Source organism: Pseudophryne corroboree, chromosome 2 (assembly GCF_028390025.1).
Source record: "Pseudophryne corroboree isolate aPseCor3 chromosome 2, aPseCor3.hap2, whole genome shotgun sequence".
Lineage (NCBI taxonomy): Eukaryota > Metazoa > Chordata > Amphibia > Anura > Myobatrachidae > Pseudophryne > Pseudophryne corroboree.
This window is the reverse complement of record NC_086445.1, coordinates 330,809,483-330,881,571: the sequence shown is the minus strand read 5'-3', so window position 1 is coordinate 330,881,571 and position 72,089 is coordinate 330,809,483.

Genomic DNA, 72,089 nt, shown 5'->3' with positions numbered 1-72,089 from the left:
CTCCGCAGGAGACTGTGCACTCTTAAAAGAAAGATTAGGTACTATATCTGGTGTGCACTGGCTCCTCCCTCTATGCCCCTCCTCCAGACCTCAGTTAGGAAAACTGTGCCCGGAAGAGCTGACATTACTAGGAAAGGATTTGGAATCCAGGGTAAGACTCATACCAGCCACACCAATCACACCATACAACTCGTGATAACTATACCCAGTTAACAGTATGAACAATAACTGAGCCTCTCTCAACAGATGGCTCATACAATAACCCTTTAGTTAAGCAATAACTATATACATGTATTGCAGAGAGTCCGCACTTGGGACGGGCTCCCAGCATCCACTACGGACTATGAGAAATAGAATTACCGGTGAGTAAATTCTTATTTTCTCTGACGTCCTAGTGGATGCTGGGTACTCCGTAAGGACCATGGGGATTATACCAAAGCTCCCAAACGGGCGGGAGAGTGCGGATGACTCTGCAGCACCGAATGAGCAAACTCAAGGTCCTCCTCAGCCAGGGTATCAAACTTGTAGAATTTTGCAAAAGTGTTTGACCCCGACCAAGTAGCAGCTCGGCAAAGTTGTAAAACCGAGACCCCTCGGGCAGCCGCCCAAGAAGAGCCCACCTTCCTCGTGGAATGGGCTTTTACTGATTTAGGATGCGGCAGTCCAGCCGCAGAATGTGCAAGCTGAATCGTGCTACAGATCCAGCGAGCAATAGTCTGCTTTGAAGCAGGAGCACCCAGCTTGTTGGGTGCATGCAGGATAAACAGCGAGTCAGTTTTTCTGACTCTAGCTGTCCTGGAAACATAAAGTTTCAGGGCCCGGACTACGTCCAGCAACTTGGAATCCTCCAAGTCCCTAGTAGCCGCAGGCACCACAATAGGTAGGTTCAAATGAAACGATGATACCACCTTAGGGAGAAATTGGGGACGAGTCCTCCATTCTGCCCTTTCCATATGGAAGATCAGATATGGGCTTTTACATGACAAAGCCGCCAATTCTGACACACGCCTAGTCCAACCTAAGGCCAAAAGCATGACCACTTTCCACGTGAGATATTTTAGCTCCACGGTCTTAAGTGGCTCAAACCAGTGGGATTTTAGGAATCCAACACACGTTAAGATCCCAAGGTGCCACTGGAAGCACAAAAGGGGCAGAATATGCAGCACCCCTGTAACAACGTCCGAACTTCAGGCAGTGAAGCCAGTTCTTTTTGAGAGAAAAAGGGATAGGGCCGAAATCTTGGCCTTTATGGATCCTAATTTTAGGCCCATAGTCACTCCTGACTGTAGGAAGTGCAGGAATCGACCCCCCTGGAATTCCTCTGCAGGGCCTTCCCGGCCACACACCAAGCAACCTATTTTCGCCATATACAGTGAAAAAGTCTTGCTGTCACGTCTTTCCTAGCCTTTATCAGCGTAGGAATAACTGCATCCGGAATGCCCTTTTCCGCAAGGATCCGGCGTTCAACCGCCATGCCGTCCAACGCAGCCGCGGTAAGTCTTGGATCAGACAGGGTCCCTGTTGCAACATGTCCTGACTGAGAGGCAGAGGCCATGGGTCCTCTGAGAGCATTTCTTGCAGTTCCGGGTACCGAGTCCTTCTTGGCCAATCCGGAGCAAAGAATATTGTTCACACTCCTCCGTTTATTACAATTCTCAGCCCTTGGGTCTGAGAGGAAGAGGAGGGAATACATAGACCGACTGGAACACCCACAGTGTTACTAGTGCGACCACAGCTATCGCCTGAGAGTCCCTTGACCCAGCGTAAAACCTTTTTTATCTTTTTATTGAGGTGGGACGCCATGTAGTCCACCTGAGGCAGTTTCCATCAATTTGCAAAACTGCGTGAAGACTTCCTTATGAAGTCACCACTTTCCCGGGTGGAGGTCGTGTCCACTCCCGGAATGAACACTGCTGACAGTGCGCTTACTTGATTCTCCGCCCAGCGAAGAATTCTGGTGGCTTCTACCCTCACCACCCTGCTCCTTGTGCCGCCCTGGCGGTTTACATGAGCCCCTGCGGTCTGACTGGATCAGAACCGGTTGGTCGCGAAGCAGGAACTCCGCTTGACTTAGGGCGTTGTATATGGCCCTTAGTTCCAGGATATTGATGTGAAGGCAAGTCTGTTGGCTTGACCACAAACCTTGGAATTTTCTTCCCTGTGTAACTGCCCCCCACCCTCGGAGGCTTGCATCCGTGGTCACCAGGACCCAGTCCTGAATGCCGAATCTGCGGCCCTCGAGAAGGTGAGCACTCCGCAGCCACCACAGGAGAGACACCCTGGTCCTGGGGGATAGGGTGATTAACCGATGCATCTGAAGATGTGATCCGGACCACTTGTCCAGTAAGTTCCATTGTCCTTGCATGGAACCAGCCGAAGGGGATGGCCTCGTATGATGCCATCATCCTTCCCAGGACTCGAGTGCAGTGATGCACTGACACCTGTTTTGGTTTTCAATAGATTCCTGACCAGTGTCATGAGCTCCTGAGCTATCTCTATCGGGAGATAAACCCTCTTCTGGTCTGTGTCTAGGATCATGCCTAGGCGAGGCAGATGAGCTGTAGGAACCAACTGCGACTTCGGAATATATAGAATCCAGTCGTGTTGCCGTTTCACTTCCAGAGAAGGTGATACGCTGTCCAGCAACTGCTCTCTTGATCTCGCTTTTATGAGGAGATCATCCAAGTATGTGATAATAGTGACACCTTGCTTCCGCAGGAGCACCATCATATCCACCATTACCTTGGTGAAATTGGTAATGACAATCCCTGCATCCCTTATGTCCCGATTCATTTCAGGCTTGCAATGACCGCTCTTAGCGATTCCATCTTGAACCTGAACCTTTTCAGGTATATGTTCAGGGATTTTAATTCAATATGGGTCTAACCGAACCGTCTGGTTTCGGGATTGTAACATGGTCGAATAATAACACCCTCTTGTTGAAGGAGGGGACCCTTGACCACCACCTGTTGAAGATACAATTTACAAATTGCAGTTAACACTGGCTCCCTCTCTTGGGGGGAAGCCTGCCGGGTCCTCGGTGAGGGGGCATCTTCTCACAGTCCAGCCTGTATCCCTGCGATACAATTTCTATTGCCCAGGGATCTAACAGGGAGTGAACCCACTTGTGGCTGAACTTACGAAGGCGTGTCCCCACCGGGCCTAGCTCCGCCTGTGGAGCCCCAGCGACATGCGGTGGATTTTTGTAGAGGCCGGGGAGGACATCTGTTCCTGGGGACTAGCTGTGTTGTACAGCTTCTTTCCTCTGCCCCCGGCTCTGACAAGAAAGGACGCACCTCAGACTTTCTTGTTTCTTTATTCGAAAAGCTGCATTTAATAATGTCGTGCTTTCCTAGGCTGTGCAGGAATATAAGGCAAAATATCAGAATTACCAGCTATAGCTGTGGAGACCAGGCCCGAGAACCTTTCTCCACACAATCCTCAGCCTTCCATATGCCTCTTAAGTCGGCATCATCTGTCCAATGTATATTCTACAGGACACGTCAAGCAGAAATCGACATAGCTTTTGTCTCTAGGACCCAGTATACTCATGTCCCTTTGGGCATGCTTTATAATTATATATCTATCACTTAAGACAGCATCTTAAAATATTTATATGCATACTAGGGTCTCAATCTCTGCTGATAAGGTACCTGTCCACGCTGCCACAGCGCTATAAACCCATGCCGACACAATCGCCGGTCTGGGTAGTATACTAGAATGTGCACACTATCTGCAGGATCCCTGAGAATAGCTAGTGCAAACAGGACACCCAAGGGGAAGATTCTCAACACATCCTGGCCCTAGTGGGGAAAGGATCCAGCCTGAGAATTCTCTTGTGGGAAGCTGCCGTCTTTTGTCTGGAGATTCTCGCTCTTTTTCCTCATGAGAGGAGGGAAATTTACCTCAGCATTCTTCCCCTTAACATGTGTACTCTCGTGTCAGGGACAGATGAGTCATCAGTGATATGCAAATCATCTTTTATTCCAATAATCATATATTGAATATCTTTTAGCCCTCTTGGCTGTAACTTTGCATTATCGTAGTCGACAGTGGAGTTAAACTCCGTGTCGATACTTTGTTATTTTGGATAGTGAGCATAGAGAGACTCTGAAGGACTCTGTGACATAGGGACAGACCAGGGTAGATTTCCTTTCTGTTCCCTAACCTTTTGTGCAATAATTTTACCTCAGCACTTACACATATCCAAACATGTGTCGGCGTTGTTGACGGAGACACCCTCCCACACACTTATCCGCTCTATCACCTCCTTAGAGGAGCCTTTTACCTCAGACATGTCGACACACGCGTACCGACACACCACACACACAGGGGATGCTCTATTTGAAGACAGTTCCCCCACCAGGCCCTTTGGAGAGACAGAGAGAGAGTATGCCAGCACACACCACAGCGCTATATAATACAGGGATGTACACTATACTGAGTGATTTTTCCCCTATAGCAGCTTATATACACAGTTTTGCGCCTAGATTTATGTGCCCCCCCCTTTCTTTTTTACCCTTTGTGTACCAGGATACTGCAGGGGAGAGCCTGGGGAGCTTCCTTCCAGCTGAGCTGTGAAGAGAAAATGGCGCCGGTGTGCTGAGGAAGAAGGCCCGGCCCCCTCAGCGGCGGGCTTCTGTCCTTTTATGTACTTTAATGGCGGGGGTTAATGCACATATACAGTTTATCAGACTTTATTATGTGCTTTTCGCCAAGTAAGGTAATCTAATTGCTGCCCAGGGCGCCCCCCCCCCCAGCGCCCTGCACCCATCAGTGACCGGAGTGTGTGGTGTGCTAAGGGAGCAATGGCGCACAGCTGCAGTGCTGTGCGCTACCTTAATGAAGACCGGAGTCTTCAGCCGCTGATTTTCAACTTCTCTTCGTTCTTCTGGCTCTGCAAGGGGGACGGCGGCGCGGCTCCGGGACTGGACGACCGAGGACTGGGCCTGTGTTCGATCCCTCTGGAGCTAATGGTGTCCAGTAGCCTTAGAAGCCCAAGCTAGCTGCAAGCAGGTAGGTTTGCTTCTCTCCCCTCAGTCCCACGTAGCAGTGAGTCTGTTGCCAGCAGATCTCACTGAAAATAAAAAACCTAACAAATACTTTCTTTTCTAGGAAGCTCAGGAGAGCCCCTTGGGTGCATCCAGCTCTGGCCGGGCACAGATACTAACTGAGGTCTGGAGGAGGGGCATAGAGGGAGGAGCCAGTGCACACCAGATATAGTACCTAATCTTTCTTTTAAGAGTGCCCAGTCTCCTGCGGAGCCCGTCTATACCCCATGGTCCTTACGGAGTACCCAGCATCCACTAGGACATCAGAGAAAATCTTTTTTTTTACACAAGGCAAGAGTCAATAATATTTATTTTTCTTCTTCTTCAACTTTTTCCCCTGTGCGTGCTTGAAGACACCAGGAAAGGAAGACATCTCTGGCTCAAAATAATCTTCAAAATATATAGGTCGAGCAGTCATATGATTCTTCCTTTTCCTACTAGAATGCCCAGGCACATAAGATATCTCATCAGTTTCAGAATCTGAGAACAGACCATAGATTGGTTCCATTCCCCTAGGTACTGAAACTTTAGGAGAATTCCTATGGGGAGAAGACAGGAAAGCACATCCAGCAGCAATGGCAATAGGCTGAGATTTTTGTGCTGACTGGCTGGAGTGCTTCACTGTGACCAAGTCATTACAGACCTTCCTCGAGGCTGAGACTTTCTGAACCCCACCTGGGGAAGTGGCCCTCGGAACCCCCTCTGGGGCAGTAGCCCTCGGAACCCCCTCAGGGGCAGTGGCCCTCGGAACCCCCTCTGGGGCAGTGGCCCTCTGAACCCCCGCTGGGGCAGTGGCCCTCAGAACCTCCACTGGGGCAGTGGCCCTCTGGAACCCCACTGGGGCAGTGGCCTTCGGGAACCCCACTGGGGCAGTGGCCTTCGGGAACCCCGCTGGGGCAGTGGCCTTCAGGAACCCCGCTGGGGCAGTGGCCTTCGGGAACCCTGCTGGGGTCAGCACCTCGGATTCTTTTACTGGGACCGGACCGTCGGCCTCCCTCTCTGGGACCGGACCGTCGGCCTCCCTCTCTGAGTCGATAATTATCGAGACTTCTCCCGGGATTATGTCCTCCGGGACTTTTGCTGAAGCTATAACCTTCAGAACCTCCACTAAAGCTATGCCTCTTGAGTCCTTTCCTGGGGAAGCGACCTCTAGACCCTTCTCTGGGGCTGTGTCTCTCGAGACCCCACTTGGGGAAATTACTTCAATGATCCCTTCTGGTGTTTTGCTTCTCGAGTTCCCTTCTAGAACTATGGTTTTAGATGCCCTTTCTGGGGTTGCGCTTTTCAAGTCCCTACCTGGGGTAACAGCTTCTGAGACCCCTTCTGGTATTGACACCTGACCTATTATATCTAATGTCCCTCTATGACCCAGAGCATCGGGCACCGCTCCAGGACTCTGTGCATCGGTTCCGCTCCAGGACTCTGTGCATCGGGTACCGCTCCAGGACTCTGGGCATCGGGTACCACTACAGGACTCTGGGCATCAGGTACCACTCCAGGACTCTGGGCATCGGGTACCACTCCAGGATTCTGGGCATCGGGTACCACTCCAGGACTCTGGGTATCGGGTACCACTCCAGGACTCTGGGTATTGGGTACCGCTCCAGAACTCTGGGTATCGGGTACCGGGATTTGCAACTCTGATTCGCAGGAAAGTCAAGAGAGGAGAGAAACATTCTCCTTTCGTTCCTGAATGTATAATGGGGCTCCCTAACCCAAGGACCCCAATTATAGGACAGAGTGCTTTTTAGTGTGGGTTTTGTGACAAGTACCTCTGCCACAGTGGAGACAGGAGTAGGTCTTAAACCCTGACTCAACTTGGCCAGAGGGTAGGACTTTTCGACACACTTTGGCTTGCGCAACTCACAGGTCTGCAGATAGTGGCCTAAACCCCCACAATATAGGCATAAATTTAAGTTTCTGCGACGCTGATGCTCCTCTTCTGAGAGCCTGGGTCGCAGAAAACTTTTAAACCTTTTCTCTCCAATTAAACCTGAGGATTCTCTTGTCACCATATTGTGAGCAAGAGTCTCTTTAGAGATAGATGAACTCTCAATGACTTCTGGCAAGATAAGCAAAATCTTGGTCAGAAGGTTTTGCAGTTGCTTTAAGGATTGCTACAAAACTTCCAGCCGTTCAGGTTTCAAAGCACTGAGTTCAGGGCTGAGAGAGACGCCTGCAGGGCTTGCATAGTAGGCATAGGAGGATTTAAAACTAGACAAGACAAGACTAGACTAGACTAGACAAGACTGGGCTGGTTTTTGAACTAGACAAGACAAGACTGGATTTAATTTGAACAAGACAAGACAAGACTGGACTGGGTTCTGCATACTGGGTTCTGCACACAACTGGATTCTAGACAGGACTGGATTCTAGACAGGACTGGATTCTTGACAGGACAGGACACTGGACTGGGTCAAAAAAGAAAAAACTACTATTTAGCTTTGTTTCTTTTTTTGTTGTATGGCCGGTGATAACGCTACGTTCTTGGTGCTCAGAATGAAAGAGGTGTTGCGTAATGAGTCCAAAGCACCAGAATGTGATGCTGAAATAAAGGCAAGGTGTAGTAATAGCCCCTAGCAGCCTACCTCCGTTGTTTCACCCGCGTGGTCAGTTTACGCCTGCGAGACTGTGGTTTCTTGGGCCTACGGCAGCCGCGTTTGAAGGGCGGATTAGGTCTTCCCAACTCCGATGCTCCCAGGTCTTAATGTGAGACAAGGCGTAAACCGAGACGGGATGATAACAAGTGGACCTCTAACTAAACCAAACTGAGAGCTAGGGGCTACAAAGAGGCCTAAAACTAAACGTATATGCGGCACAGCCGCCAGGATAAACAACAAAGGAAATGCTGTCCACACGCCGACATAATACTGTTGTGTACCGGCGGTGAAAGCATATGCAGAACCCTCTGCAAAACACCAGTAACTAGTATAACTAAAGAATACTGCGGCCTTGGCCAACGGATGTGGCAAAGCCGCTACTCACGAAACCAGTACAAATACTGGCAAACGGACAGGAACCCCTTAATGTAGCTGACACAGGCTCTCAGGACCGGAAGACAGGCAGAGTTCCAATGACTGAGCAGTGGACACCAAGGAACAGGATACGGGTTCAGGATCAGGAACAGACAAAGCCACTGGACTTCAGGACAGGAATGCTTCAAGGCAAGAAGCTGGATCAGACACTGGATCAGACACTGGATCAGACACTGGATCAGACACAGGCCTCCTTGACAGGAATGTTTCAAGGCAGGAAGCAGCTAGACAGAAGCTATCACCGGCGTCTGTGTAATGCACTGAGACAGAATATAACAGGCAGCCCTCCAATAGCTGCAGAGAACCTAATTAATTATGTTGTGCAGCTGCCCTGCTGCACAACTGACATGTTCAATTAACAGACAGGTGAGGCTAAACACATGGAAACAGGCTGCAATTACACAGACTCACCACCGGCAGCAAACAAGAGTCTTCTAAACCAGAGCAAAGGGAAATCCTGGCCTGCAAGAGAACAATAACATAAAATACATAAACAGGAATGAACCACTGCTTGTGGTTCATAACACATAGTTAGCAAAACTGATTTTACATAACAGCCTTTATGCATCCACATCTATATTAAGTCGCTAATGGTATTCTAGATTGCATTTTGAAGGTATAGGAGTCTTTTGAAATGTGTAGCAAAGGTACATGTAATAGTGGGTCAGCTGCATAAATGTTAAAGGCTTGTTCAATATGATTCTGAATTTCTAACTTGTAGTTTTGTTAATCAATTAAAAGTTAAAATGTACTATTGGAAACCTTCTATATACCATAAGAAGCACACTTTATTGCTGTTAGGGAACTCTAGAACAATTGTTAATGACCCTAGAGCTCACAAGAAGGTCTTCTGCCTTTATCAGCCACCTGTTGTTCCCTTAGTGTTGATGCACACACTGGTACTTAGTATGCCGCCATGACTTAAACCTCTAGCTGTAGGGGCTTACTCAATTGGCTGGAGACTGCAGGATTATTGGCTGGAGTAGTAACTACAGATGAATGCAGAACTGCAAGGAATCAGTTAACAGTATGACTGTAGGATACTAGATGTATTCAGGATTCTGGAGCAAGGAGTGGCAGGGATCTCTCAGTGCAGTAGTATGCAGACTGTGGATGTAGACTTTCCCATAACAGATTGTGAGCAAGGCCTTTCTACCTCTGTCTGTTATTACCCAGTTTGTCTTATCATTGTTGTTTACAGTTGTAAAGCGCAACGGAATATGCTGCGCTATATATGAAACAGTAAATAAATAAATGTAATGTGAATTCAGGAGGGCAGTACAATACTTAAGCACAAGTGGAATACTGCTGAGGGATGGAAACACAGGTCTGAATCAGAGCTTGAATGCAGTACACGAATATAGCTCAGTGGCTACTGCTATTTGTAATAAACGTTCACAGTAATGGTGAAATACTTAGTACCATTATTAAAGCAGCAGATTAATAATTAATGAAACAAGAAACCACAGTTGTAGCCCAAGGCACAATGATGTGCAGAGTTTACACAGAAATCCACTGTGAGATAGCAGTGATAGTTATCCTGGGATCCCAGCAAGGCACGGGTGAGATTCTCAGCAACAGCAAATTCACTGAGCACACAGCAAATACTTGAAGTAGTAAGTACAAGGTATAATAGTACTGGCAATTAGCTGAAAAAATCCTTAGGAACACGGCAAGGCAGGAATTATTTCTGTAACAGGGACCAGCTGACAAGGCTTCCAGTAATGAACTAGAACTATCAACTAGAAACTGGAAACAGAAACTACTGCCTTTTTTTTCAATAACTATTTTGTTTTTCCAAAATAAGGACACTACAAAGAACAGTAATGTGCAAATTGTAAGTACCCATCATGAGAAATCAAGTGTTTTTATAACATACATGAGTCTAATAAAATAACATATATAGAAATCTGTTCCTATTGACATCTCTAAAATTTAGAAATCTCAAATTAGCTTTAGGAAGAATTTGCTCAAATAAGTACATGAAGCACATTACAATAGAAAATATTTGAGTGAATTAACAATAAGGAAAGAAAAGAATAGAGTAAGACAACAAAGAAGAAAAAAAGAAAAAAAGGAAGAGGGGAGGAAAGTGGGAAGGGAAAGAGGAGGGGTTCTGTGTCCTGGTGGTTGTTATGTTCCAAACATCTTGTGGGTTGTTAAAATGTACATGTTTAATAGAATATAAAATATTTAATATTTCAAGTATTGGAATGCCAAACGGAATTTTCAAATAGCTGATTTATTTGTATCTGGGTGGTGTTATCTAGAGTGGAAATATAGAGGCCCCATTTCTTTTGAAATTGTGTCAAACTAGAGGCTGAAGATACATTTACAGATTTCCTATCAAAATATATAAGTTGTAACATCATTCTTGATATTCTGTCATAGACGGAGCAGATGCCGAAATCCAATGTTTTAAAATATATTTTTTTTGCGACTGTAAATAGCAGTGTAAGCATAGGAGTAATAGAATTTATAGACCTATTAGCCTTCCAGGTTGAGAAATTCAAACATAAACAAGCGAGAGGGTCAGGAGAGATAGATAGAAAGAATTTACTGTTTATAAAGAAGATGATTTTGTTCCAAAATCTGTGGATTTTAATGCAGCTCCAGAAACAATGGAAAAAATTAGGACGTGGTCTCCTGCATTTGGGACAAATAGTCGAAGAGGAGGAATACAAGTACAAATGATTAAATGGGTAAAGATATGCTGTTTGAATAGTTTTGAATAGTTTTGATGTGGACCTCCTAAAGATAGGCGGAACTAAGCACCTTCATAGTAAATTCATAATGAGTTAATAAAGTAACAAATTAATTAATTTGAGGAATGTCAGCCATCCATCTCTTTATAAGTCTTTGTGAGTGTGGACTATTAGGGGTGTTCAGTAGAAGAGTATAAATTTGTATAAGCTTATAAGTAGAATGTTCCCATATTGTCAAAATTTGTATAAGAGAGTCATTTACGATATCCAGAAGATACCTACTCATACTGTATGTAGATATGGACAAATAGAAAACTTTTGTCTAGTCGGCGCAGAAATATCAATATTGTGGAATTATTATGAAGGTTCCCTTTGTCTTATTGGCTGCATTAGATCTTTGGCAGCGCATTGACTCACTTCCCCCCTTTTTTTCATATGTAGATATGTCATGTAGTGTCTGAGTTGAAGATACATGTAAAAATGTGCATTTGGAAGTAAGTATTTATCTTTTAACATAGCAAAAGTAAGTAGGGTTACCCCTGGATCAAATACTTGGTACGCTGTGCATAGTCTTTGTCGCTCCATTGGGTAAAATTCCTGTTTGTTAAAGAAGGTGTGAAAGCTGGATTGCCCCATAGTGAGATGAATGGTGAGATAGTATGGTCCTTGTCTAATTTCTTATGCATGGGGATCCATCTGAGATAGGTATCTCTGATTAGAATATGTTCGAGTATATGTTTAGGTATAAGAGATTTTTTAGTGTGCAAGAGAGCATTGGGAGATAAGGGTGTGAAAGCGTTTGTGTCCAAATCAAGATCTGTGTAAGTATTTTTCTCCAGAAGCCAATCCGCTGCATAACGTAGAAATACAGATAATGAATATATGTGAAAATCCGGAACCCCCAAACCGCCCCTCCTTCTGTCCAGCACAAGCCTCGAAAAGTCAATTCTTGGTTTTTTACCCTGCCATAAGAAGCAGATCATGGCACTTTTAATTAACTTAATATCAGAGTCTTTTTAATAGTTGCATGAGCTAAAATATCTTGGGGGAAAATATTGATTTTAATACAGCGACTCTACCAAGCAAAGGCAATGGTAATTTCAACCATCCATCTAAACAAGTAATCACCTTCTTAATAGTAGGTGAGAAATTAATCTCGTATAGCCTGGAAATGTCAGTTGATATATTAACCCCAAGGTATTTTACATGGGAATTGGAAACCTGAAATGGAGAATCAGATATGAGAAGTGAAAGAGTAGTAGAAGATATATTTATGGGAAGTAGTTTGGATTTGTTAATATTAATTCTGTATCCCGCTTCCGCACCAAAATCTGAGATCAATCTAAGTATTTCAGGGACAGAGGTAATAGGATCGGATACGAATAGAATCATGTCATCTGCGAAAAGTGCTATTTTAATTTTCCTCTCCCCAACCTTTATGCCTTTAAAAACATCAGATGTTCTCAAAGCCATGGCTAAAGGCTCAAATGCGATAGCAAAAAGGAGGGGAGAAAGAGTACTGCCCGTCTTGTACCCTTTTCTATAATAAAAGGATCCAAGAGTAGGTTATTACATGATATTTGAGTTTTTGGATTACAATACAATAAATGAATAGTGAGGATAAAGGATTCAGGAAAACCAAAACGCTGAAGAGTAGAGAATAAATTAGGCCATTCTATGAGATCAAAGGCCTTTTCGGCATCTAGGGATAGTATTATTTTATCAGAGTAAGGTATTTTGTTATAAAAAGAAGCCATTATGGCTGAGATGGCCTTCCTCACATTAACCACCAAGTGTCTTCCAGTAATAAATCCAGTTTGATCCTGGTGAACAATGTGAGTAAGAATCATCTTTAGTCGATTGGCTAAAATCCCTGTCAAAAGTTTGTAATCTAAATTTAATAAGGAAATAAGATAAATCTCTGTCAGGTTTTGGTAAAAGTTTTAAAATTGCAGTATTAAAGTGGGTGGGGGGGGAGGATGTGTACAAGTAAGTAATGAATTAAAGACCTTTACTAAAGTTTCTCCAGCCAATGGGAGGATAATTTTATAGAAATCTCCACTATACCCGTCCGGTCCTGGGGCCTTATCTGGTTTCAGCAGTTTAATTGCCCGTGACACTTCAACTAGAGTTACTGGGGCTTGAAGACTATTCGCCATATCAGTAGAAATGTTGGGAAATTTAATTGAGTCCCAGGGTTTTTAGTATAAATATCCGTGGAAGTAGGGATATGATATTAACATTTATAGGGGAGGAATGTGACTGTTGGGGTGTAACCATCTGATCTACCACAGAGTTTCCATGTTGAAGTGAAGATGCATAAAGAGATTTATAAAAAAGTTGCATTGTCATAGCAATCTGGGAATTCGTGGAAGTTAGAGTACCTTGTGGGGTCAATCTACAAAAGGGTAGTTCCGCAACAGGTTGCTTGTGCAGATATTGACCAACGACAGGTCTTTATCTGTAACCGACTTTAGAATAATTGTATGCACTATAAGTGCTGATCACTCGTCGGTGGTGCTCCCAGAGTCAATAGGTTAAAGCAATGGGACAAAAGAAGAGAGAGACTCTTTGTTGGGGCACTCTTAGTCAAAAAATTGTTAGACACTAAAACTTAACTTTTAATAGATATAATAAAAATCTAGTGACTCAAAAATGAAAATTGTGAACAAATATATTCATGCATATTATTCATGCATATCGCTCAATGCTTCTATCGTAGGAATAAATATGAAAATTGCCTGGGTGAAAATTATTTGTAGTTGATATTTTAGCTGGGACAGGTCTGTCTATAATTTGAGACAGGATATAGTTATGGTCCCCCAGGAATACTACCTATGTTCAGTTTTTAAATATTGTACAATTTCTTAAATGAGAAAGATTAAAGGCAATGTGATCTTTAAATGTTGCCTTAAGGGGTCCTTAAACACCTGCTGCTCTATATTTAGGCAGTGGTGTTACCGGGAAGGCTTTTACTTGATTAAACAGTGTATTGTTCGACTCTGTGCAATGAGTAGGAGTCTGAAAACACGATATAGGGATAAAGGCATTATATGTAAATGCCTTTATCCCTATATCGTGTTTTCAGACTCCTACTCATTGCACAGAGTCGAACAATACACTGTTTAATCAAGTAAAAGCCTTCCCGGTAACACCACTGCCTAAATATAGAGCAGCAGGTGTTTAAGGACCCCTTAAGGCAACATTTAAAGATCACATTGCCTTTAATCTTTCTCATTTAAGAAATTGTACAATATTTAAAAACTGAACATAGGTAGTATTCCTGGGGGACCATAACTATATCCTGTCTCAAATTATAGACAGACCTGTCCCAGCTAAAATATCAACTACAAATAATTTTCACCCAGGCAATTTTCATATTTATTCCTACGATAGAAGCATTGAGCGATATGCATGAATAATATGCATGAATATATTTGTTCACAATTTTCATTTTTGAGTCACTAGATTTTTATTATATCTATTAAAAGTTAAGTTTTAGTGTCTAACAATTTTTTGACTAAGAGTGCCCCAACAAAGAGTCTCTCTCTTCTTTTGTCCCATTACCTTGTGGGGTCCTCAAGTGTTGCACCATGGCAGGTTTGCGAGTGCCTCTAAGAAGGTTAGAACGCAATTGCCCTGATCTATTTCCTAGTTTATGAAACTTGTACTGTACAGAAAAAAGGTATCGATCTCCCATATCAGTCAGAAGTTCATAGAGATGTGATTTAGCTTGGAGGTAGGATTGCTTAGATGCCAAAGAAGGGTCTGTCTTAAACTGTCTAAAAGCCATAGTTAGCACGTTCAATAGAGAGAGATAAAGTTTAGAGTATTTTCTATTGGAGGCTGCAGTAAAAGAGATAATAGTACCTCTCAATACGGTTTTTGCTGACAACCAAAAGAGGACCAGGTCTTCGACAAAATAAAGTTCATTATTTCTAAAAAAAAAAAAAACATTCCAGGCAGTTTCCAAACAAGTTATATATTTTTTAGATCTGGCCAAATATGAGGGGAATTTCTAGGGCTTAAAAGAAACTGGGTCATCAGGTATATGCAGAGAGATCGTAACTAGAGCATGGTCTGAAAGAAAAATAGGACCAATATGGGAATCAGATATACAAGGAAATAAGGAATGTGAATCAAAAATATCATCTATTGGAGACAAAGTGCTGTGTGCTGCTGAGAGATAAGAATATTGCCTATCTATAGCGTGTAATGCCCGCCAAGTGTCCATAACTTGTAGAAGTTTAGGAAAAAAGGGCTTAGCAAATTTGGGTAATGATGGAAAAGTTTTTGGTGTATTAGATTTATCTAAATCTGGCATAGAAACTAGATTTACGTCTCCACCTATTATAAGAGAGTCATGAGTAAGAGGTAAGAGGATGGCTGACAATTCCTGAAAAAAAGGTTTGAATATGGAGGAGGTGCATACATATTTACTAAGGCAATTTTTTTGCCTGATAAACTGATTGTAGCTATCACATATCTATCATGAGGGTCAGAGATTATACGTATAATCTCAATTGGAAGGGAACATTTTGCTAAAATAGCAACAACACGTACTTTAGAACTATAGGTGGAAAAGGCTAGAACAGACCAACCTAGCATGTTAAGTTTTACTGTTTCAGGTCCTGTAAGATGGGTTTCCTGAAGGAATGCAATGTTAATCTCATTTTTTAGACACATAAGTATTTTGCGCCGTTTGGCAGGGGAGTTAATCCCTCCCACGTTCCATGTGCTGATTTGTAAATTAGGCATTCCTGCTAGTGATGAGCGAGGTTCGGTTTTACTCGGTTTTACTCGGTTCTCAAAACGGCATCTTATTGGCTATCCAAAACACGTGACATCCGTGAGCCAATAAGATGCTGTTTTGAGAACCGAGTAAAACCGAGTAAAACCGAGTAAAACCGAATCCGCTCATCACTAATTCCTGCAGGAAAATGTGTTTAATATATAAATAATGACATCCAATAAAAGGTATAATTGTCTAAGCCCAACATATGTAACATAGTGAAGACCGACAAACAAGATTAAAGGTAATGACACAGAATTAGAAGGTTATACAGGGGAATGGCAGAAGGGGAAAGAAAAAGAAAGTAGTGAAAAAGAAAAAAAAAACGAAAGGAGATGAGAAGAAATTTGAAAGGCAAACACGCGCTAGCGCAGTTTGCGAGACTTCCGTGAAAGAATAACCAAACACGAAGAATTAAGGATAGCAAATATATAAACATGTCCGGCAAAGACAAATGAGAAAAACAAACTCCTTCCTTCAAACCTGGGCTAGAAATAAAAAATACGAGCCAAGGAGGCTACCAATATCCCTTTAAATTGGGATATAAAATAAACCATATTGGATCATATATATAGACCAACAAGAGGGCATCATAAGGTATAATTACTAAGATAATAGTTAAATTCACATCTTATCCTGAGAGAGATCTGAAACCTCAATGACATGCTGATATTCAGTGCAAACAGAGAAAACAAGCATATATAGAAGACAGCATTAACAAGCATAAACTTCACAATGACATAAATGATTAAGGAATGGGATCTGAGATATCGGAGGGATCTGCAGTACGAGAATGGGACAGTTCCTTCAGAAAAGCAGAGGCATCAGCTGGATTAGTAAAATCCTTAGAAGAATTTCCGTCATAGATGCAGAGCTTAGCTGGGTATATTAAGCCAAATTTTCTTCTATCCGAGGCAAGCTGAGAACAAATGGAAGAGAATGACTTTCGTGCTCTTGTCAGCTCAACGGAATAGTCTTGAAAAATGTAAAGTTTATTCCCTTCCCAGGAAAGTGTTTTAATCTTGCATGATGCTGCCCAAATCTCCATTTTATGTAAATACAGTTCAGGCATCTGAACAAAGTTATGCGAGGTCTTAGTATGTTTGGCGATGGTGTAGGGCCTACTCTGAGCATCCTCTCAATCACTAGATCTTGGCAAAGAGTCTCAATACCTAATAGCAAGGGAAGAGTATTGCATACAAAATGGAATAGTGCAGGACTTTTATCGATTTAGGTAGCCCAACTAAGCTAATGTAATTGCAGGGTGACCTGTTTTCAATGTCGTCACTTTTATTCCATAATTGACAATTCTCCGTGGATAAATGCTTAACAGTATGCTGTAAGTCAACAATCTCCTGTGAAGCCACTCCTAGCTGTTGCTCAGTAGCTGATACCATCTGTGTAAGGTGATGAAGATGAGAGATGATGTCATTTACCGCCTGGGTAAGTAGAGGAGTCATCGTGGCTTTAATTGCCTCTATTACATCCCTGTAAGTAACAGGGGAATCAGAGTTGATGTCTGTTTGCCCTGAATAAACAGCGCTGTCAGCTGCTGGCTTCTTAGACAGCAGGAGCACAGCATCAGTAGCGGCGTCTGGCGCCATGTTACCTGCCGCCCGCCTCTTCTCCTGGTGTGACTGCTGCAGAGATTGCTGTGGCGGGGAAGCCAGAAAATCCATTCTGACCACCGGTGATGTCATGGGTAAGGCAGCGGGTTCCGGTATGGGAATAGAGGCTGCAGTAGCCATATAAAGGCGGTTGCCCAGAGAGTGAAGGTTGGAGTTCAATAACGGTGCATTCTAACTGCAGGAGACCGGACACAGAAGTCCGAGCACTGCCTCTTAACAAGAACATAAGCCAATCAAGCAAGAACCAGAAAGACCAGCCCTAATAACATTAACAGATACAACTAAAAAGCTGGATGTTCTGCAAACATCCCAGCTGCTAGGCAAAAGCAGGGACCAGGATTTACTGTGGCATCCCGAAATCTTGGTTGCTTAGCACCTGCAGGGACCATCAGCCAGGGTGGCTAGCATAACATGGTATCCCGGTCACCTGGCAACAACCAGGATCCACTGCAGAAATGAGCCGCGGCAGCTCATAACAATTACTAAATTTTAACCTTTTTAGTCTCTTCTACCAATTGTTGCATCAGATTTTTATTATGTTGCAGCTGGACTCTACTTCAATCCCTGCAAAGCTGGGTTTTTGGTTCTGCAACTTTCTTTGAGCTTTATTTCCTAGTCTCCTGGGGTTTTGTTTACAGTAATACTTCAGCTGCACACCTTTTTCCCCTTGAATGTACACTAATGAATATACAGTATTACAAAGTACAGCTATATACAAGGTCAGAAATACAGGTGCATCGATGGTGCTGCTGACAGGGTGCAAACACTTTTAGGACATTTAAATATAGGTGATCAACTTTAGGGAATTGAAAAAATGCAATGGTGTAGAAAGTATTCACAGCGCTTCACTTTTTCCACAAATTTTTATGTTACAGTCTTATTCCAAAATGGAATAAATTCATTTTTTCCCTCAAAATTCTACACACAATACCCCATAATGACAACATGAAAAAGTTTTTCTGTGATTTTTGCAAATTTATTAAAAATAAAAAACTAAGAAATCACATGTACATAAGTATTTACAGCCTTTGCCATGAAGCTCAAAATTGATCTCAGGTGCATCCTGTTTCCACTTATTATCTTTGAGATTTTCCTACATCTTAATTGGAGTCCACCTATGGTAAATTAAGTTTATTGGACATGATTTGGAAAGGCACACACCTGTTTATATAAGGTCCCACACTTGACAGTGCATGTTTGAGCACAAATCAAGCATGAAGTCAAAGGAATTGTCTGTAGACCTCCGAGACAGGATTGTCTCGAGGCACAAATCTGGGGAAGGGTACAGAAAAATATCTGCTGCTTTGAAGGTCCCAATGAGCACAGTGGCCTCCATTATCTGTAAATGTTAGAAGTTCGGAACCACCAGGACTCTTCCTAGAGCTGGCCGGCCGTCTAAACTGAGCAATCGGTGTGAGAAGGTCCCTAGTCCGGGAGGTTACCAAGAACGCGATGGTCACTCTGTCAGAGCTACAGCATTCCTCTGTGGAGAGAGGAGAACCTTCCAGAAGGACAACCATCTCTGCAGCAATCCACATATCAGGCCTGTATGGAAGAGTGGCTAGACAGAAGCCACTCCTTACTAAAAAGCACATGGCAGCCCACCTGGAGCTTGCCAAAATGCACCTGAAAGACTCTCAGACCATGAGAAACAAAATTCTCTGGTCTGATGAGACAAAGATTGAACTCTTTGGCGTGAATTCCAGGCGTCATGTTTGGAGGAAACCAGGCACCGCTCATCACCAGGCCAATATAATACATATAACATAATCCTGTTGTTTTATATGTAACACTTTCACATAATTTTCTTTCACTCCTCACATCACTCATATATTTAGCATTAGCTGCTCCTACTTCTTTAACTCTTTATTTGTATCACTCTTGCGGTGCCCTTGGGTTGTCTGGCTGGGTGGGTCGGGGGTGTCTTGCCCCCTGGATCTGAACCCCTTTAGTTACCCTATGAGAGGATACCTTGGCGCGGTGGGTAAGCTCATAGCCCTGGCCAGGATTATGCTAAATGCCTCTGGTTATTACAGGTCGAGCTAGTGTGAGATAGTGCACCTGCACCGCTTTTTCCTTGTATACTGTACTAAGTCTCAAGCAGAGTAGCACCTCATTACTTAATTATGGTGTGCTTACTAGGGCCCCCTTCCCATCGCAACTCTGTGAATGCACTTGAGTGGCCCAGCCAGAGTCCAGACTTGAATCTGATTGAACATCTCTGGAGAGATCTGAAAATGGCTGTAGACCGATGCTTCCCATCCGACCTGATGGAGCTTGAGAGGTGGTGCAAAGAGGATTGGGCGAAACTGCCCAAAGAAAAGTGTGCCAAGCTGGTGGCATCATATTCAAAAAGACTTGAGGCTATTATTGCTGCCAAAGGTGCATCAAAAAGTATTGAGCAAAGGCTGTGAATACTTATGTACATGTGATTTCTTCGTTTTTTATTTTTAATAAATTAGCAAAAATTTCAGAAAACTTTTTTTTACGTTGTCATTATGGGTGTAGAATTTTGAGGACAAAAATGCATTTATTCCATATTGGAATAAGGCTGTAACATAACAAAATGCGGAAAAATTGAAGAGCTGTGAATACTTGCCGGATGCACTGTATGCCCCTTACATCCCCGCCTCGCTGTCTGCTGACAGCAGCACATTATTGCCTCACTGACAGCAGCACACCGCCTCCTCACTCACATTGGCACATCCTGCCTCACTGGCAGCGGCACATCCCGGCCTAAACTGAAAGCGGCACATCCCCGCCAGAAGGACAACCATCTCTAGAGTAATCCACAAATCTGGCCTGTATGGTAGAGCGGCCAGACGGAAGTCACTCCTTAGTAAAAAGCACATGGCAGCCGGCCTGGAGTTTGCCAAAATGCACCTGAAGGACTATCAGACCATGAGAAACAAAATTCTCTGGTCTGATAAGAGAAAGATTGAACTCTTGGCGTGAATGCCAGGCATCATGTTTGAAGGAAACCAGGCACCATTCATCACCAGGCCAATACCACCCCTACAGTGAAGCATGGTGATGGCAGCATCATGCTGTGGGGATGTTTTTCAGTGGCAGGAACTGGGAGACTAGTCAGGATAGAGGGAAAGATGAATGCAGCAATGTACAGAGAAATCCTGGATAAAAACTTGCTCCAGAGCGCTCTTGACCTCAGACTGGTGCGATAGTACATCTTTCAGCAGGTCTACAACCCTAAGCACACAGCCAAGATATCAAAGGAGTGGCTTCAGGACAACTCTGTGAATGTCCTTGAGTTGCCCAGCCAGAGCACAGACTTGAATCCAATTGAACATCTCTGGAGAGATCTGAAAATGTCTTTGCACCGATGCTTCCCATCCAACCTGATGGAGCTTGAGAGGTGCTGCAAAGAGGAATGGGCAACACTGCCCAAAGATAGGTGTGCCAGCTGGTGGCATCATATTCAAATAGACTTGAGGCTGTAATTGCATCAACAAAGTATTGAGCAAAGGCTGTAAATACTTATGTACATGTGATTTCTTAGTTTTTTTTATTTTAATAAATTTGCAAAAATCTAAAAAAAAATTCACGTTGTCATTATGGGGTATTGTGTGTAGAATTTTGAGGGAAAAAAATAATTTATTCCATTTTGGAATAAGGCTGTAACATAAAAAAAATGTGGAAAAAGTGAAGTGCTGTGAATACTTTCCAGATGCACTGTAAGGCAGTTTCATGCCTTGGAGAGGAATAAATTGCATTGTGTTAAAGTACTAACCAATCAGCTCCTAACTGTTATTTTTCAAACACAGCCTGTAACATGGCAGTTCAGAGCTGATTGGTTGGTACTTTATCACCATGCAATTTATCACTCTCCAAGGCTTGTTAAATCTGGGCTTTTATCAGGAATGAAAATATAGTGTTAGGAATTGTTTGAGGAATGGAGGCCCCAAATCAGTGTCTTGCTTAGGGCTCCAAGAGGTCTAAATTCACCTCTGGCAACAATCATGGCATAGTATATCAAGATTAACATAAATTGGACAAGTACTATAAAAAAAACCCAGAGAATAAATCAAACTACTTGCAAACTTTTGTCACAATGCGCTACTTTTTGTTAAAACTAAGGAACACTGTCAGGATGCATACAGTACATTTCCAAAACCTAAACCAAACTTCTAGTGTACACAAAGAAATACATTAACACAGTTTACAAAATGTTTTCTACAAGGATAGTTTTATTGGAAGTTGCCAGATTAAAACTTACTCTCCCAGGTGCATTCATGTTGTTTTATTATTTTAGCAGTCCTCTTACTGCCAAATGCTGACAGTCAGCACATAACATAAAAATATTCCAAATACAACAGTTTGGCAATGCAACCGCCAATCTGTAAAACAATACTCAACAATGCAGCATGTTCCAAATAAAAAAAAGTTTGAATCCAATCCACCTATATCCAGGTGTCTTACATGTTAACATCAAGAAAAGTAATGTCTACTGCCTAAGCATCAGCTAAGGAGGCAATCTAAACTCTAAGTCATAGAAAGGAACACATGAACTCTCATGATTAATTAAGAAATGAATTACACTAAAATGTCCAGTGTTTTATGAGATATTTCCAGGTGGACATACAAATACACAAAATATTATACAGAGCAATATTATGGGGTTTCAAAAACCATAGTCATTTTTGAGAACACTCCCTATTAATTAACTTCATAATTAGGTGGATTTACGCATATATAATTATCTAGCATCTCTGCATATTCAGCCTTTATATTATCATGATTAAGAGTATGTTATATTCACCACTCTGTCATCAGCATTATTATTCCAATCATGCTGGTATTTTCCACTAAGGACCCAGGAAATTGCCGGGTCTATCAATCCAGCTAATACCCGGGTCTTAGTCCTCGATACGGGTAAAGTTCAGGGTCAGAGATCCCAGGACTTTGTCCCAGGTAGTTTGCTTTTCCACTGCCCTAAATCCTGGGTTGATGCGCATTCATGCGCAAAACCCCAGGGTTTAAAAGGCAGTGTAAAATGGTTTTATTGGCTTCCCTGTGTGCTAGAGATTGCTAGGCAACCATATTCACCTTGCTTTTCTAAGCTACTCACAGGAATTCCGCTCCTCCTACACCTTAATTATCAGCATGTGATAGGCTCTGAACTTTAAAACCGTGGTGCAAGTCAATGGAACAATACTGTTCTGAGTTTATAGAGGGAGGATTGGGACACCGGGATGCTGGGATAGTCCATGGCTGTCCTCCCAATGGCTAGTAGTAGATAGTAGTAGATAGTCCAATGGCTGTCCTCCCCCCATGCCAGGCCGATTAATTTCATATAACTGGTTCTGTCTGTACCAATCTGAGCTTCTTCACATGTGCAGAAGCTCTTTCATGTTAGAGCCTCAGTGATGTGCAAATAACCCGTCGCCAGTGGCATTCATTGCTGTCTTGAATAAGCTCCACCTCACCCAGCACTGTCTTTTCTACACACTGTGCTGATGTGCACCGGGCATCGAGTGAGGAGCACGGTAAGCAAGACAGCAGGCGAGTGAGTGTACTGGGGGAAGGGGGCCACACTGGGTGTGTAACTTCTTCTGGTGAGTGTACAGTGGGTGGGTCAGTTTACTGCGGGAACATCGTCCAGGTAACTGCTTTTGGAGGGAGGTATGATTTTAATAATATTAATAATAAAATTAGCCATATAGTACAAAGGGCTAGATACAGTACTATTGATGTAGCAGGAGGTGAACAATAAACAATGTAGTTTTGTTTAGAAACAATTGGGAAACAAAGTGCTGGATTAACAATGCTGAAGAGGGAGATAGAAAAAGATAGGAAGGTAAATAAAAATGGAAATAAAAATTAAAAATTAAAATTAATGTTTAGGCTCTTTTGAAATAGGTTGCTTTTTTTCGGTAGAGGAAAGGAGTCCTTTTGTAAAGCCTTGTACCGCCTCTTTAAATGCTAAACTGTCCCTATAGTCTAACCTTTATGCTCCGACGTTCTGTAGCCGGAGCTTGTTGCTGGACGCTTCTTTCAGCGTTGCTTGTACGGCTCAGTGCGGCTGGTCTCCTCGCGGATTAACGTGCCGGCATATTCACTCTCTTCCGGGTTCAGCAGCTATCGGGTTTCCAACGCGTTTCGTGAATGCGCACTTAGTCATGGGTATTCCTCCTTCCTTGTGGGAGCTGTATTTTATGCTGGAATCCATAAAAAAAACTTTAAAAAACTTTTTTTGGTTTGTCTAAAAATGGATTCAGTTCACAGGATGTTGTAATAAAATTGGTGGCAACCACATGGTTTTAATAGGTAAAAGTAAAATTAAATAGAAATAATGAATATAAATAACAAAAATAAAAATAATAATAAAAAATAAAATATAAAATAATAAAAATAAATTAAATATAAAAGAAAAAAAAGAGAAGGAAGGTGAGGAATGCATTGTATTATAATGTGAGCTATAAAGATCTTAACATCAGGGAGGGATAAGGATATTTATTTAATCTGCTATCAGGAATGTTTTTAAATCAATATCAATATTGAGTCCATTAGGATTTAACGGATTTAAGAGGTATATCCAACATATTCCTGATCAAATCATTCCTGATCAAATCTGTGCTTAAATCTCCTCCTCTCCAGTTTGGTGATATTTTTTGGATTCCTATAAATTTTAATGATGATGGGTCTCTATTATGATAATTTGCATAGTGTTGAGAGACACTATGGGGGTAATTCCAAGTTGATCGCAGCAGGAAATTTTTAAGCAGTTGGGCAAAACCATGTGCACTGCAGGTGTGGCAGATATAACATTTGCAGAGAGAGTTAGATTTGGGTGGGTTATTTTATTTCTGTGCAGGGTAAATACTGGCTGCTTTATTTTTACACTGCAATTTAGATTGCAGATTGAACACACCACACCCAAATCTAACTCTCTCTGCACATGTTATATCTGTCTCCCCTGCAGTGCACATGGTTTTGCCCAACTGCTAACAGAATTCCTGCTGCGATCAACTTGGAATTACCCCCTATGTGTCTGTAATCCAGTTTTTTTTTTAGTAAATATATTTTATTGGTTTTCCAATGGAAATAGAGATAATCATTTACAGTACCGAAAAGGAATAAACAAGTACAAATAAGCCAGTGGCTTGCATAGACAATGAAATTCTCAACAAAAACAATCATACCACATTAGCTGGAAGATTAGGGGGAGATATGTAGACAATAAATTCCAGAGACCTATTGGCAGACATAATATCGATTAATATGGGTGTCTAACGCTAATCTTCATGTTACGGTACAGTAAGACTAGAATATCCAAATAAGAGGGGGGAAAGACAGACAAAACAACACAGAGCACTACAAATAACAATCAAGGGAAGAAGGGAAGGGAGCGGAAAGGGGGAGGGGTGAAAAATGGGAGAGGGGATGGGAGAGGAGACAAAAGGGAAGAGACAGACACAGACAAGGGAAAACATGCAATGAGCACAAACATAAATCTGCAACGTCAAAACCAGTGCCATTGAAATCATGGCAAATGTTTGATGAGTCTAACAGTAAAACACAACGGGCGAGATAAGCCTCTAAGAACAGAATCAATGTGAAAAATTATTAACTAGGCCTCAAACTCAGACAGAAAATATATTATCAGTAGTATACTTGTAATACCAGAGAATAAGGCATACTAACATAACAATTCGTAGTGACCTTTTAACGAAGGGATGCATTTTTCAGTGGAACAAACAATTTAATAGAACAAAACAGAGTCCATATGAACAGAGAGAAGGTCAGCGAGTAACTGGAGGGGCATCTGCAATATCGCCTTGAGGTGCAGAACGGTTCTCTTCTGCCAAGAAAGCCTCAGCATCAGCGGGAGTGTTGAAGTCTTTGTAAGAAGAACCATCAAACAGTCTGAGCTTGGCTGGGTAGATCAGGGCAAATTTACGTTGGTCTGCCACTAAGCGGGAGCATACTGGAGAAAAGGCCTTACGGGCTCGAGACAATTCCACTGAGAAATCTTGAAAAAGGTATAACTTCGACGACTCCCATGGAATAAATTTCTTGTTGCGGGATGCTGACCAGATCAACTGCTTATGTAAGTAATTAAGACATCGAAACAGGACAACTCGAGGACCGGTGGACGTAGCAGCAGAATGTTGACCCACTCTGTGAACTCGTTCAATGATGAGATCGCGACATTCAGATTCGATTCCTAAAAGGGTCGGGAGAGTGTTACGAACAAAATGAGCTAGAGCCGGGCCCTTGACTGCTTCCGGGAGCCCCACTAGTCGAATATTATTTCTCCTAGACCGATTTTCAAGGTCATCTACCTTGTTCCAAAGATAATAGGTGTCCTTTTCCAATTTGGGAACCACTTGCGTGAGATGGGAGACATCTTGAAACAGGGTACCGACCCTATGTTCCGTTTCAGCAACCCGGTGGGTGAGGTGTTGGAGTTGGGAAGTTATATCCGAAACTGCTTGTGAGAGTAGTGGTCCCATGGTCGCCTTAATAGCATCCACCACGTCATTATATGTAACATAAGAGTCCTGAGGGGCTACCGATTTTTTGCGGCAGGAGATAAGGCAGCAATAGCAGAATCTGAAGACATGTTGGGGTCTGCCCTCCTCTTTTCCTGGCGTGGTTGAAGAGGTTGTGCTGAGGCAGGAGGCGTAAGGTATTTTTTCATATAAGCGGCAGCTAGGGTAATATTATATTCAGATAAGACCCTGACAGGCAGTAACAGTGACAAATGGAAATGTCTCTACTGAAGTAAGTAAGATGAGGCCGGTGAGAGAGGCTATCAGCTCATTGCGTAGATAAAATCACATTGCAGAGTACTTGAGTAGATATTCCTGTGAGAGGGCCTTCAGAAGTACATGTAGGTATACGAACAATGCAAAAGGACACAGTAACAGCCTGACCAGCAGCGCTGCTAAGGTCTTCATCCAGAGCAGAAAGCTTCTGAGGCCAAGTGTGAGTAATGCAAAAAATACGGTAATGCAAATCACAGGAACCAGGGGGGGTTAATGTGAAAGGTGACAAGCTTCACATGTAGCTGCAGACCGGGAGTTTTAGGGAATAGCAAAGGGTGCACCCAGGTATTACACTGAGGGATAACTTATGACCTCCAGCAATATGTTGAAATAAGCCCCAATAATGTAGGTAGCAAAACAAGAGGTTAGGGAGAGGCTCCAGCAGGAATAAATAATAAAATATAGGTAACAGTCCAGCAAAAGTGTTCCCAGATTAGGCTGTATTGCAAAGTGCTGGGGAGAAAATGGCCGCCGCAGCTGTGCACAGCCTAAGTGCAGCAGAGCTTGTTTTTGTTTCTCACCTCCTGTGTTGTGCCAGCAGGGTGATGTAAAGCTGCTGGCTATGGAGGTCGTCAGGCCAGGAGAGAGGGGAGGCAGAGTATAAGTGAAGGTCTAACCGGAGCTGGCGTCCGCGGCTCCGTTCTCCCGCGATTCTCGTCGTGGAGCTCAGCCGGCGGGCCGGAGCGAGTACTTGAGTCCCCGGCTTTTCCGGCGGGGAAGGCCGCAATCCGGAGAGACCCTTAATAGCGTCTCCCGGCGTTGCCGCTCGCCCCGCACTGAATCACGGCGGTAGCAGGTGATGAGGACGGCTGGTAGAGGGTGCTTTCAGAGGGGAAAAAAAGGGGAAAAGTGGCTATAAGGAGGGTAGCTGTTCAGGAGCTCACTGGAAGCACAGCTATTCCCTTTCCCAGTCAGGCCACGCCCCCCCCCCCTTTAATCCAGTTTTTATGTTATATACAGTAGATGTTCGGACACTCAAATTTTTTATTTTATTTTAGTTTGTCCTACATATTGGAGGCCACAAGGGATCTCCAACAAATAGATCACTCCCTCAGTATTGCAAGTTATATGATTTTTTATTTTGTATATTGTATTTGTTTTATTGGATTTGAAAATGTCCATTTGTTTTCTCTGTTTTTTCTTTGTGATTTTGCAAGATCTACATCCCAGGCAACTGAAAAAGACCGTTCGTTCTCTTAGCTTCTGTTGTCTGTTCTAAAGGCACAAAACTCTTAGTAAGTTCTTGTCTAAGTGTTTTCGCCCTCTTGTATATTACTCTTGGTTTCTTTGGAAGTAGTGTTGAGAGGTGTTCTTCCAGTTCCAGAATGTGCCAGTGTTTTTGTAGAATTTTTTGATTTCGTAATGATTACTGCTAAATTGAGTAATAAAAGTCAAAAGCCATCAGCTGAGTGTAGAGCATTCAAAATGTATGTATACACTCTGGGCCACATTGTTGAAAGTGAAAAACACATAAAATATGGGACCAGGAAACATGATCAAAGGCCTAATCTGTATCACAACTCAGTATAATAGCCTCACTATTGGCCATTTGTTTAGTGCGAAGCATTGCTGCAATCAACATGCAGACATTGTGCACTGGCGTACAGCTTTTAGCAAACCCATTCTGTGCTGGGTGAAGGAGACTGGGAAGAAAACATTGTAGATACTGGGCCATAAGCTTAGTGAATAATTTTAAGTCTTGATTTAAAAGTGAAATAGGCCTGCAAGACTGTACAAAAGTATGATTCTTAACCAGCTTCAGGAAAACTACAACTCTGGCATTATTGAAACCTGGTGAAGTGGGATGCCCTTCTAGCAATGAGTTGAATAAAGTTAATCATATCCCTTTCACACAGCAAGGCAAATTCCTGGGTAAAGAAGCTGTACTCGATAATTTGCAGATAAACACGGGTCCTTTTTCATTGCAAAAGGGTCAACCCTTAGTATACGGCTGGTAGCCGTTGGCTGGTAGTGCTTCCATAGAAGTGCTGACATAAAAGTGTTATTATAATATTAGCGTTATACCTGCGTTAAGTTATATCCTCAGCTGTTATCGATTGTGAACTGACTTCTCATCACTCCTCTTTCTCATTAAGAGGTACATTGAACTATCATTACTACCATCGAATGCAAATAAAATAGGATTGTGTGGCATAGCAGTGTTGTATTATATAGGTACATTGAACTATCATTACTACCATCGAATGCAAATGAAATAGGATTGTGTGGCATAGCAGTGTTGTATTATATAGGTATATTGAACTATCATTACTACCATCGAATGCAAATGAAATAGGATTGTGTGGCATAGCAGTGTTGTATTATATAGGTACATTGAACTATCATTACTACCATCGAATGCAAATAAAATAGGATTGTGTGGCATAGCAGTGTTGTATTATATAGGTACATTGAACTATCATTACTACCATCGAATGCAAATGAAATAGGATTGTGCGGCATAGCAGTGTTGTATTATATAGGTAAATTGAACTATCCTTACTACCATCGAATGCAAATGAAATAGGATTGTGTGGCATAGCAGTGTTGTATTATATAGGTACATTGAACTATCATTACTACCATCAAATGCAAATGAAATAGGATTGTGTGGCATAGCAGTGTTGTATTATATAGGTACACTGAAATAGGTTTTGTTTTTTTGTTATTTGTAAATATTTAGCTGGCTGCCTTATTGGAATGTAATGCATGTTTGTCTTAGCTAATTTATGGCCTTAGCTTTAAAGGGGGATTGTATTGGGTGGAGTTAGCACTCATTGCAGTATACGGCTGGTAGCCGTCGGCTGGTAGTGCTTCCATAGAAGTGCTGACATAAAAGTGTTATTATAATACTAGCGTTATACCTGCATTAAACCGAAGGAAAACAGAGGGGAAACAACAACACACCAAAACTATGACATATGGACTGCCTTAATGCCTCAAAAGTATGTGATTCATCTTATGTATATTATCTGTCTAAAAAAACAAGAAAAGACAGCCCCAATCTGCTCACTACAGTTCTCTCTTATGAAACTCATGTATGTTTTTGATGTAATGATTTGCTTGTAATTGGCATTGCATGTGTGGGGAAGTTGTTCAGTGAAACAGTTTATTACTGCATGCTGTCTGGTGTTTACTTCCTTTGACCATTTGGCCATTGTGGACAGGTGTACTATATCTTTACATTTAGTGAGGTGTAGTCGGGGTGTAAAGGACAGAGTGTGATTCCTGTATAGTGAAAAAAAACAAAAAATAAACACTGAACAACATCACCAAACAGGTAATTTCAACTTTAAACTTGACATTTATTTTGTACTGTCTGGACATGGCTACTAATAACAGATGCACAGACAAAATTCTTAAAGCTATGTGTGCAAATGCTAAGAGCTTAGGAGACAAAATTCAGGAGCTAATTGCAATACTGACAAGGGATAACCTGGATATTGTCGCAATTACTGAGTCATGGTGCAATGAGAATCATGACTGGGACATAGCTATACCAGGATACAATTTATTTAGGAAGGATAGAATGGGAAGAATAGGAGGAGGGGTAGCAATGTATGTGGAAAAAAAGCATAAATGCTACTTTAGTACAAAATGTTGAGGACAAAACTGAGGCCCTTTGGGTCACCACAGAAACCAGGGAGAAGGAAATTATTCGCATTGGGGTGATCTATAGACCACCAGGCCAGGGGCAGGATTTGGACAGGAACCTATTGTTGGACATCTCTAAAATGGCTTTAAAGGGAGAAGTCATAATCATGGGAGACTTTAATTTACCTGATGTAAATTGGGAGGGGTCCTTTGCAAGTTCAACTACAAATGGCAAATTTCTAAATTCCTTACAGGAATCATCTCTCAAGCAATTGGTGAGGGAGCCGACTCACAAAGACTCAATATTAGATTTAATTCTTACAAATGGTGACAGGATATCAGACATTTATGTGGGTGAGCACCTGGGATCCAGTGATCATCAAGCAGTATGGTTTAGTATAAAGACAGGATCCAACTCCTGTCACACAAAAACAAAGGTGTTGGATTTTAGAAATGCTGATTTTGCAAAAATGGGGAGATGTTTAAGTGATTCATTGGAGGACTGGAGGACCTTGGAAGGGGTGCAGGAGAGGTGGGAAAAACTGAAAAGTGCAATACTAAGGGCAACAGACCTTTGTATCAAAAGGGTTAGGAAAAGCACCAGGAAAAGGAAGCCAGTGTGGTTCACAAAAGAAGTATCAAGAAGTATCAACTAGTGTAAAAGCAAAAAAGATGGCTTTTAGGAAATACAAACAGACTCAAAATAATAATGACAAAGAGGTGTATCTTGACAGACGGAAGGATGCTAAGAAAGTGATCAGACGTGCAAAGGCAGAAGCCAAGGAGAAAATGGCCCAGTCAGTAGATAAAGGGGGCAAAACCTTTTTTAAGTATATAAATGAAAGGAGAAAATCAAATGAAGGAATAATAAGACTTAAGACATAGAGTGAGAATTTGGTGGAGGGAGACAAGGCAATAGCAGATCACCTAAATCATTATTTTTGCTCAGTATTTACTACAGAAGGAGAAGGGAAGGGGCCAGAGTTAAGTTGCAAGGACATTCATAAAAATAAGGTAGATGAAAGTACATTTACAGAGGAGAAGGTCCTAACTGAACTTTCAAAACTAAAAGTGGATAAATCAATGGGGCCAAATGGAATACACCCAAGGATACTAAAAGAGCTAAAAGATGTGCTGGTGGCACCATTAACAGAATTATTTAACCAGTCACTAAATACAGGTGCCATTCCAGATGACTGGAAAAGAGCAAATGTAGTTCCACTGTACAAAAGTGGAAGCAAGGAAGAAGCAAGTAACTACAGACCAGTAAGCCTTACATCAGTAGTAGGGAAAGTAATGGAAAAACTACTAAAAGAAAGAATTGTGGAATATCTTAAATCAAACAACTTACAGGATCCAAAACAGCATGGATTTACTGGTGGGAGATCATGCCAAACAAATCTTATTGACTTTTTTGACTCTGTGATGAAAATAATAGATCAAGGGGGAGCTGTAGATGTAGCATATCTAGACTTTAGTAAGGCATTTGACACTGTCCCACATCGCAGACTAATAAATAAACTTGAACGTGTGGGGGTGGATTATAAAATAGTTAAATGAATAAGAAACTGGTTGCAGGATAGGAAACAGACAGTTGTAGTAAATGGAGTGCAATCTATGGAGGGAAATGTTACCAGTGGAGTACCCCAGGGATCTGTACTCAGACCAGTTCTCTTTAATATCTTTGTTGGTGACATTGCAAATGGTATTGAAGGGAAAGTATGCCTTTTTGCAGATGATACAAAGATATGCAACAGGGTAGACACACCAGGAGGGGTAAAACAAACAATCGATGACCTAGCTAGACTTGAAAAATAGTCAAGAACATGGCAACTACAGTTTAATGTTAAAAAATGCAAAATCATGCACTTGGGTCTCAAAAACCCAAAGGCTAAATATAGTATCAAGAGTACTATAATGGAAACTACTTAGAAGGAAAGGGATTTAGGAGTCACTATTTCAAGTGACTTAAAGGCAGGAAAGCAATGAGAAAGGCAAGTCAGATGCTCGGTTGCATAGGAAGAGGAATCAGTAGCAGGAAAAGAGAAGTAATAATGCCACTATATAGGTCATTGGTGCGGCCTCATCTGGAATACTGTGACCAGTTCTGGAGACCATATCTCCAGAAGGATATAAATACATTAGAGAGTGTACAAAGAAGGGCAACTAAAATGGTGCATGGCCTACATCACAAAACTTACCCGGAAAGGCTAAAAGATCTTAACATCTATAGTATGGAGGAGAGAAGGGAAAGGGGAGACATGATAGAAACTTTCAAATATACCAAAATTTTTAACAAAGTTCAGGAGGGAAACATTCTTCAAAGGAAGAGAATTATTAGAACTCGAGGACATACACTGAAACTGGAGGGAGGCAGGTTCCGGGGGAAATTTAAGGAAAAAATACTTTACAGAAAGGTTTGTGGATAAGTGGAATAGCCTCCCATCAGAGGTGGTAGAGGCTAAGATTGTAGAGCAATTTAAACATGCTTGGAATAGGCATATGAATATCCTTACAAAGAATTAAGGTTCAGAAAGGGTTGAGATTACCTAAAGGATAAAAAAAGGGGCAGACTAGATGGGCCAAGTGGTTCTAATCTGCCGTCAAATTCTATGTTTCGATGTTTCTTTGTAACCCGCAGTGTCGGACTGGGGCATAAAGGGCCCACCAGGGAAATGCAATCACAGGGGCCCACTAAGGGGCGTTGCCATATGCTGGAAGGGGTGTGGCCACCTGTTCAGAGAGGAGTGGCCAGCCATTATAGGCGCCACCTAGCATAGTATATAATGAAAAATAATGTACCTTTCAAATATGGCCAGTTTCACCGATACAATGGTGTTAAAATAATTAGAGAGATGAAATGTGTATTAATCAATATAAAACTTTATTTATATTGATAAACATATGCATGAATTACTACAAAAATATTATAAATAACAGAAAATGAACCAGCAGCATTTGAATTTCAGCACACATTAACCATCATAGCTGTTGTATTTCACAGTTATGGACATACAGTATCTTTACTTCAACACAGAACATTTGATACAAACAACACAAAACATATAAATCCTGTTCCTTGATATTGAAACATATAAATATGTAAACCTTTATACTGACAAGCATGTGCATGAATAAATAATAAAAGAATTATAAATAACAGAAAATTAGACCTCAGTGTTTGAGTGATACCACAAATTATAACTGTTGTAATTCACAGTTACAGTATGAACATTTTTTTTTTTTTAGATTTTAAGACAGAACGTTTGATGCAAACACAAAATAAAACTCAAGTTCTTGGATATTCGAACTTCACACTACACAACAAATCAGTAAACCTTTATCCTGACAAACATGAATAAATGCTAAATATAATTATAAATAACAGAAAATTAAATATCACTGTTTAAATGTCAGCACATACATTAGCCATCATAACTGTTGTAACTCACAGATATAAAGGCATTTTTAAGTAGTTTAAGACCAAGAATGTTTAATGCAAACAGAAGAAAATGTGAATCAACTTCCCTGATATTCAAACTTCAGTTCTGAGTTTAAAATAATGGTAAACAAACATGTACTTCACTACACAGACTAGCTAAATACTTGCATATACTGCCTCCTTCACACACTTAAGTGGTATTGTTGAAGTATTATAGGTAATCAATTAAAAATTAAAGAAGCTGCCTTTCGAGGAGGGAAGATGAGTGTGCAAATGTGTCAATGATCTCATCAAATACGAAGCTGCCTGCAATGTCCCTTTCAGTGTTGAGAAGCAGAAATGATTCTAGCAGTTCCTGGCCTATCATTGATCTCAGTCGAGTTTTTACTATTTTAAGTTTGGAAAAAACTCTTTCACACGATACCTGTGTACAAGCTAATGTGAGGAGAGTTTTGTAAACTACAAACAGATTCGTATATGCTGCAGAGTGTAAATTGTGATGATATAAGAGCCGGAAGCAGCAGGTCAGGAAGTTTTCACATGCCTTATTTTTCATATCCAAGGACATTGTGTCCTCATCATCAAGTTCTTCTTCAGTAACACTTGTTATCTGAGGAGAATCTGGATTTTTAAGCACAGAATAATTCTGCACAAAATTAACTAGTTCTACTTTAAGTTGAACAATGTCTACCTCGGCCAAATCGGCAACTGTTCTCAGCGCTTCTATTGGGATCTCACTCTGGCCCTGCTTCATTTGGGCAAACTGCCTTGGGTCAAAGTAGGTTAAATCCCGAATGAGGCCTTCATTTTTTGAAAACCTTCTATCAATACTTTGTACTGCTTGATCAAGTACAACATAGAATGTCTGAATTTCAAAACCTTTAAGGGGGTCTTCTATAGGCTCATCTTGAGATAACTCACCAGGCATAATTTTTTTTCCTAGTTATCCTTTTTCCTGGCAGACTTTTTTGTACTTCTGCACTAACAGAAAGCCCGTCAAGAGAACTATCCACTTTTTCTGTAAATGCATTCACTAATACAATCAGTTTGGAAAATGAAGTTCTAAGCTTTTGAAGCAGACTCTTGGCAGTACCAACCATTCGCCAAGCCTGTAATATATCCAGGCCAGCAGTCTGCAGATAATCTGAAACAGGAGTCACAATTTCAAAGATCTGCATGAACAGAAATGAGACAAGTAATGTTTCGTGTCTTGTCCAACCATGGAGCAAGTACTCTGCCTCACTAATGATTTTACTTTCAAACTCTGGAGACAGTGAAATGTACTCCAGGCAATAAAGTAGAGTGCTGTACAATTCATTAGATTGGTCAGAAGCTGACCCAAAAATTGTACTTAATGCCCTAGGCTTGCTCCACCAGCGTGTGTCACCAATTTTCTTTAGTCTGGAAAGTTTTTCCTGCCCGTGTCTTTGTTTTGAGACCTGTTCTTTCCACACAGACAATCTTTTGTATGACTCGGAAAAAAAACATGCTGTTTTCTCTAAGAGTCCAAATAACGACTTCACTGGAGTTACACATTGAGTGATATCTACAATTACCAAATTGAGAATATGAGCATAACACCAGGTGTAGACAGCCTTACAGGATTCACTTTTTATGTGTGCCTGTAATCCATTGTAGCACCCACTCATGTTAGCAGCACCATCAAAAGAGCAACCAATAATGTTACTTATGGGCAGAGAAAACATTTCTAGTCGCTCCTTCAGAACTGAAAATAACGCTTCCCCAGTTGTGCTTTTTACATCAACAAGACCAAAGAGTCTTTCAGAAACCATGCCATCTTTGGTGTACCTTAATATAATGCTGCATTGTTCCACAACACCAATATCCTGTGTACTGTCCATTTCCACACTGAATTTCACAGCATCTTTTACATACTGGCTAATTTTCTGCTTTATCATATTTCCCATTATTATTATCAACTTGTTAACTGTTGTTTTACTTAAAAAGGTTACTAGTCCACCCCTTCCTTTACTTTCTTGTTGGCGTCTTTTCCTGGCCTTGCTTTTTGCAACTGCTTGCTCTATCTGTTTTTCAAGAACAGCATCAAATTTGCCCTAAAGCAGAACTAACTCGAGAAAGTTACCGTGGTTGACTTGACTATTCAGTAATGTATGAGCAGCCTCAGCCTTCCCTCTGTAAGCAAGGCATTGCTTAGCAATGTATAGTATGATAGCAATCAATCGACTGATTACCATGCGATTGTGCTGTACTATCTCTCTTTTTTTGTTTGCCAAATTTACATTAATTAGAGTTTCTATGTCACTTTTTCTTTCTGCAGATAAATATGCATTAACAGCTGCTTGATGCTGGTTCGATTCCTCATGTTCCCTAACTCTGCTATTCACATGGTCTTTATTAACCATCCAGCCAAAGATAAAATTACTTTTTCGAATACTACAAAATGCCATACATGTGGAACAAAAGATTTTTTTGCTGTCAACACAATAAGACAGCCATTTCCTCTGAATGGCACTTCCACCAGGTACATGTCGATAGTAGACCTTATGTGCGTGGAATGGCAGTGTATGAGTAGCATCTGAGGATGGCTGCACAGGATGAGCTTTCATAAAATGTAACTTAACAGAAACACTGCATAATGCTTCAGGTGCATGAAAAACATTCAATTTTTCTGCTGAAGATGGAAGAGGTGAAAAGGATATTTCACTTTCTGTAGAACTGCCTGTATCTTCACCATGGGTTTCAGTGAGGCTTGCACCACCAATATTTTCTCCTGAGTATTCTGGTTCACTTATTACAGTAGACAGGCCTTCATCTGCACTAGATACTGATGCTGCAGCTTCCTGTTGTAGTGTTCCTTCAGGAACATCTTGAACTGTTAAGTCCACTGACTCCACAGTGATATCCTTTGGCTGCCATAGCTTCTTTTGGCCTGGCGCATTTCCTGCTTCTCTCAGACTCTTTTGTAAAGCCTGCGATCTTTTTACAGAGCCACTTTTATATGTTTTCTTTTTAGCCACCTCCTCTCCTTTGTCTTCTGAAGAAGAACTTCTCTTTGAAGACATTTTATAGTGCCTAGCAATAATACAAACAGTATTTTTGTTATATGGAATGCACATTGGAGATTAACTGATGCTTTCTATACAGATAGTACCAATGTGGTTCCCCACAAAAATGCATATTAATTCTTTATATCTTATAATTGCAATGGGTACAGATGACCGGCGGTCGGTATGCCGGTGGTCAAAAGACCGAAAGCAGCATCTCAATGGTGAGAATACCGACAGGGGTCTGGTAAGAATACTTCCCCTCCCCCTCTACCCCCCTTCCTGATGCCTAACTCTAACCATTCCCCCCACAGCCTAACCCTAACTTTCCCTGGTGGTGCCTAGATCTAACCTCCCCACTACCTAACCCTAAACTCCCCCTCGGCCTAAGCCTAACCCTCCCCAGTGGTACCTACACCTAACCCCCCTCTCCGCAGCCTAACCTTAATCCCTCCCCCCACTGCAGCCTAGCCTCCCCCTAGTACATAAACCTCCCCCCCATGGTCTTGCCCTAACAGTCCCCACATACTTACCATGCATCCTGAACATATCCCTTCTAATTATCCAAATCATGCTATTTTATTATTTAATTAGTAACAATCTTAATGTAAATAATGCCAACATGCTAGAATCCCAAGATTACCAAAATACATACACTGTACCTCCATATAATAAAGCAATCCCATGTGATGACCACAGAGAACTTATTATGACCATGCCACCTAGCTCAGGAAAACCATCCTATGTTACCATAATAATACACATACCCTGCCAACAAACCATTCCTTCAAAATATCATTAAAATGTAACATGCTATGAGGTGACAATATTATTATGAATAAGCAGTCATCATTTCTCATAATACTATCCTATGAGCAAAGCAGTAATCATGACAAAACATTATTCATTTTTAAAAAAAGCCATTGCAAAAATGCATTTTTACAAACACTGAAATATCTACGCATAGAGGAATATATTCCTACCTGTCACTAATGAGCACTACTGATTCTGGATTCTCAGACTGTCTGCTGCTGGTCTCCAGCCATATAAGGGCCCAGTGTGTTTTCTGTATTGTAATATATAAGAATATTTCTCAGAAATGTTTTCACCAAGGTTGTCTACAACCACAAATATAAATAAATTGGGCTTTTTTATCTGTACCAAATTCTACCACACTTAGGGGATTATTCAGCATGGATTGCAGATTCTGCTAAAAAGAATCTGCAATCCTTTCTTTTGCATGCTGAGGGCCGCCCAGCGCAGGGCAAGGCCGCCTAGCATGCTAATTGGTGGCCCAGCGATGTGATCGCAAAACAATTGCGATCAAATCGTACTTGCTAAAATTAATGATGACCCCCGGCAACCGCAACTGGGCTGCGTATGCAGGAGGTCCACCGCCATTTTCATGATCAGAGTGGCTGTGTGTGACAACATGCAGCCACCCCAAAAACGCAGCTGACCTGCCCCCATTTTCCCCACGTTGACCACGCAATGGTTCCATAACTCCACATTGCCGCCTAGCGAAAGTCTCTGCCTGTCAATCGGGCAGAGGTGTTCGCAGCCAATCGCATTGGCTGTGCACAGACACGCAGGACGGGACCTGCGCGTGCGCAGTAGCATCACAAACCGAGTTATTGCGGTCACCTGAATAACCTCCTTAGTCTTTGCATTACAACAATCCTACAATTCCTTTATTTCTATTGATCAGTCTGGAAAATTTGAACTTGGGGGATGAGTACACAGTATGGGCTCATAGTGCTGCCTGCAATAATAAAGTATATGTACCTGTAAAGCTGGGTACATACCTAAAGATATATCTGCAGATCAACCAATCGGCAGATATATCGCAGATAGTGGTTGTTCATACACAGTGCCCAACCACCACTGCCCTCTGTTGTTGAGGACATTGGCCAATTAATCTTTCCTCTGTACACACTGGCAGATCGTTGTCAGGAAATGTGCCAAATCTTCCTGCAAATTACACAATGGGCTGGCCTTCTACAGAGCACACACGTAAAGCAAATAGGCCCTCTAGTCTCCTGTTATCCTTTGTTGCTGTAACATCATCTGTGTCAAACAAGTGTGCCTGCAATTATGTGCACTTGCATGCCTACACACATACCATTAAAGCCTATGGTGCGAATGCCCGCTGTGACCACTCGTAGTGTGGTGCATTTGCGCTATGTATATGCCCATGCGTACGCATCACAGCATAGATGAGTGTGGTTACATCTGTAGTAGCTCATATCATTTTGTGAAATACAAATCAAAGCTATATACTTTTAAATATACATTAAACAGTGATTATAAAATTAAAAATTATGATTATATATTAAAAATGATTATATTGGTCATATTGGGACCCTAAGATGACAGCCACATTAGTGCAGCTCTACCCTGATGCCCACTTCAAGCTGTTGTGTATGTGCCTGGGTTACACCAGGAGAGTTTTTAGGTGGGGTAAGGTGGATTTAGGTGGGGGATGGGTGCCGAGTGTTCCTGTGGCAGAGTATCCACCCCCCCACCCCCCCGATACTGGTGAAAATAGGATTTTTGTTACCTACCGGTAAATCCTTTTCTCATAGTCCGTAGAGGATGCTGGGGTCCATATTAGTAACATGGGGTATAGACGGGTCCACCAGGAGCCATTGGCACTTTAAGAGTTTAATAGTGTGGGCTGGCTCCTCCCTCTATGCCCCTCCTACCAAACTCAGTCTAGAAACTGTGCCCGAGGAGACGATATACTTCGAGAGAAGGAATTACACAGATAGTGGTGAGATTCATACCAGCTCACACAACAGGCAAATCCGGCTGACATGCCGGAACAACTCAGCAACAGCTGAAACCGTAAATAACGCAGAACTTACCTAGGAACCAGGCAGTACTGAACTATAAAACCAATGCAGGAAAACGCAGCACTGGGCGGGCGCCCAGCATCCTCTACGGACTACGAGAAAAGGATTTACCGGTAGGTAACCAAAATCCTATTTTCTCTTACTTCCTAGAGGATGCTGGGGTCCATATTAGTACCATGGGGATGTACCAAAGCTCCCAGTACGGGAGGGAGAGTGCGGAGGCTCCTGCAACACTGCTTGACCAAACTTGAGGTCATCAGAGGCCAAAGTATCGAACTTGTAAAACTTGGCAAACGTGTTCGACCCAGACCAAGTAGTTGCTCGGCAGAGTTGTACAGCCGAGACACCCCGGGCAGCCGCCCAGGAAGAGCCCACTTTACAAGTAGAGTGGGCCTTTACAGATTTCGGACACTGCAATCCTGCCGTGGAATAAGCATGCTGGATAGTGACCCTGATCCAGCGTGAAATCGACTGCTTAGAATCAGGACACCCAATCTTCTTGGGATCATAGAGGACAAACAGAGAGTCACTATTCCTATGACGAGCCGTCCTCCTCACATAAATCTTCAAAGACCTCACTACATCCAAGGCCTTTGAAGCAATTGAGGAGTCAGTAGCCACTGGCACCACAATAGGTTGGTTGATATGGAAAGCCGATACAACCTTAGGCAGGAACTGTGGACGAGTCCTAAGTTCCGCCCTGTCTTGGAAGATCAAATAGGGGCTTTTACAAGATAAAGCCCCCAATTCCGACACACATCGCGCAGAAGCCAAGGCCAACAAGGTGACCGCCTTCCACGTGAGAAACTTGAAATAGCCTCCTGTAAAGGCTCAAACCAAGCAGATTGCAGGAACTGCAACACCACATCAAGATCCCAGGGTGCCGTTGGCGCCACAAGGGGAGGCTGGATGTGCAGAACCCCTTTCAAGAAGGTCTGAACCTCAGGGAGGGCAGACAATTGTTTTTGGAAGAAGATGGACAAAGCAGAGATCTGGACCTTGATGGAGCCCTATGTTAGCCCCATATCCACCCCTGCTTGCAGGAAAAAGAGAAAACGTCCAAGTTGAAACTCCACCGCAGGAAACTTCCTGGACTCACACCAAGAAACATATTTTTTCCAAATGTGATGGTAATGTTTAAACGTTAACCCCTTCCTAGCCTGCATCAGGGTAGAAATTACCTCACTCGGGATACCCTTCCGAGCTAAGATCTGGCGTTCAACCGCCATGCCGTCAAACGTAGCCGTGGTAAGTCTTGATAAGCGAACGGCCCCTGCAGTAGCAGATCCTCCCGAAGCGGCAACAGCCTTGGATCTTCCAGCAGAAGATCCAGTAGATCCGCGTACCAAGCCCTCCTTGGCCAGTCCGGAGCAATGAGGATTGCCAGAACCTTTGTTCTTCAGGTCCTTCATGGAATCCACCAGGAACCCTGCAGAATCCTGAATATGGCGTAAAAATACATCGTCACCTTTATCCAGCGAAGTCGACTCCTCCTGCAGAGTTATTGTCCACCTGTCAATAGCTTTTGCAATCCAAGCATAGGCTATAGTAGGCCGTAATATAGCCATGTAAATGGATTTTAGCTAGCATCCACCTTGTGATCTGCCGGGTCCTTCAACGCGGTAGATCCCGGAACTGGAAAAACCACCTGTTTTGACAGCCTGGAGACAGAGGCGTCAACTATCGGCGGAGACTCCCACTTCTTTCTATCTTCCTCTGGGAAGGGAAAAGCAACCAAGACCCTCTTAGGGATATGAAATTTATTTTCCGGAGTTTCCCAGGCTTTTTCAAAGATAGCGTTTAATTCTTTGGATGCCGGGAAGGTGGTGGTGGGGGGGGCTTCTTATTATTTGTAAAGAAGGCCTCCTCCACCTGTTCAGGAGCTGTCAGAAATATGTAAAATATCCCTCACAGCTTCAATCATCAACTGCACTCCCCTAGCAAGTGATGCTGTCCCCCTCGACACATCCCCGTCACCGTCTGCAGTGTCAGAGTAGGTGTCCGTGTCATCCTGCGTAAGCAATGCAAGTGCACGTTTGTGAGAATGCACCGCAGAGGATCCCGAGGAAGCAGTATCAGACCACACAACCATAGAGGATTGTAGTATCTGAGTGGCATGCTCAATCCTAGCAACCCTGTCAGAAATCTGAGAAATAGTCCCCCTCAGAGAGACTAACCATCCTGGCTCTCTAGCAGGGATCTGCGCTACAACAGTGCAATCCTGATTACATGGTATGGAGTCCTCCTGGGAAGACAAATCATCTGCAGCATATGAAACAGTGTCCCTAGACATGTTGTCACACACACCAAACACCCCACAAACACACAGGGTATTCACTAGACAGTTTCCCCCCAAGAATGGCAGAGAGACACAGAGATTGGAGCCAACCCACATGCAGCGCTATTAGAGGTATAGGGAGACCCCAACCCGCGCTGACTGTGTCCCTTAATAGGTGGCACAGCCTACAACACAGCCTCCCCCCCCCCTTCTACAACCCCCTGGTACCGTACAGATAGCTGGAGTTGCACTGGAGGGACCTGGACATCCACTAGTAGTGATTGCAGGCAGGAAAAATCGCGCATAACTCTGCTGGGTCCGCACTGATGAGAAGCTCCGCCCCTTCGCTGTCTTCCCGCTCTTGAAGATAATACCGGCCTGAGGAATTTTGTGCTGGCTGAGATCAGCGGACCCCGACAGGCTGGAATTGGTCAGTGTAGGATACCTTGCTGGCTCAGGGCGCCCCTCACAGCGCCGCACCGCAGTACCGCTGAGCCTTCCGGGAGCGCGGTCAATACCACGCTCCCACCCTCAAGCCGCCCTCTTCACACTGACCCCCCCGCTTGTAAGGGGGGACAGTGACTAACTCGCCACACGTCAGCTCAGTGAGGGGGTGGCGGCTGGCTGCCGGGGTGAGCGTTCCCCTGTGGCGGGGCGTGATCTGTTCCCCCTGGAGCTCAATGTCCAGTCAGCGGAGGCAGTGGCTCAAGACCCCGCAGGGCGGACACTGCTCCCCCCCTCAGTCCCTCGATGCAGGGAGGCTGTTGACCGCAGCCTCCCTGTAAAAAAACAAACTCTAAAATAAACTTTTCTAAAGAAGCTCTGCAGAGCTCCCCTAGCTGTGAACGGCTCCTCCGGGCACATTTTCTAAACAGAGTCTGGTAGGAGGGGCATAGAGGGAGAAGCCAGCCCACACTATTAAACTCTTAAAGTGCCAATGGCTCCTGGTGGACCCGTCTATGCCCCATGGTACTAATATGGACCCCAGCATCCTTTAGGACGTAAGAGAAAATAGCAAATTTGCCGATCCACGGCCTAGATGTAATAGGGTGCGATTTTTAAAGTGTCTTAAAAAAAATCGCAACAAATCGCACGTTTGTAACTTGCTAAAAATTGCAACTGTAATAGGGTGCAATTTTTAAGGTTAAAACGGAATTTGTATGAGATTATTGGGGATTTTTAGTAAAGGAAACATGCAAATTTTAGTAATAAAAAACATTTTGGGTCATGTTTTATTACTTAGTCAGAAGCATGCACACATCAGTGAGATCCATGCATGCTTCTGTGTGAAAATGTTAAGAAAGTGTTAGAAGAAAAAACAAACAAAAAAAAAAAACGATGTGCAGTTCCCCCCCAAATGCATAACCAGCCCCGGGCTCTTTGAGCCGGTCCTGGTTGCAAAAACACGGGGGGGGAAATTGCCTGGGGGTCCCCCGTATTTAAACAACCAGCACCGGGCTCATGGACCGGTCCTGGTTCCAAAAATACGGAGGACAAAAGAAGTAGGGGTCCCCCGTATTTTTGAAACCAGCACCGGGCTCCACTAGCCAGGGAGGTGATGCCACAGCCGGGGGACACTTTTATACAGGTCCCTGCGGCCGCAGCATCACACACCCCAACTAGTCACCCCTGGCCGGGGTTCCCTGGGGGAATGGGGACCCTTAAATAAAGGGGTCCCCCCCCCTCCAGGCACCCAAGGGCCAGGAGTGAAGCCCCAGGCTGTCCCCAGCACCCCTGGGCGGTGGGTGCCAGGCTGATAGCCAAAAATGTGTACAAAAAGAATATGGGAGGTCATTCCGAGTTGTTCGCTCGCAAGGCGATTTTAGCAGTATTGCACACGCTAAGCCGCCGCCTACTGGGAGTGAATCTTAGCTTCTTAAAATTGCGAACGATGTATTCGCAATATTGCGATTACAAACTTCTTAGCAGTTTCAGAGTAGCTTCAGACTTACTCGGCATCTGCGATCAGTTCAGTGCTTGTCGTTCCTGGGTTGACGTCACAAACACTCCCAGCGTTCGCCCAGACACTCCTCCGTTTCTCCAGCCACTCCCGCATTTTTTCCGGAAACGGTAGCGTTTTTTCCCACACGCCCATAAAACGGCCTGTTTCCGCCCAGTAACACCCATTTCCTGTCAATCACATTACGATCGCCGGAGCGAAGAAAAAGCCGTGAGTAAAAATACTATCTTCATTGCAAAATTACTTGGCGCAGTCGCAGTGCGGACATTACGCATGCGCACTAAGCGGAAAATCACTCCGATGCGATGAAATTTACCGAGCGAACGACTCGGAATGAGGGCCATTGTCTTTTGCTGTGGAACTACAAGTCCTAGCAAGCCTCCCCCACATGCTGGTACTTGGAGAACCACAAGTACCAGCATGCAGAGAATTAAAGGGCCCGCTTGTACCTGTAGTTCCACAACAAAAGAAATACCCAAAAAAAGACAAAACACACACACCGTGAAAGTAAAAGTTTATTAACACACATTTACACATGTACACACTCACATACCTACCTAGTATCTCACGCAGTCTCTCGGTCCTCTTGTACATGTGGAATCCATGGGGTACCTGTAAAAGTGAAAAAATATTATATGACCACACTGCACAGCCACAGACATGCCCTACCCTGTCGCACAAGTGCAAAAGCATTGCACAGCGGCGATACTTTTGTACTGGAAGAGTTAGCTCCCAGCCAGCGTAATTCTGCACGCTGGCAGGGAGCTACTCGTCGCTGCCCAGGTCGCAACAGCTGTGTGACATCACGCAGCCACCGTGGCCCGCCCCCCCAACGGCTCGAGCCCGCTCCCTCCCACCCAGCGACCGCCTCTGCCTGTCAATCAGGCAGAGGCGATCGCAAAGCTAAGACAGCCGTCGGCTGTCTGGCATGCGCGCAGTTCAGACCTGATCGCTGCTGTGCGAAAACGCACAGCAGCGATCAGGTCGAATGCCCCCCATAGACAGAATCTCACCATATGGACCTTTACACTGTACTGCTGCAGCTTACATGTGTGATGCCCGGTGTTTGAAACAGGGGAGGCAGTGGAAGGGTTTGGCCTCGGGTGAAGTGGGCGGGGTTACAGGTGAAGGGGGCGGGACATCCATCCGATCATCGCAGGCAGGCTACAGTAGCATGGGGCCCCTTTACTCTCCTGGCCCGGGACTGAAGTACCCCCCTGACGGTGGCCCGGAGTCTGACTATCCCCTGCACATCAAGAGCCTCACCAACCCTGCACACAAACATGACCCCCTTACTCTGCTGTATTGGTCGCAAGGCCGCACTATGCAGGGTGCCCAGGCCGCAGGGAGCACAGGGGGCCCAGGCTGCAAAGGGCCCAGGCCGCAGGGGGCCCAGGGAGACCAGGCCGCAGGGGGCCCAGGGAGACCAGGCTGCAGGGGGGCCATGCCGCAGGGAGCCCAGGCTGCAGGGGGCCCATGCCACAGGGAGCCCATGCTGCAGGAGGGACAGGGAGACCAGGCCGCAGGGGGCCCATGCCGCAGGGAGACCATGCCGCAGGGAGACCAAGCCGCAGGGGGCCCAATGCCGCAGGGGGCCCAATGCCGCAGGGGGCCCAGGGAGACCAGGCCGCAGGGGGCCCATGCTGCAGGGGGCCCAGGGAGACCAGGCCACAGGGGGCCCATGCCGCAGGGGGCCCAGGGAGACCAGGCCACAGGGGGCCCATGCCGCAGGGGGCCCAGGGAGACCAGGCCGCAGGGGGCCCAGGGAGACCAGGCCGCAGGGGGCCAAGGGAGACCAGGCCGCAGGGGGCCAAGGCAGACCAGGCCGCAGGGGGCCAAGGGAGACCAGGCCGCAGGGGGACCAGGCCGCAGGGGGACCAGGCCGCAGGGGGACCAGGGAGACCAGGCTGCAGTGGGGCCTTGCCGCAGGGAGCCCAGGCTGTAGGGGGCCCATGCCACAGGGAGCCCATGCCGCAGGAGGGACAGGGAGACCAGGCCGCAGGGGGCCCATGCCGCATGGAGCTCAGGCCGCAGGGGGACCAATGCTGCAGGGGGCCAAGGGAGACCAGGCCGCAGGGGGCCCAGGGAGACCAGGCCACAGGGGGCCCAGGGAGACCAGGCCGCAGGGGGCCCATGCCGCTGGGGGCCCAGGCCGCAGGGGGCCCATGCCGCAGGGGGGCCATGCCGCAGGGGGCCCATGCTGCAGGGGGCCAAGGGAGACCAGGCCGCAGGGGGCCCAGGGAGACCAGGCCGCAGGGGGCCCAGGGAGACCAGGCCGCAGGGGGCCCATGCTGCAGGGGGCCCAGGGAGACTAGGCCGCAGGGGGCCCAGGGAGACCAGGCCGCAGGGGGCCCAGGGAGACCAGGCCGCAGGGGGCCCAGGGAGACCAGGCCGCAGGAGGCCCAGGGAGACCAGGCCGCAGGGGGCCCATGCCGCATGTAGCTCAGGCCGCAGGGGGGCCATGCCGCAGGGGGGCCATGCCGCAGGGGGACCAATGCCGCAGGGGGCCCAGGGAGACCAGGCCGCAGGGGGCCCAGGGAGACCAGGCCGCAGGGGGCCCAGGGAGACCAGGCCGCAGGGGGCCCAGGGAGACCAGGCCACAGGGGGCCCAGGGAGACCAGGCCGCAGGGGGCACAGGCCGCAGGGGGCACAGGGAGACCAGGCCGAAGGGGGCCCAGGGAGACCAGGCCGCAGGGGGCCCATGCCGCAGGGGGCCCAGGGAGACCAGGCCGCAGGGGGCCCATGCTGCAGGGGGCCCAGGGAGACCAGGCCGCAGGGGGCCCAGGGAGACCAGGCCGCAGGGGGCCCAGGGAGACCAGGCCGCAGGGGGCCCAGGGAGACCAGGCCGCAGGGGGCCCAGGGAGACAAGGCCGCAGGGGGCCCATGCCGCAGGGGACCCAGGGAGACCAGGCACCAGTTTGCAGCCCCCCCCCCAGGTCACAGCTTGGCGGCGGCAGCAGCAGCACTATACAGGGAGCAGGGAGCCTCCCTCCCCTCCACTCCCTTGCTGTTTTGGAAGCCGGGAGCCGCGACCCGCCCGCTGCACGCACCGCACTCACCGTATCCAGGGCGCCGCGTGTCTCACCCTCCGTCCGTGGCGGCAGGATTCTGACTGTGTGTTGCGGGAGGCGCCGTCCGTCCGTGACGTCATGACGCTGCGCACGTCATTCCCGGCCCTGCTACATCCACAGCAGGCTCCTCTGGAAATGGAGCCAACTGACCACTGAGCTGCCTGATAAGCCACGCCCCCCTGCAGAAGTGGGCATGGCTACAAGTGAGCGTGACCCACCGGTGGATCCACCGAAACCCCGGCAGGCCAGTCCGAGCCTGGTAACCCGGGTTGAAATTCCCAGGACTTCGAACCAGGAATTTACCAGGTTTGAAGACCTGGGAATTTCGCACTGGGTTGACCCTTTCACACAGACAAAATACCTGTTTTGATCCGCAAATTACCAGGTAGAAGTTCTTAACCCGGTAATTTGCTTTTCTGTATCAAAAGGGGGTCAGGCATGGAATGGCAAAATTACACCACACTGAAGTGCCTGATAAAAGCTGGGTAATTCAGACATTTCTGTCTGAAAAGGATCTAAAAGAGGTATCAGTTGTGGAACAAAGAGCTGATAATGGGCTTAATTCAGACCTGATCTCAGCAGCAAATTTGTTAGCTAGTGGGCAAACCATGTGCACTTCAAGGGGGGGGGGGGGGGGCAGATATACCTTTTGGTAGGGATACAAAACTTAGAAAGGGATGACAATATGGTAGGTACAGAAAACCTGCGTAGATATTGTAAAAACAGCAGAAATAGAACATTTCACCATTGTGAATGCAATAATGGCAGTGGAGAATGTGCAAGTGTCATTGTAACAAAACAAGCATGCACAGCGCTGCCCTGCTGGGCACTCTCTCGCCTTTCCTGCTCCAGAATGATGCAGCCATGTTTCTCTGCCAGTGGCTGCAGGCCATTATCCATCTCCTTTCTCAACAGCTGCTGTGATAGGAGTCTCATGTGCTACCGGCGCCAGGCGCTACCATCTTAACTCTTGTCACATGTAAGATGCATCAACTGGGAGCAGCTATGACAATATAGATCAGCTGTCAGGATCCAATCAGTAGTCAGTCAGCTATCAGATGACTCCTCTGATCAATCATCAGAGACCATGGGGTATAAAGATCCTGAATAGCTGGTAGTGCTCTGCATCCCAGCATCTTATCCTAAGCAGCTGTTTGAAATCCAGCAATTCTGTGTGGCTAGTAGGCCCTACACACTAGGCGATAATAGTCAAAGATATGAATGATCTTGTTCATTAATGAACAAGATACCGTTCATATCTTTGAGTGTGGAGGCACAAGCGATGAACGATGCGCGGCCCCACGCTCGTTCATCGCTGGTGCCCAGTCACCTGTGCATGTAGGCCAATATGGACGATCTTGTCCATATTTGCCTGCGCTGCTATGGAGCTGGGTGACGGGGGGAGTGAAGAAAATTTCTTCCCCCCGTCACTGCCCCCCCGCAGCCGGGTCCCCCCTCAGCAGTATCCATCGTCGGGCAGCTCGGCGGCGGATCGCTAAATGTGTAGGGCCCTTAAGATTGGTCTACATATCAGCATCTAAACCCTAGTGTTGCAGCAATCCAGTGTAGCTTGATTGCTACACTCCAGTACCATAGTAATCACAGAACTGCACCATTACTCTTCATTCTTACATTAAGCTGCCTAGTGTCCAACCCAACCTTCCACGCTCCACTGCTGTTACAACTCATAGACCAGGCCCACAAACTAATCCAAGCCTGAACTTGACTCTAGTAGAGGATGTAACACAAGAAGCATCTGTTGTAGCTCAGTCCATGTCATTCATGTGAGACGAAGACTGTGAAGCCAGGGAGTCCACAAAAATTTTGGGAAATTGAGGGGTGGCAAATAAATATGATTTACCAGCTTGGGAAACCCTCAATTTAACCAGATATAGTAAAGACAATAAGTATCCCAGTTCAAAGTGATGTTTACAAATTGGTGATAAATCTCTCCTCTTAGTCGCCACCATGTATAAAAAGACTTGAAATAGAAGCAACTTGCAGCATGGTACAGCAAGTCAGAGTGTTTCTGGTATGCATCAAGAAGCTGGACTTTATCCACGTAATTAAGGACTGTCATAATGACAGGACAGGGTCTGTCTATGGAAGATTATCTATCAGGACCAATATGGTGGACACACTCCATCAGCAATGACACAGTAGCAAAGAGAATGGGTACTTTTTGCTATTACATTCTCTGTTTTGTTCCATACTGTAAAATGCACATTTGTTCTGTGGACTGGATTCTGTGACCTCTTTTTTCTAGGACACTGATGCCTATGAATTTGTTCCCATATCTGGTACATAAAGCACATATTGGATTTCAGTGACTTTGGTTTTAGCACCTATTTTCAAGTGGATAGTTAAAGTCCCAACTTTTGTCGCTGTAAGCACTTCATTTCCAAGTCTTTTAATTGTTATGGTATCATATATGGCTAACATAGTGAATCATCTTCATTGCAGCTGAATTATTTAGTAGCACCTGAGTCAATGTACCAACAATCTTTTCTGTGACACTTAAAGCTGACTCATCATTGCTGTTGTATTTCTTATTTTTGCAGAGCATTTACGTTATTCAATGTACAAAAACAGTAACAGCAGGTCTGGTGCTCAGGTAAATCTCTAACACAGGTCAAATAAGTAGACGTCAAGTGGAAAAGTTGTATCAATATGACTACCTATTTATCCAAAGTCCATTTGTTAAAGGTAGAAGAGTATCCCCTCCACATATGAACTGTTCTTCCTCTGTTCAAGAACACTTCTGTTGTCTAAATTTCTTCATGCGCAAAGTCCATATAGGATGTGTTCACTGTTGGTAAAAAATAAATGCAAAACATCATAGTGTAATCTATAAATACAGAAGGATGTAATCCCTTCCAATCACCACACACATCAGGGTGATGTAGTGTAAAACACCAATGATGGAAGTGATAAAATGTATAGTTCCACAGCAAAAATTACTATACACTTTCTTGGTGTGCAGCATGTAGCATTTTCTTTTCTGCCTGGATCTGTATCTCTCTCCAGGGCTCAACACAAATCATGTGCATGGAGTATAATAACTTATAAGGACTAAAAAGTCCATAAAAGTAATATGTACATGGGAAATAACACCTTGCAACTCCAGCCACAAAGCATAACCAGCACCAGAGTAAAATAATGATGAAAATGGGATAGACGTGTACGCAATATGAAGTGCCAATGATGGAATGTGGCATGTGGGTGCGGAAAATATGTGACTCCTACTCACCAATGCATTCCTACTGCAAAGAAGTCTAATCAAGGTGATTAATCACAAAAACAAAACGTATTAGTCACAAGGTGCAAAAAAAAGTCCCGTATGAGGCCTCCTGGAAATGATTGGACCACAAAATCCCCCCAAAAATCACAATATGTAAAAACAATAAGAGCATGTCTGGTAAGTCTCTAACACAGGTCTTGATAAAGTCTATATTGTTGTCAGAATGTATTGTCTGAGTGGGGGTCATGTTTTTTCTGCACCCACATGCCACATTCCATCATTGGCTCTTCACATTGTGTCCACTCCTATCCCGGGATCCATCAATACTGCGATTATAGAATTTACATTCAGATGCTTTAAGAAGTATTTATTGACATATACTGTATAACACTTGTACTTGAATTTTCTGTGCTTTTCACCTTTAGTGTGTAATGCAGTATTCTCAGCATTTAACTCAATTGGCACACATCCTTGGAATTGGCACACACTCTTGGAATTGGCACACATACTTTCATCCTGACAATTTCTGTAGTCAGCTTGGCTGTGTTTGCTTCTAATGACACTACCAAAAAGTCAAAACTCTGTTGATAAGTTCTGTGGCATCACCATAGTGATCTCAATATTTACTTGAACTACAGTATTACAGTTGTTAACTGATGGGATATGTATATCATTTCACCAGTGTAGTCACTTGTGCATTCATATGACTTGGTATTATACAATATAAACCTAATATTACTGTCCACATATCTTTTACTGATACTTTCCCATGTATGATAGAATACGTGTTGCTCAACACTTAAACTTATTGTTCCCATGGCTCTTTCTATTGTACATTATCTGGGTTTCTACTGTCCACAACTTTTTACACTATAATTGCATTTCCATTACTTATTTGTGGAATAATTCTCTGCACCTTACAGTTTAAATAATCTTATAAAAATAATAATCATTTTATTTATATAGCGCACTGTCTCCAAACATGACTCGAGGAGCTTTACAGACAACAAAACAAACATAATAGAGAAGATTAATACAGCAATACACATGCCACACATGTCAGGAATCAGCATTCAGTGATGTCTCACTTACCTGTGCACTGGTGTGCAGGCCTCTGGAGGTCACGGACCCAGTCTGCGGCTGTATGAGCATCCTGTCTGTGGTGCGCAGTACCCACTATTGTGGTGAACCCCTGAAGTCCATTCTGCAGGTGCCCTCCTGTGTACCGGCCATCTGCACAGCATGGGCAGGCACCACCATGACACTTGCGGTCAGCTGACCAGAGACCACCCAATCCTGCGCTGTGATTGCTCACATGATCCAAGTATCCAATGACTGCCGACCAGGGGGTATAAGTCCAGGGCATCGGCTCAGTCTCATCACCTTGGACAACGCGTCACATTGCTGCATAGCATCTCCTGGTTCCAGTTTCCAATTTCCAGTTTCCAGTTTCCAATCTCCAGTTTCCAGTTTCCAGTCTCCAGTTTTCAATCTCCTGTTTCCAGCTATATCCTATTTTCTGGCATCTTCAAGTGATCTCCCGGTTCCAGTATTACTGTGGAACTACAGGTCCCAGCATTTACTTCAGCTCCAACCTCTGCTACAGTCAGCCTCCACCTTTTGCAGTAAGAGAATTTCTTCAGGTGCTCTTCATTATGCTCACCCGTGTATGGTTAACTTGCATCCAGCATTGTGCTATGGCATCTGGCACTTAATACAACCACTCCATATGTGTTTCAAGTTGTCTCCTGTTTAAACTTGCTTGGTTGTGGACTTTGCATTATAAACTGACTGTGTGAAGTATTGTTGCTGGCTTCTAAAACCAACTGTGGGAGTGATCACCATCTGATTGCTATACTAGTTTCCACACTAGTTCATTGCCTGTATTTCATTGCCTAATTACTGCATTGGTTTCCAGACTAGCTAAATATCTGGGACTGTTTATTTCATTGTTGTCAGCATTTCTTGTACCATCCACCTCAAGTTATCATCTGCTTCAATTCCTGTATATATTCGTGAGCATTTAATAAACATCATTGCGCACATGCGCAGGAATATCCAACAGCCTCCTCTGACCCACTAGTGCCCCCTCCGGGGACAGACATAACCACAGATCTGACAGTTTGCCCAAGGTCCATGGACTCGGCCGGCGGTCAGAGTGTAGGGTCAGGGGCTGTCCAAGGTTTTGCATCGCGACTCGATGGTCAAGAGGCTGCGCAACAGCAAGTGATCCTGTTTCTACAGAGAATGTCTACCCACTTGGATACTTTGCAGCAATCCCTTCCAAGTTCCATTTCTCCTCCGGTTCCTGTTCAAGTCACTCCTGCTCCAGTTATTCCAGCTTCTCCTGCACAACCCGTTCCTATGGTTGGACCTCGTTCAAGTCAGTCCTATGGCACTCCCTTTAAAGCATACTTGCCTACCTGACCCTCTCCATGAGGGAGAAAATGCTCTGTTCCTGGACTTTCCTGGTAATGTATGATTGCCATCACCTGTAGTGAGCTGGTTACTTGATAAGAAAGGTGTTTCACCACAGGTGATGGCAATCATACATTACCAGGAAAGTCCAGGAACAGAGCATTTTCTCCCTCATGGAGAGGGTCAGGTAGGCAAGTATGCTTTAAAGCTAATTCTCCAGAGAGGGCGACTTCCTCCTTCGAAGGTTCCAGGACTCCTCTGTCTTCTGCTGTGAAAGCTGAACCACTCTCTGTCATCTATTGGAACAACTTCAAAGTCTTCTATCAAGAATTATTCCGATAATACCAGAAATCCTAGGAGGTGCTTTAAATGCAGTAAAATGTCCTGCTCAACCTACTGAGGCTAATAGATCCAAAATGTCAGACTTTCTTAAAACTAAAGTCTCTCTTCCTATGCAGAGGGAGGGTAGATTCCAGAGCTACTAGCGCTCCAAACTCACGGAAGCTGAATGCCTGCATCGCAAGCAGCTTCACCTCTGTTTCTAGTCACCTCATTAAGGACTCCGCAAGTCAAAATTGGTGACAGGTCCCAACATCTCAGAGTTCTGACCTGCAAACCTTCCAGTGTATCGTCTACAGTTCCAATTTCCTCTATTCCGGACAGGAGTGTCCAAAAAGTCTACGATTGGTGTCCTGTGACAAATAGGCCCAATCCCAAATTCAGAAATCAAAAGAGACTGGCTATGTTTCCCATAACTAAAGAAGTTTCTGTTTCTACAGCCCCAGGTGGGGCATCTGATGTTGTGACCCCAGAAGGGGTATCTAATGTTCAGATTCCAGAAGCAGCATCCAGGCATGCAACTTAAAGAAAGGTGTCTGATCTATTAACCCCAGGAGGGGTCTTTGGAGTTTTAGCCTCAAGAGAGGTATCCAGGGCCAAGATCCCAGGAGGAATTCTTAAAGCCACAGATACAGACATGAACTTTTGTTCATCATCTTCTGAGAGTGCTACCTGCTCTGTACAGCTCCAAGATAGACCCTCTGAACCTCCGGATTCTGTTTATAAAGATTCAAGTATCAATTGGACTAACCCAGTTCCAGCCATCGGTCCAAAGATTCCACTGGTTCCAGCCAGCCCAAGTAGCTCTGTTTCCAATGCTGAGCTACCTCCTTCGGTTCCAGCCAATTCCAGCATCTTCGGATCTAATCCAGTCCTATCCGTTAATCCGAAAACTCCTCCGGTTCCAGCCATCTTTGGTTCCAGCCGATTCCAGCATATTCAGATCTAATCCGATCCTATCCGTCAATCCGAAAACTCCTCCGGTTCCAGATGTTTCAAGCTTTTCCGGACCCAATCCGGTCCCACCCGTTTGTCCGGATCAGCCTCCTTCAGTTCAAGTCAATTCAAGTAGTCCTGGACAAATCCTGGTTCCATCCGTCTGTCCAAAGTCCCCATCGGTTCCTACCGATTCCAGTTTCTCTGAACCCGGTGCGGTTCTCTCCAGTGTTTCAAGTAATGAACTCCTGTCGATATGTCCAGAGTCCACAGTTCTTGCAGATATTGCAGTTGCCTCAACCCAGATGGAGGCTCTAAGCATCTCACCCCAAGATGAAGCTTCTAGTGTTCAGTTAACCTCAGCTGGTAACTCCTGTCAGTCGGTTCTAGAGATGACGTCCTCTCTCCACCCTAGTGCATTTCAAGTTGATTCTACTCCTGCTTCTGAATGCTTATTCCAGTCCTCTATTCACAAGTATCCTACATTGTCTTCTGAGACTTCAATTGACATTCAGCCTTCCAAGTGTCCACTTGATACTCAAGCTTCAATTTACTTTGATGGTGATTATGCTCATTTCCATGCATTTGTGAGCCAATACCTCGCTTTTACTGAGTCAGGATCTTCAATGAGTATTACTCCTGTCAATGCAATCAGATATTTTCTTCTGTTCTTCAAAGGTAAAGCACTGGATTGGGCAAATCCTCTAATTGAATCTAAAGATCCGCTACTGAATGATCTTGCCGCTTTCCTCGAAGCAGTAAACCAGGAGTTTGGTCCAAAGTTAGTCCATTCAAAGCCATCTGGTCATCCTGCCCAATTTGTCAACAGTCTGCCTACTGCTAAATCCTCCCCAGAATCTCTGTCTGTGCAAGATCAGACTACATTAGACCAAGCTATCAAAGATTTCCAAGCCGCAAAGAAAGGAAACCTCACAGTCAAAACAAGGATCTCAGACTTTGGATTTGAAAGTTGCATATACTTCTGTGTCTCCATTTTACAGCAACACTTATGAAAGTATTGACTCCCCGGGTTCAGCATCTATTCAGTCTTCTGATCAGTCTTCCAGTTCTCAGTTTTTCGATCCAACTTTTTCCAAGCATAATCAGGCTTTGTTGAATTAATGCACCAGAGATTTCAAGAATTACAGTTCTGCCCTGGTTCTCAGAATGTTAAGGCAGATGCCTTGTCACGCTCCATGAGTTCCATGGAGGAATCTTCTGAACAAGAATCTCATCCAGTTCTCCATCCTGTAGTGTTTGCTTCCACAGAAGTATCTCCTGTTCCGCCTCCTGGCAAGATGTTTGTTTCTCCTGAGCTCCACCCGAATCTGCTGTCGTGGGCTCATATTTCAAAGTTTACCAGAAATCCTGGGGTGTTAAAGACTTATAAGTTTTTGTCTCAATCCTATTAGTGTCCTCATATGAAAGCTGATATTCAGGATATCGTGGCTTCGTGTCCCAAGTGTGCCCAGCACAAAGTTCCTCGTCAGTCTCCTGCTGGTCAACTGTTACCTAACTCTTTACAAAGTCGGCCCTGGTCTCACCTATCAATGGATTTCATCTCAGACTTACCTCCCTCCAAAGGGTATGATACCATCTGGGTAGTGGTTGACAGGTTCTCAAAGATGGCCCTTTTTGTTCCACTTATAGGGTTGCCTTCTGCTCCAAAGCTCGCACAAATATTCCTACGTGACATCTTCAGGTTACATGGACTCCCAATGGAAATTATATCTGACCGTGGTGTTCAGTTTGTGGCAAGATTTTGGAAAGCCTTATGCTCTGCATTACAAGTTAAAATCAAATTCTCTACTGCATATCACCCTCAGACGAATGGGCAGACTGAAAGATTAAACCAAGAGCTTGAAACCTTTTTGAGACATTATATTTCTCTTCACAGGATGACTGGGTAGATTTATTGCCATACAGCCACCAATACTACTCCTTTCCTTGCAGTTTACGGTCAACATCCCAGATTTCCAGATTTCCAAGACCTTCCAGTTGTCGATGTTCCTGCAGCCACTTCAGCTCTTCGGCAGTTCTCTCAGGTTTGGGCAAAGATTCATCTTTCTCTCAAGAAAGCATCTCGACAGTACTTGATTGACTGGTCCGGGTATTGTCCTGAGGAGAGGAGTTGGGTTAACACCACTAATGTCCATGCTCCACGGTTAGTCCAAGCTTTCCATAGACTGTTTCCTTCCAAGCCTCGTGGGTGTTCGGTGCCCACCCATAAAAGGGGGGGTACTGTCAGGGATCAGCATTCAGTGATGTCTCACTTACCAGCGCGCTGGTGTGCAGGCCTACGGAGGTCATGGCCCCAGTCTCCGGCTGTATGAACATCCTGTCTGTGTAGCGCAGTACCCACTAATGTGGTGAACCTCTGAAGTCCATTCTGTGGGTGCCTTCCTGTGTACCGGCCATCTGCACAGCATGGGCGCCACCATGACACTTGCGGTCAGCTGACCAGAGACCGCCCAATCCTGTGCTGTGATTGCTCACATGATCCAAGTATCCAATGACTGCCGACCAGGGGGTATAAGTCCAGAGCATCGTCTCAGTCTCATCACCTTGGACAATGCGTTGCATTGCTGCATAGCGTCTCCTGGTTCCAGTTTCCAATTTCCAGTTTCCAACCTCCAGTTTCTAGTTTCCAATCTACAGTTTCCTGTTTCTAGTTTCCAGTCTCCAGTCTTCAATCTCCTATTTCCAGCGATCTCCTATTTTCTGGCATCTTCAAGTGATCTCCCGGTTCCAGTATTCCTGTGGAACTACAGGTCCCAGCATTTACTTCAGCTCCAACTTCTGCTACAGTCAGCCTCCACCTTTACATTACATTGCCTAATTACTGCACTGGTTTCCAGACCAGCTAAATATCTGTGACTGTTTATTCCATCGTTGTCAGCATTTCTTGTACCATCCATCTCAAGTTATCATCTGCTTCAATTCCTGTATATAATTATGATAATTTAATAAACATCATTGCGCATATGCACAGGAATATCCTACAGCCTCCTCAATTTCTCCATCACACCACCACTGACCCCCTAGTGCTCCCTCCAGGGACTGACAAAACCACATATCTGACAACATAGACATAACCTAGAATGCATAGAGTAATCATAATGCAGGATTGGTGTAGGCATTGGAGTAATAACTTCCATAGGCTGTGTATTCCACCTTCACAGGGTACCAGGTGCGGCAGTCATCTTCGGCGCACTGCGTAGGAATACCCTGGATGGAATAGTCCACCCCTAGAAGAGATGACACAAAATGGGGGTGATTGCAGCCAGTGGTGCAAGTAGAAATATTTTCTTAGTGGTACTGAGTTTGCTGAAAAATTGGCATGGTCACGTATCATGAGGTGGCATGACCACATGACACTAAGGGGAGTGGCCACACAGCACAGTCCCTTTTCTTGGCATTCTGGAGGCAAGGCGAGAAATATATAGTACTGCCTCCAGTGTAAAAGAAATATATAGTAATAACCCCAGTATAATAGAAATATATTGTAATGCCCCCAGTATTATAGAAATATATTGTAATGCCCCCAGTATTATAGAAATATATTGTAATGTTCCCAATTGAATAAAAATATATAGTAATGCCTCCATTATAACAGGAATATATACTGTAGTAGTTTCCCTGGTATAAAAGAAATATATAGTAGTGTCCCATATTACAATATAAATAGTAATGCCCCCATAATAATATAAATATATACAGTAGTATCCACATTACAATAGAAATATATAGTGATACCCCCAGTATAATAGAAATGTATAGCAATGCCCCAGTATAATAACTATATAAAGTAATGCCCCCAGTTTAGTAACAATATATAGTAATGCCTCCATTATAATAGGAATATATACTGTAGTAATGCCCCTGGTATAATAGACATATTTAGTAATGTCCCATAATAATAGAAATATATAGTAGTGTCCACTTGACAATAGAAATATATCGTAATGCCCCATAATAATAGAAATATATAGTAGTGTCCACATTACATTAGAAATATAAGGTAATGACCCCATAATAATAGACATATATAGTAGTGTCCACATTACAATCGAAATATATAGTAATGCCCCCATAATAATAGAGATATGTACTAGTGTCCACATTACAATACAAATATATAGTAATGCCCCCATAATAATAGACATATATAGTAGTGTCCACATTACAATAGAAATGTATAGTAAAACCCCCATAATAATAGAGATATATAGTAGTGTCCACATTACAATAGAAATATATAGAAATGCCCCCATAATAATAGACATATATACTAGTGTCCACATTACAATACAAATATATAGTAATGCCCCCATAATAATAGACATATATAGTGGTGTCCACATTACAATAGAAATATATAGTAATGCCCCATAATAATAGAAATATATATTAGTGTCCACATTATATTAGAAATTAATTACCCCACACAATGAAGCCAGAGACATGCCCAGCATCCCAGCCTGTGAAGAACAAAAGCCGCTCAGTGCCGATGCATCATTCGAGCCGAGTGAAGGAAAACAGCTGGACTCTGCGGTAAAAGGCACCCAGCCCAGTGCCCAGGCTCCTCTCCTTACGCCAGCCGAAGCTGCCAGAAGATGAAGTGTGATGTGATCTCATGATGACACCGTTGCGCTCCCTGTAGCCCTGATAAAGTGGGAGGCGCCGTCATGCTGCCTAACACCATGATCATGTTGCTCGGCAGCGCATTATAATTGTGGTAATGGCAGTCACAGGTGCAAAGTGTGCAGTGGGTGGTACTGCGTACCTGCTGCCAAATTCTTAAGGGTACTCCATACCCGAGCGTACCTGCATACTTGCACCACTGATTGCAGCATCCTAATGTTCAGAGTACGGTACCAACAAAACTATAAGTTCCATGTATTTTTATCCTATCCACAAGCGTACCAGATGAGGCAGCCATATTCAGCGCCTCATCTCTTATCATAGATGTACTGTAGCTACTATATGAATGTTGCTCACTGACATAGTTATGCAGCATCAGTGCTTTATTCGCTTCTTAACACTCTGTGCTGAAACTCTTCTGTTTACTGTGCTAAAAACACTTTGTGCTGGAAACACTCTGTGCTTACATGTGTCTGTGGTATCTGTGTGCTGCAGGGCATTTTAGCTGCTTGAGGCCTATCTTTCTGGAACTTTGGCCTACAAACCGTTGAATATATATGTACTATTTGTTGATGATAATAAGCAGAGTAAGAGTATACACCATCAGATACAATGTCACAAAACATCCGAGTACTTAATCAATAGTATGGTTCATTGAGTAGTAGGATGTTTGTACAGCCATAGTCACAATTACATATTGTATATGCAGTATCTGGATGATATAACTAGAAATACAGACTGACCAGTGATGTTTGAGGGTAGCGGTGCATATGCAAGCAGCAGCACTATGCAGCAGTGACCGCTATCTCAGGATATTGCAGGGTCTTTGGGAGCTACAGTAAGTGGAACAAGTCAATGTCCCACTATGGTGCTCTAACACAGTGACATTATGGCGCCACACATGTGCGGAAGATCAAACAATGGCCATCTTGGAAAAGGACTGATGCATCCCTAGAGGAGCATCATGGAAACTGCGCAGAAGTGTACTCCATGTCTCAAAAAAAAAAAAAAAAAATTATAGCTCACTATGCCCTGAATCTTTAATTTGGGGTGCTTTGTAGAAGAGAGAGGCAGGTGTGATTACAGTAAGTCTTGTGTATTGTTGGTGGCACAAAGCAAGTGGTTCCCTATTGGTGCTGTGGGTGCTACTTTCACCCATGCAATAATATGTGGCACATTTACAGTATGTCAACAACTAATTAACTTTATGGTATCATTTTGGACTGTTGGAGAAAACTGGAGTCCTCTAAGAAATCCACACAAACACGAGGAGAGCCTACAAACTCCAAACAGATTGGGTGCTGATTGACATCAAGTTCATGACCACAGTGATGTGGGGCAGTAATACCAACTACTGTACCAAAGTAATACAATTTAAACCATGACTGAGATTGTGGGTTCATATCGCACCACTGGCCTCATGTGTGGAGTTTGTATGTTCTTTCTGGGTTGGCATGGGTTTCCTTCAGGTACTCCGAAGGAAACCCATGCCAAATGTACATATTTCTCATATACAAGGGTTAATATTTTCTTTTGTCAGATGCCAATTAACCAGTTAGTTTTTTAATTGTAAGACGGACCGTCTTACAATTAAAAAACTAACTGGTTAATTGGCATCTGACAAAAGAAAATATTAACCCTTGTATATGAGAAATATGTACATTTAGTATAAATAACTATTAATAAAAAAATATTTGATTTATGCAAAGGGTTGTTTTTTTTGTTCTTTCTTCAATGTATTGTATGAATGATGTAAGAGATCTAAATGTAAAGTCCTAAAGTGTCTTCCAAATTGCTTAAATCAACCTATTCATCTTGCTTTTGCTTTTCTACAGAATATATCATGATGTGATTCTGAATATGCTGGTATGTTTTGCAAGTAAAATGGTGAGAAATTACCACCTCACAGAGCTTTTCATTCTCCTATTTTTATCTGATCTTTGTGTCACTGCCTTTGTATCACTGCTCATAGATTCATAGATCAGTCTCAACATGCTGGCACTGGTGCATGCTTAGAAAACCAGAGCAGGGGCATGCGGAGGGTGGACCAGCATTACTAGGTCCAATTCACCTTCAGGTTTTGCAGCCGCTGCAGCTTTTACAGTGGCAACAATTCACCAGGAGCTCAAATGCACATTTTACCACAAAGGATTGTGCTCCATGTGTATTTTTACAAAATATTGTGCTGCATTTTTTTTTAATATGTAATTAATTTGCATAGAGATTATTTTAGGGGTGTATACTCCAGTGGTTTTCCACTTTGCCCTCACCTGGGTCAGATCATGGCTAGGATGGTACTGTAATTTGAATGCAGCACCTTATGGATTGGCAGTGAATCCCAGATTCTGGGGATGAAGTCAAAAGTTCATCAGTGCCATCAACATTCATCATGTTAACACCACAATGTTGACATTCATCAGTGTTTACATGATGAATGTTGATAATATGATTGTTGACATATCAAACCACACACAATTTCTGTATAAAGTACATACCTAAAAGGCCAAGTATTGGGATCATTCAAGTCACACTAATAACAAATTGTGGCTGCTGCCCCTTGGGTTATGTTGCCAGCGGTCGGGATCCCGGCGGTCAGGATACCAGGCATCCTGACCCCAACCCATGCATAGGGAATGCAGTTAGAACTTGTAAACATGCATGCTATGCTGTATGTAATATGTGTGCTGGCTGGTTATCCCTGGGATCAGCAGTACTATGTGTACAACTCAGCACTAGGCTTTCTTCTCCTTCCAATATTAGCCCACCCCCAGACTCCTATGAAACTAGCCAATGGTAATTTGGGGGCAGGATTATAGTGGAACCCTTGAAAAAGACCCCTTTGTGAGTCGAAACGCATTGGTAGAGAGTGTGGGGGCACCATTTGTTTATACATCCATTTACATCTGCAGAGGAGAGGTGGCCGTGGTAATACCAGTTATTGGTCTACCATACAAAGATTCCATTATATGAGGAGCCACACTTATAGCTGTGTGAGTATGGTACGCTGTCTCTTAATTCTGTTTTCATATGAAATAGAAAATTGCCCTATGATGTGAAAGAAACTGCTATATATTTATAACATCTCGTTTGCCAGCGAGTTTGGGTACGCACCCATATACTATACAGTATACTTTATTGTGTTTCTTCAGTCACCCTTATATCAATCAACTGATATTGAGACCTACTGTACTACACCATGCTATACTTTTTATGTTCTCTTATTTCCATACGTTACCTCTGAGACTGTGAACTGCAAGCACTTGGAGATGGACTGACACATAAAGAGAGCAACAAGAGACTGAGTATCACTTTGATATTTTATTACAGGTTGAGTATCCCATATCCAAAATGCTTGGGACCAGTAGTTTTTTGGATATCGGATTTTTCCGTAGTTTGGAATAATTGCATACCATAATGAGATATCATGGCGATGGGACCTAAGTCTAAGCACAGAATGCATTTATGTTACATATACACCTTATACACACACAGCCTGAAGGTAATTTTAACCAATATTATTAATAACTTTGTGCATTAAACAAAGTGTGTGTACATTCACACAAATCATTTATGTTTCATATACACCTTATACACACAGCCTGAAGGTCTTTTAATATAATATTATTAATAACTTTGTGTATTAAACAAAGTTTGTATACATTGAGCCATCAGAAAACAAAGATCTCACTATCTCACTCTCACTCAAAAAATTCTGTATTTCGGAATATTCCGTATTTCGGAATATTTGGATATGGGATACTCAACCTGTACTACATCTGGGATATTTACTGAAGCGCCTAAGACCAGTGTAATTGTTTCTTTCTGTATTGTCCTTTATGAAGGGTTAAGTGGTCCTTTCTTCCACAGGTGGCTGCATTGGTATTGGTGCGCCTTGGGTGCATGATTGTTTTGTTTTTTCATAGTGGAACCTGTCTCCCCCCCCCCTCCCCTCCCCCACTGTGTGTCTGGACAATACTTAAATAAGAAAATTAATAGTCTTAAAAACAGTATATATTTTCCTTTAATATATATGTATACATTGAGCAAAATAAATATACTAGTAAAAGTATTTTAATATTTTTATACATATTGTGTTTTGAGTCAATGTCCTCGTACATCATATTTTGCTGTAGGATATGTTGGCACACAAATATAATTTGTCAGCCAAAACATTAAATGTGTCAGCCTTTTATTTTCCAGATTGTTTAGCTAGCTGCAATTTAGTATATACAGTAAGCCAGTGATTTTCAACCTTTTTTTACTCGCGGCACACCGAACAATATTTTAAAACTGCCAAGGCACACCATCAGTTCCCCACAGGAAAAAACAAAAAACACACATTGGCCCTCATAGTAAAAACAAATCCACACATACATTGGCCTACACAGAAAAAACAATCACATTGCTCCTCACATAAATCATATTGCTCCCTACATAAATCATATTGCTCCCCACATGAATTATTCACATTGTTTCCCCCATAAATCCTTATTCTACCCACATAAATCCTATTGTTCCCCAGAGGAAAAATAAAATAACAAATATTAGCCCCTTCCTGTCAGCTGTCCTACTCCCTGTCCCTCAGTGGCGGGGGTTGTTCATAGTGGAGTGCTGCGAATACTGAGCAGCTGGCGGTCAGGCAGGTGTGGATGTGGTTGGGCAAGGAAAGCTGTGTATGCAGGCAGGAAGTGGAACTGGAAGATGTGTATGCAGGCGTGTGGGCTGGCTGGGTAGTGAGAAGCGGCGGCCGTGACCTATAATATCACACCGCCGCGTCATCAAGGCACAGGTCACAGCCGGAGCACGACTGATAAGTAGAGCCCGGGCCAACAGTTCACTCTGAAGGTGCAGGAAGCTGCTCTGGCTCCGCGGCACACCTTGCAACCGGTCGCGGCACACTAGTGTGCCACGGCACACTGGTTGAAAAAGCCTGCAGTAAGCTATACTTTAACATTTTGCAATGAAAGCTTTAGGGTTACTAACTAGACTGTTTTTTTTAATACATATTAGGTTAAAAGAAACATTGTAACATAAATATTTTTTTGAAAGATTGTGAATTTCATTTAGATACATAATTAAATGGTACAGATGATTTAGAATCTGTTTTACAGATTCAAGCTTAACCACTCCAGGTCATTTCAATTTCCATAGGCACTATGATAACAATATCAATAGTATATAGCACAATTTTACTAGAGCTACATGTTTTATAGATCTTCTTACTATCACAAATTAAATAATTAGCACCTCCTGAGGATCTTTTTAAAATGTGTCTGGCAGTAATGAATACACCTGTGCTCCAACTAGGAGATCTGGAAAACATGCACTGTTAGGGGTGCACTGCTATACTCTATACACAGGGTCAATTGGGGCAGATGTATTAACCTGGAGAAGGCATAAGGAAGTGATAAACCAGTGATATCTGCAAGGTGATAAAGACACCAGCCAATCGGTTCCAATATGTAAAATAAGAATTTACTTACCGATAATTCTATTTCTCGTAGTCCGGAGTGGATGCTGGGAACTCCGTAAGGACCATGGGGAATAGCGGCTCCGCAGGAGACTGGGCACAAAAAGAAAGCTTTAGGACTACCTGGTGTGCACTGGCTCCTCCCCCTATGACCCTCCTCCAAGCCTCAGTTAGGATACTGTGCCCGGACAAGCGTACACAATAAGGAAGGATTTTTGAATCCCGGGTAATACTCATACCAGCCACACCAATCACACCGTACAACTTGTGATACAAAACCCAGTTAACAGCATGATAACAGAGGAGCCTCTGAATAGATGGCTCACAACAAGAACCCGATTAGTTAACAATAACTATGTACAAGTATTGCAGACAATCCGCACTTGGGATGGGCGCCCAGCATCCACTACGGACTACGAGAAATAGAATTATCGGTAAGTAAATTCTTATTTTCTCTGACGTCCTAGTGGATGCTGGGAACTACGTAAGGACCATGGGGATTATACCAAAGCTCCCAAACGGGCGGGAGAGTGCGGATGACTCTGCAGCACCGAATGAGAAAACTCAAGGTCCTCCTCAGCCAGAGTGTCAAATTTGTAAAATTTTACAAAGGTATTTGACCCTGACCAAGTAGCAGCTCGGCAAAGTTGTAAAGCCGAGACCCCTCGGGCAGCCGCCCAGGATGAGCCCACCTTCCTTGTGGAGTGGGCTTTTACAGATTTTGGCTGTGGCAGGCCTGCCACAGAATGCGCAAGCTGAATTGTATTACAAATCCAGCGAGCAATAGTCTGCTTAGAAGCAGGAGCACCCAGCTTGTTGGGTGCGTACAGGATAAACAGCGAGTCAGATTTTCTGACTCCAGCCGTCCTGGAAATATATATTTTCAGGGCCCTGACAACGTCTAGCAACTTGGAGTCCTCCAAGTCCCTAGTAGCCGCAGGCACCACAATAGGCTGGTTCAGGTGAAACGCTGACACCACCTTAGGGAGAAACTGAGGACGAGTCCTCAATTCCGCCCTGTCCGAATGGAAAATCAGATAAGGGCTTTTACAGGATAAAGCCGCCAATTCCGACACGCGCCTGGCCGAAGCCAGGGCCAACAGCATGACCACTTTCCACGTGAGATATTTTAAATCCACAGATTTAAGTGGTTCAAACCAATGTGATTTTAGGAACCCCAAAACTACATTGAGATCCCAAGGTGCCACTGGAGGCACAAAAGGAGGCTGTATATGCAGCACCCCCTTGACAAATGACTGAACTTCAGGAACTGAAGCCAGTTCTTTCTGGAAGAAAATCGCCAGGGCCGAAATCTGAACCTTAATGGATCCCAATTTTAGGCCCATAGACACTCCTGTTTGCAGGAAATGCAGGAATCGACCCAGTTGAAATTCCTCCGTCGGGGCCTTCCTGGCCTCGCACCACGCAACATATTTTCGCCAAATGCGGTGATAATGCTTTGCGGTTACATCCTTTCTGGCTTTTATCAAAGTAGGGATGACTTCTTCTGGAATGCCTTTTTCCTTCAGGATCCGGCGTTCAACCGCCATGCCGTCAAACGCAGCCGCGGTAAGTCTTGGAACAGACAGGGTCCCTGCTGGAGCAGGTCCCTTCTTAGAGGTAGAGGCCACGGGTCCACTGTGAGCATCTCTTGAAGTTCCGGGTACCAAGTCCTTCTTGGCCAATCCGGAGCCACGAGTATAGTTCTTACTCCTCTCCGTCTTATAATTCTCAGTACCTTGGGTATGAGCGGCAGAGGAGGGAACACATAAACCGACTGGTATACCCACGGCATTACCAGGGCGTCCACAGCTATCGCCTGAGGGTCCCTTGACCTGGCGCAATAACTTTTTAGTTTTTTTGTTGAGGCGGGACGCCATCATGTCCACCTTTGGTTTTTCCCAACGGCTTACAATCATGTGGAAAACCTCCGGGTGAAGTCCCCACTCTCCCGGGTGGAGGTCGTGTCTGCTGAGGAAGTCTGCTTCCCAGTTGTCCACTCCCGGAATAAACACTGCTGACAGTGCTATCACATGATTTTCCGCCCATCGGAGAATCCTTGCAGCTTCTGCCATTGTCCTCCTGCTTCTTGTGCCACCCTGTCTGTTTACGTGGGCGACCACCGTGATGTTGTCCGACTGGATCAACACCGGCTGGTCCTGAAGCAGAGGTCTCGCTTGGCTTAGGGCATTGTAAATGGCCCTTAGCTCCAGGATATTTATGTGAAGTGAGGTCTCCAGGTTTGACCACACTCCCTGGAAATTTCTTCCCTGTGTGACTGCTCCCCAGCCTCGAAGGCTGGCATCCGTGGTCACCAGGACCCAGTCCTGAATGCCGAATCTGCGGCCCTCTAAAAGATGGGCACTCTGCAACCACCACAGGAGAGACACCCTTGTCCTTGGTGACATGGTTATCCTCTGATGCATCTGAAGATGCGATCCGGACCATTTGTCCAGCAGGTCCCACTGGAAAGTTATTGCGTGGAATCTGCCGAATGGAATTGCTTCGTAAGAAGCCACCATTTTTCCCAGGACCCTTGTGCATTGATGCACCGATACTTGACCTGGTTTTAGGAGGTTTCTGACTAGATAGGATAACTCCCTGGCTTTCTCCTCCGGGAGAAATACCTTTTTCTGGACTGTGTCCAGAATCATCCCTAGGAACAGAAGACGTGTCGTCGGGATCAGCTGCGATTTTGGAATATTGAGAATCCAACCGTGCTGTCGTAACACTTCTTGAGATAGTGCTACCCCGACTACCAACTGTTCCCTGGATCTCGCCCTTATCAGGAGATCGTCCAAGTACGGGATAATTAAAACTCCCTTCCTTCGAAGGAGTATCATCATTTCGGCCATTACCTTGGTAAAGACCCGCGGTGCCGTGGACAATCCAAACGGCAGCGTTTGGAACTGATAGTGGCAGTTCTGTACCACAAACCTGAGGTACCCTTGGTGAGAAGGGTAAATTGGGACATGCAGGTAAGCATCCTTGATGTCCAGAGACACCATATAATCCCCTTCCTCCAGGCTCGAGATAACCGCTCTGAGTGACTCCATCTGGAATTTGTACTTCTTTATGTAAGTGTTCAATGACTTTAGATTTAAAATGGGTCTCACCGAGCCGTCCGGTTTCGGTACCACAAACATTGTGGAATAATACCCCTTTCCTTGTTGCAGGAGGGGTACCTTGATTATCACCTGCTGGGAATACAGCTTGTGGATAGCTTCTAATACCGCCTCCCTGTCGGAAGGAGTCGTCGGTAAGGCAGACTTTAGGAAACGGCGAGGGGGAGACGTCTCGAATTCCAATTTGTACCCCTGAGATACTACCTGAAGGATCCAGGGATCTACTTGTGAGCGAGCCCACTGTGCGCTGAAATTCTTGAGACGGGCCCCCACCGTACCTGAGTCCGCCTGTAGAGCCCCAGCGTCATGCTGAGGACTTGGCGGAAGCGGGGGAGGACTTCTGTTCCTGGGAACTTCCATATGCCTTTTAGAATCGGCATCACCTGACCACTGCCGAGTCCATAATCCCCTTCTGGCGGAAATGGACATAGCACTTACTCGTGATGCCAGTCGGCAAATATCCCTCTGTGCATCACGCATGTATAAAAATGCATCTTTTAAATGCTCTACAGTCAGTAATATAGTGTCCCTATCCAGGGTATCAATATTGTCTGTCAGGGAGTCTGACCAAGCCACCCCAGCACTGCACATCCAGGCTGAGGCGATTGCTGGTCGCAGTATAACACCAGTGTGTGTGTATATACACTTCAGGATAGACTCCTGCTTTCTGTCAGCAGGATCCTTAAGGGCGGCCGTATCCGGAGACGGTAGTGCCACCTGTTTGGACAAGCGTGTGAGCGCTTTATCTACCCTAGGGTGAGTTTCCCAACGCGCCCTATCCTCTGGCGGGAAAGGGTACATTGCCAATAACTTCCTAGGAATTATTTGTTTTTTTATCAGGAGAAACCCACGCTTCATCACACACTTCATTTAATTCCTCAGATGCAGGAAAAACTACAGGTAGTTTTTTCTCACCAAACATAATACCCTTTTTAGTGGTACCTGTGGTATTATCAGAAATGTGTAAAACATTTTTCATTGCCTCAATCATGTAACGTGTGGCCCTACTGGAAGTTACATTTGTCTCCTCGTCGTCGACACAGGAGTCAGTATCCGTGTCGACGTCTATATCTGCCATCTGAGGTAGCGGGCGTTTTAGAGCCCCTGATGGCCCTTGAGACGCCTGGACAGGCACAAGCTGAGAAGCCGGCTGTCCCATGTCATCAAACTTCTTATGTAAAGAGTTGACACTTTCACGTAATTCCTTCCATAAGCCCATCCACTCAGGTGTCGACCCCCTAGGGGGTGACATCTCCACTACAGGCAATTGCTCCGCCTCCACATCATTTTCCTCTTCATACATGTCGACACAGCCGTACCGACACACAGCACACACTCCGGGAATGCTCTGAAAGAGGACAGGACCCCACTAGCCCTTTGGGGAGACAGAGGGAGAGTATGCCAGCACACACCAGAGCGCTATATATACACAGGGATATCACTATATAGAGTGTTTTCCCTTATAGCTGCTGTTATCTGTAATACTGCGCCTAATTAGTGCCCCCCCTCTCTTTGTTACCCTTTTCTGTAGTGCAGGACTGCAGGGGAGAGTCAGGGAGACGTCCTTCCAGCGGAGCTGTGAGGGAAAATGGCGCCAGTGTGCTGAGAGAGATAGCTCCGCCCCCTCTTTTTTGCAGACTTTTCTCCCGCTTTTTTGTAAAATCTGGCAGGGGTTAATGTACATCCATATAGCCCTGGGGGCTATATGTGATGTATTTTTGCAAGCCAAGGTGTTAATATTGCTGCTCAGGGCGCCCCCCCCCAGCGCCCTGCACCCATCAGTGACAGCAGTGTGAGGTGTGCATGAGGAGCAATGGCGCACAGCTGCAGTGCTGTGCGCTACCTTGATGAAGACTGATGTCTTCTGCCGCCGATTTTCCGGACCTCTTCTTGCTTCTGGCTCTGTAAGGGGGCCGGCGGCGCGGCTCTGGGACCGGACTCCGAGGCTGGGCCTGTGTTCGATCCCTCTGGAGCTAATGGTGTCCAGTAGCCTAAGAAGCCCAAGCTGGCTGCAAGCAGGCAGGTTCGCTTCTTCTCCCCTTAGTCCCTCGATGCAGTGAGCCTGTTGCCAGCAGGTCTCACTGAAAATAAAAAACCTAAAACTAACTTTTTTCTAAGAAGCTCCGGAGAGCCCCCTAGATTGCACCCTGCTCGGTCAGGCACAAAAATCTAACTGAGGCTTGGAGGAGGGTCATAGGGGGAGGAGCCAGTGCACACCAGGTAGTCCTAAAGCTTTCTTTTTGTGCCCAGTCTCCTGCGGAGCCGCTATTCCCCATGGTCCTTACGGAGTTCCCAGCATCCACTAGGACGTCAGAGAAATTAACAGTAAGAATCTGATTGGCTGGTGCCTTTATCACCTTGCACATCTCACTGGTTTATCACTTCCTTATACCTTCTCGAGGTCAATACATCTGCCCCATTATTAGTGCTGCATAACATACATTGGGGCAGATGTATTAACCTGGAGAAGGCATAAGGAAGTGATAAACCAGTGATATGTGCAAGGTGATAAAGGCACCAGCCAATCAGATCCTAACTGTTAATTTACATATTGGAGCTGATTGGCTGGTGTCTTTATCACCTTGCAGATATCACTGGTTTATCACTTCCTTATGCATTCTCCAGGTTAATACATCTTCCCCACTATCCAGTGTATATGGAGACCAATGTATACATACATGTCTGGGGTAGTGTTAGGTTCTTCTGCCATTCACCCCAACTTGCCGGACTTACTCCAATGCTCTTTAATGCTGTCCACATCTGAAAAAAAAAAAAAAAAATTCGGCTTAGGCAGGAAAGCCCTAATACTGCATCTAATGGCTCACTGTGATCGCTGACCCTAGATATCTCAGAATTACATACCTTTCCAAGAGGGACAAAATGCTCTCTTCCTGGACGTCCCTCTTAATTTAGGATTACCCTCACCTGCTTTAAACAGGTTAATTGATAATGTGTTATTTGAGATGTGCAGCGGACACTTTTCGGGTTTTGTGTTTTGGTTTTGGTACTGGATCTCCATTCATGTTTTGGATCTGGATTGGTTTTGCCAAAACCACCCTTTCGAGTTTTGGTTTTGGATCTGGATTATTTAAAAAAAACAAAACATAAAAACAGCTAAAATCACAGTATTTTTGATCCTACAGTATTATTAACCTCAAAACATTCATTTCCAGTCTATTCTGAACACCTCACAATATTGTTTTTTAGGCCAAAAGGTTGCACCGAGGTAGCTGGATGACTAAGCTAAGCAATACAAGTGGGCGGCAAAAACACCTGGCCCATCTAGGAATGGCACTGCAGGATGGCAGTTTTAAAAACTAGGCCCCAAAGAGCACATCATGCAAAGCAAAAAAAGAGGTGCAAGATGGAACTGTCCTTGGGCTCTCCTACCCACCCTTATGTTATTTAAACAGGACATGCACAGTTTAATAAACCCATCATTTCAGTGGCAGGTGGTCCCCCTGGAGTCACAGATAGCTACAAACATACCACCTCCATATTTGATGACATTTCACATTATGAGAAGAGGAAAGAGGAAGAGCACAGTGTCAAGAATGTAATTAAAAATTAGAGCGGCACACGCAATCAGGAACAACACACAGGCTTTCACCTCCACTCCTATATTGGTGTGGAACGGGAAGGATTTCAACCAAGCAAATATATAATTACCACATTACTGGATAACCTGAAAAATTAGGGGCCAAAGACTAAGAATTTGTACCCCCTTCTCCATTTTAAGGGATTAAGATAATCTTGGATTTAATGCTGGGATGCCAATAAACTAGATTGGATATTCTTTCCTCCACGGAGTCTGGAGACTTATTTTGTAAAAATCGCATTGGTTTCTTTTTTTTCCATTTTTTTTATTGCATTTTTATTTACATATTTTGTGACATACCTTATTTTTATTTTTTTAAATCTCCCAGTTACACGCATGTGAGCATACCTGTGTGTCCCAGTTACACGCATTTGAGCATACCTATCTGTCCCATTTACATACATGTGAGCATACCTGTATGTCTTGTTTATTTTTTTCATATTTTATTTTTAAATAAAGCAGCCCCTTAGATATTTTAGCAGCCCCTCCAGAGCATCCACAGCAGCGCCGGAAGGGCTAAGTTGAGTTCAGGTGGGTTCGGTAAAGTACTAAGCAGGATTGTGCAGTGAATTTTTTGTTATTGAGCCCCTGCCCTAGTGGAGCTTACCACTCTACAGTCCAACCTCATTTCATACTATAAGTAGGACTGTGGAGGAAGCAATGCTAACCTCTGTGCCCACAGCATGCCTCAGCCTGGCAAGCCAGACATCTTCCTGGCTGTAAACCACCATGAGACTCCATACTGGGCCTTATTAAGTAACTGTTTGTGCCTCACAGGAGCTCCTGGCCCATCTAGTGCTGCAGTGCAATAGAAAGCTGATGCAATGCAATATCACTGAAACTCTGTTCTTCTAACACTGTGAGGTCTTGCGATAACCCTAAGCAGCCCTTAGGAAAAGAACCCTGTGCAACAAATGCGCAATTTGTAAATAAATAATCCCAAAATGTGGAACATTAATAATCAATCAAAATTAAGGTTGACTAATTGGAGCCATTCATTTGAGTGTGTTCCTAACAGGAAATAATTAAGAAGAACCTCTCTCTAATGCTGCATACACAGTGCTCACCAGAAGATGTATATGAGCGGGTTCAGACAGGTCACCCCTGGAATTATATGGAAGACATATAGACATAGGTGTGTTTGGAAAATCTATTTTTTTTCAGAAGTTGCACTGGATTATCATTCTGCCTCTTCTGAGTCTGACTGACCAAAAATGTGGCCAAAAATCTGGTTTCATTGGAAAACACTACGTCAAAATTGCAATTTCCATGTCCACCTTTGTGGCTATATGTTTTCATAAATCTGTTTGTGATGTTGAAGCTTGTTGCATATTCTGCTCTAGGCTTTCATTTAAACCTAGGATCAAGTACAGCAGCACCCCTGGAATTATACGACAGCATCCCTGGATTTATACAGCAGAGGGGCAGCACCCCATATAGCGCAGCACCCCTGGATTGATGTGGCAGACAAAGAAAAGACATGCAAGATGGAATTGTCCTTGGGCCCTCCCACCCACCCTTATGTTGCATAAACAGGGCATGCACACTTTAATAAATCAATCATTTTAGCGACAGGGTCTGCCACACAATTGTGGCTGAAATGATTGGGTTGTTTGGGCCCCCACCAAAAAATTAGCAATTGCTTGAACAAACTGGCTTTACAAACTGGCTGTATAGAGGCAAGATGTCGTCCTCATCCTCAGATACCCCCCTTCAGTGTTTACATCCTCATCCTCACAGAGAAATAATATTTAAACAAACCACATCATTTAGGTGTCAGTGGACTGCTTACGCTATTACCCAAATTTTCTGAACTTGACAATGAATTATGATGAATGCACTGCAGGTGACATATAAGGGAGGATGACCCTAGGTGGTTAACATCCTTACCCCTCCTTATTATTGATTGACAAAGGCAACACATGGCTTAACACCTGTTGTCCGGATTTGTGGATAAATAATTCCACACCAAAGGTGTGTATTTTTTGGTATTTTGCCCAGGCATGACAATGGGCTTTTTCATCCCATGGCCAACAACTGTCTCCACTGGTGCCTTATTCAAACAAACCATAACACCATCAGAATCCTCATT